The sequence below is a fragment of the Alosa pseudoharengus genome, unplaced genomic scaffold (genome assembly GCF_046254945.1).
Source record: "Alosa pseudoharengus isolate Yale_2024_CS ecotype anadromous, Long Island Sound unplaced genomic scaffold, YU_APseudo_1.1 YU_APseudo_1.1_scf_24, whole genome shotgun sequence".
Classification (NCBI taxonomy): domain Eukaryota; kingdom Metazoa; phylum Chordata; class Actinopteri; order Clupeiformes; family Clupeidae; genus Alosa; species Alosa pseudoharengus.
In genome coordinates, this window is record NW_027468689.1 from 21,606,691 (window position 1) to 21,678,779 (window position 72,089).

The window sequence follows — 72,089 nt, forward strand, 5'->3', positions numbered from 1 at the left end:
CTCGCCACTTAAAAACATGGTAACACAGATATCTTTCTTACTTCTAAATTGATAAGATTTAGAAAGACATTCGGAAACAGATATTTCCATGATTATACTAGCCTTCTATTTAAATGTTATGCCCAAGTCTGCGAGGGCGTCCACACATGGCTGACTGGGTGTGTGGCAGACACATAGTGCTAACATTTAAAGGTTCACTCAATTTTATGTACTAGGTTTGTTGTATGCTCCTGTATAGAGCAATAGACTCTGTAGGTTTTTTGTGTTTTCAAAGCACCTAGACTGTACAGATAACCTAAGGCAGACACATAGTGCTAACATTTAAATGATCACTCAATTTTATGTAGGTTTGTTGTATGCTCCTGTATAGAGCAATAGACTCTGTAGGTTTTTTGTGTTACATATATAAGATGATATAGCTCGACGTCTCTATGTTTCCGAGGCTATATATATATCATTTATGAGCGTTCTTCTTATGGGTATCAGCATTTCCATTAAAATGTCATCCTGTCCAGTTTATTTTAAAACATATGTTCATGATAAATTATCCTGCATGATTTATATTCTAGAAGCAATGATGAACTTATGAACAGAAAAGAAAGAACTTACCCTGAAAGAAGAATGATGCAGAATGCTCTTCTTACCCTTTCAGTTGCTCTCTTGTTTTTACAACAATGTTTCTGCAATGAATATATATGACAGGTGCTAAGGTGTGATTGTAGCTGATATGCTATAAACTTGTCAGCCTAGTGAGCGTAAAAAAGTGGAATTTATTCACACTGAATAAATCACTCAGATCAAGGACCCTTGTGTGGTGTGGGAACTGGAAAAAGCGATCTATTCCACCCAGGCAAGTTCTTTTAAACTCTGGCCCAGGTGTGGATTTTGGATATAGAAGTAGTGATAGGTTATACTCTGACAGGGAAGATTTGCATGCATCAATCATAATCCATCAATACTTAATTATGATTAGTCTGTCACGCCCCATTGTAGTGGAGGAGTGGCACACAGGGCCTGCATATACTCGTACCTGTACCTGTGTAATGTAATTTATTTATTCAGGGAAATTTGACTGAGCCCAGAGAGCTCTTTTACAGAAAAGCCCTGAATGACAAACAGTCCAAAGAAAACAGAGTACAAAATACAAAATTGAATCCAGGAAGAATACAATACAAATGTAAGAACAAATAGTATAGAAAAACAAACAAATAAATAAATAAAAACATAAAACAAATCAAAAATGAGTTTGTTTAAAACAGAAGCACTGTACTGTAGCCATATCATTAAGAAAACACTTAAAATTAATAGGCTTAGTTTCATATTAGTACACATATCTTTTTTTTCAAGGTTAAACTCTTGGCAACGACTGCAACAGTCTTCAAATCCATCGACATAAGCACCTGACAAATCAAAGTTATTTACACCACGTGCATTGCCCCACATTGTACAGGTGGATTTTCACGAGGGCAGAATTCAAAGGTCCTTGCTGACACTGACGTCAGTTAATTTAATACATGCCTGCACTAAATTTGTATTAGATTGAATCATCAGCCAACACTTTTCTTTGATGGTTATCGCTCAATTACAACAATATCATAAACTGTAAAGGGACCTCCACAGATGGTGACTATTTGCCAGATGAACACTGCACTTTGTACACTCCTGCAAAGCATTATTCTGTTACATCTCTCTTCAAGATTGTTAGAGGGCACACATTTTTAGTACAAATAACAAAACAATTTCGTCTACGCTTAGCCCATGTTCCCTATTAATGTCATAGTGAGAGCAGGCTAGCTAACAAGCCCTCTTCTTCACCAACATGATCTTGAAGATGATGCATAGGGAATAGGAGATAACTCCTCCACTCCCTCTAATTCTTGCCTTATTGCCTTCATATTCCTTTTTCTAAAAAAGTTTTTGTAACACTTTACTTGAAGGTACTGTATCTACATAAGACACTGTCATAGCCCTAACACTAACCCTAATCCTAACTTGTCATGACAAAAAACGAATGACACTTGACAGAAGCGAGTGACAGAAGCGTTATATCATAAACATTTATGACTTGTTTATAATGCTTATGATACGTTCATGACAGTGTCATGTCACTCTTATGTAGATAACTTCAAGTAAAGTGTAACCAAAGTTTCTTATATCCATAGCTAGCTACCAGCAGATGCCAACAATGGCAAGCCCTGAATCTGGTGCATGTTTTCACTCTCATTTTCTCTCTCCTGCTCAACTAAAATGTCCAAATATACACTTTTTCCTCAACAATATCATTATTTATCAATATAAGTATCCATATCAGTGTTGCTGTGATTTTTTATACATCCGGCTTTTTTAATACAACTGTCTAACATGTTTTGTCCTTATGCTATGCCATTTTTTCTATGTTGTTATCTGTTTAATAATTGATAACTATCTCTCTCTCTCTCTCTCTCTCTCTCTATATATATATATATATATATATATATATATATATATATACAGTGTTGGGCAAGTTACTTCAAAATTGTAATGTACTATGCATTACTTATTACTGTCATTTCAAAGTAATTTGTTACATTATAATATTACTGTCTCTGAATTGTAAGGCATTACACTACTATTGCATTACTTTTAAGTTACTTTCACCAAAATATCTAGAAATATGGATTTGCCATTCTAAATGCAGTTTATTATGCTCAATGCAGCTCATTGCTCTTCCAATGGAGGGAGATTTGGTATAGCATAATGACTGAGCTAGGCTTAAGGCTAACAACATACAGTAAGAATGCAATAGGCGCAGTGCTCATGATGCAAAACAAGGAACAATCATAGTCAGAATTTTGTTAAAAACCGACAAAAGGTCAAAGTCTGGTAAATTGTGATATAAATACTGTAACTTTAAGGCCTAGGCCTGCTCAATAGAGAGCCTAAATCAAAGTTTAATAAAGACATGTCAAGATGGTGGCCTACTGGCCATTTCGGTGCCCTAAGTGAGTGGCTTTGAGTGAGTGACATTTAAATGGTAACTCAAACACCTAAAGTAAAATAAAAGGCCTATTATACAGACCATTACTGTGTGTTTTTTTAACATTAATTTCTGAAGAAATGCTGTTTTCTTATAAATGGTGCACGGTCACTTTAAGAGCATTAATCTTTACGTTCTCATAATGCCCTTTTGCCAGCTCTTGTTTACAAGCCTTGTTTGTTGAGTTACATTGATAGCACAATATTAACAATAATATGCACAATGTTAAGTTGTTTTAAGCAGCCTTCATTGCTTTGGAAAGTATGCAATGACATGTTGCTTCACATTTCGTTTTGCAAATAAAAATGAATTATGAGCCTGGTATCCACCTAGCTATCTGAATGGATTTTTTGTCGACTTGGCATATCATGGGCTTCATGTAGCCTAAATGCTTGGGAAACGAATTATTGAAGACCCACCAATTCCATTCTACTAGTATTACGTGGTGGAGATTGAGAGAACCCAAAAAGTATTAAACTTCCATGTACCATGGTGTTAGTGCATTCTGACATTGTAAACGTTATTGATGAAGAGTGATATGCAGTTTGCAGTAAAGCTACTATTCATTGGTTACATTTGGGTGCCCCCTCTGTCCTTTGGTGCCCTATACGCAAAGTGCGTGATGCGCGTGGTGGGAGCGGTGGCACTGCCAGGCTACACAATCTTTTTCTGCATTTCTATCCCTTTATTCTCTTTAATTCAAGTTCACAGCTCAAAGCTGTCATGCACTAGAAGAACATAGTTTGTGTTTTATCAAGAATAAAAAAGATTAGCGTGGCACCACTTTAGATGTTTCATTAATTGACTTGTGCTATTTCGCAAGGCATAGTGAGATCTTTTGGTTTCGCACACAAAGTGCACTACCTATTATGTTCTTCATATCCTTGTCTCTGACAAGCTAAAAATAATAAGCATAGGCTTATGTCCATCCCGCAAATAGAGTCCGACTTTGAGTCTGCTGCATCTTCAACCAGTATCAGGAGATACGTTCTACTATTTTGCGCGGATCTTTTCTCGTCTGTTGTTCTCGCGGTGGTGTTTGCGAATATGTATCAAAACAAAACAAGCGCTTAATTTTGGGTTAAAATGCATTGTAACGCGCGTTACTGAAGTTTGTACCGAGTAAATATTACCCAATTTTTTTTTGTAATGCCTTACATTACCGCGTTACCGCAAACAGCAATACATTACAGTAATTACATTACTTTTGTAACGCATTACTCCCAACACTGTATATATATATATATATATATATATAATATCATTCAAATGTGTGATGATTGCATTAAGAGGCTGAGGTCTGTTATACTAGAGGCTAAAAGGTTTGAACTGAAAATGTGAAAGAAAGTGAAAGGAAAGTCTGATTTGAGTTTATTGCATGCCTATAAATCATTAGTTTATTACAGAAAGATAAAATGATCTTGATGCATTGAAACATCAAAGATAATATACTATCACGGTTTAGGTTCATGCATGAACAAGGATGGATATCACACGAACAAAATGTTTAGACTACAATGATTGTATAAACAAAGAATTTTGTTTAGTCTGAGAATAAAGCAACAATTAGTGAAAAATACATTTTAAAAACACATAAGCATATGTTACACTTATTGGCACCCCAACATATTTGAGTTAAGAAAATGCAAATGAAATGCGATCCCATTCATTTTAGGTTGGCCTAAGTCTTTAGGAACTTGCAGCAAAGAGTATAAAAGTAACTGGGCAGCCGTGGCCTACTGGTTAGCGCTTCGGACTTGTAACCGGAGGGTTGCCGGTTGGAACCCCGACTGGTAGGTAGGTTGAGCAAGGCACCTAACCCCCTCACTGTTCCGCGAGCGCCGCTGTTGTTGCAGGCAGCTCATTGTGCCAGGATTAGTGTGTGCTTAGACTTGCAGCATCAATGGTTTCCTGTTTCACTGGGGGTATAATAAATGAGGTGACACAGGGCCAAAATCCTTTAATCATCCATCACAATGAGAAAGATTCAAGAGCATTCCATTGCAATGAGTATAAAGTGTGTTGACTTGCAGAAGTCAGGGAATGGATAAAAAAAACCCTGCTTGACTTGAAATGAACATATTAACTGTTATGGCAATCATTAAAAAAACTATCATGAACCAAGAGGACACAATGTTATTTTGTCAGCAATCACAGTGAGGAGAATGATGAGAAAAGTGAGAGAAAAAAGACCACAGTTTCAGAATTACAAAGTTTGGTAGCATCTTGCGGTCACCATGTCTCCAAATCCACCATAAGAAGATGTCATCTCCATGCCAAAACAAACTGTTTGGAAGGTATGCCAGAAAAAAGCCTTTCCTAACTTTACATCACAAGTAAAAGCATTTACTGTAGTATGCCAGACGCCACTGGAACTTTAACTGGGACAGGTATGGAGTGTAATATGTGACAAAATGTTCAAACAATACTTTTCAAATTCAAACAAAAATCATGAATCAAAATATCGAATACAAAATTAAAACAAAAAAAATAAAGTCAAAGAAAAAAATAAAAACTCGCAAACAAATTATTTGTGTAGTTGCAAAATAACTGTTTGAATAACTTCTCTTTTGGTGACAACATTCGTTTGTTTGCTGGCTTTACAGTTGCGATTCTGTCTCTCGCGTTTGCGCTGCCTGTCTTTTCGTTTGCGATTCTGGCACAAAGTTCAAAGTTCACATGTGGGTTGGTTTCTCTGGGGTGCATTCCTATTGGCTGATGCGTTTTGACTGACAGCTGAACTACAACTTGCCTCGGATGATGACACAAACTGCTCAGGGGGTCGTTTCTAGAAAGCATCGTTTGCTAACTTGCGTCGCAACCTTGGTAGTACGCTCCATCGTTCTTGGATTTGGTGTTTCTAGAAAAGGTAGTTCGAACTCTCAATCGCAAACAAGGACGCAAAGTTTGGTCGTTTGAACTAGGCTACTGCCCCTAGGCAGTCGCACTTGTGTCGTTCCTTGGTAGTTCCTGTTGGTGTCTGGAGCGCCTAACCAAAAATCACAACCGCCTAACCAAAATTTGCGAAGTGGATGTTTATCTCGTGACTCAATGATTGATCTATCCTGTAGCTTAATTTTGATTAAGACACTGCTCCCCTACTTGGCTCATTCTTGCTATTTATGTTAATTAAAGTATTGCCTTGATTTTAGTATTATAATCCTCACAGTCCCTAACAACAGCAGTGTTAAATGGTGTAGTGGCTAAAGCAAATGACTTATTATCCCAACGTTGTAGGTTCGATTTTCTGATGTGAGATTTTCCTCTTGCTTCTCGCTACCTGCAGGTGAACTGGTGTGACACGTAGATTCAGTTGTTTTTGACTGATATATTGTACCTATGGTCTCTCGATGTAGAGTAATTATATACATAAATATGTATGGTCAAAACCTATTGTCTCGTATAGGCCTACTCTTATTCAGAGATGAAAAGAAGAGATAGGATGCGAACTCCGGCCGAGCGCGCAGTGCACCGACGCGCTGCCGTTAAGCCACGGGACAGTTAATAATCTATGGGATACCCAGACATTTGTCCAGGCTATATATTTTTTCCAACATAGATATTTAACACAAATAATAGGCTAGCACATATTGGTCGGCTTTAGTAAAATGTTTTCTATACTTGCAATTAATAGGTTTAGATTTTTGCAGATGATAATGACAATGCCAGCATTAATCACTCGGTTTAAATGAGAAAAATGTCAACATAGGCTGTGGCAGAGAATTTTCAAGGGGTGGGGTATTACACGTTGCCACTGTTTCCACCAATGATATCTATCGCTCAGGGGCGGAGCTAATGCTTCACTATAGGGGGTGCGACGATCTTTAGTGGGCCCCTATACAGTGTTTATTCCAACATCATGTTTTTATTTAGCCCAATTCATATTGTGCTTATTAGAGGCTGAGGCATTTTGTTTATGTCCTGATGACCTAGTCTACCGTTTAGTTTATGCATCGGTGCAGCTGTGCGTATTATCAGGCAACTCAATGAGAGAGAATTTCCCGTGTGTGTTCACACAAAGTTAGCCCACCATAACTTCCCAACTGCTTCACAACTGTGCAGTATCCCATTAACTGCTCGACAATAGGCAATTTACAATTTTCTTTAAAATGTGTAAACACGTTGTCAAAATCAACTTTAATGTTGTTTGAGCAGGAGAGGGAATAATAGCCTACGCACGCAGCAATTACAAAAGTTGTGGGCTAGGCTTCTTTTACTATGGTTGCCAGTTATCAACACACAATGTTAAGCTAATTCACTAACTCAATACTTCAAGGCTATAATGGATATAAAACGTTTTTTGGAAACAATGAAAGGGTGGAGGTAGCAAAGGATGGAGGCAGCAAAACTAGAGGAGTTATTTCAGATGAACAAGGTAGGCAAATGCTTTTCAAAACGTTACCATTATAATGTTTACTGATGTTAAAGCGCGAACGCTGTTTAAAGCCATACAAAACGGTAAACTAGAACAAAACTAAAGGTAACTTTACCCTTAGGGTCGTATAAAGTTGTCCAAATGAATAGGTCGTTATTAGGCGTTATTGTTGTATATTGCATTTTGTACTAGGCTACTTTTTAGGTGGCCAATGCATGAACGAAACCGGGAAAAGGACAAATATTAGCCTTTCAATGTTTTGTTGCGCGCGGAGTGGTAGATGCGCTGAACATTCATTCCTGCTGGCGCGCCTGATAGTGACTGCTGTTGTCGCGGCAAGCTTAGGCCTATGCTCCTGCCTCTAAATAGGCACAGTGTAGCCTAGACCTACACTGTAATAAATGCAGCCTGTAGCATAGGCTACTTCGGCAAACCCAGACCGGTTGTGGCATCAGTTTCGCTTTTAAAACGCAACAGTGTAGCGAGAGGGAGAGTGCGGGGTATTTAATTTGCAGCATGACAAACGAACTCCCATTGTGAGCGCACTACGGACCAGTGGCATCTTTAGTAGGCCTAACATTTTAGTAAAAATAAGCATCGGTAAATATAACAATTAATCAAGATAGATTTGGCCAAAAGTGGGCCCCCTTTGTGGTCGTGGGCCCGGAGCGACCGCCCCCCCTTCCCCCCCCCCCCCCCCCCCCCTCCCTCCGCTTATGCTATCGCTGCATCATCAACAACGTTGTTGGAACTACATTGTTCGAACGTCGGAGGTAGCGAATTGCGACACAGGTACGATGCTTTCTGGAAACAGGTGTAACAATGTCGTTGTTTGGTCGCAAGTTGCGTCGTACCATGGTGGTTGAGCAACTTCGTTGCTAACTTTTCTAGAAACGACCCCCTGGACTGGAGTGTCGACGGTGAAGTGAGCGGTAGCTTCTAGCATTCTCTGGTGGTGATAGCTTGAGGAACAAGACGAACTCAAAAAAGTGTAAGTATTGGCCGTATTTGTTGTCTAGACCTTTTGCTGATTTGTTGTGTTAATGGAAAAGCCAGACTCAGCTCTGCTAGTAGCTACGTAAATTTAGCTTTTAGTAGACCTCTCCAGAATATATCCCGCCTCCTAACTTCCGTATCCATCCAACTTCCGGGCATGAATTGTCTATGGGAAATAACATGGCGTTTTGAAAGATCGTACCTGTCAAACTCTGTAGGTGACAAAGTAGAAAAAGCTGCTGGGCAGATTGACCTACACACTTCTGCCACTGGATTTTTTGATTTTCGGTGCCGTTTAAGTAGTATAGTCTATAGTATACTACTTAAACGGCACCGACAATCAAAAAATCCAGTGGAAACTATATGGCAGAAGTGTGTAGGCTAATCTGCCCACCAGCTTTTTCAACTTCGCTACCTACAGATGTTTTACCGGTATGATATTTCGAAACGCCATGTTATTTCTCATAGACAATCCACGCCCGGAAGTTGGATGGATACGGAAGTTACGGAGGCGGGACTTATTCTGGAGAGGTCAATGCTAGAAGCTACCTGGGGTGCATTCCTATTGGCTGATGTGTTTTGACTGACAGCTGAACTACAACTTGCCTCGAGACTGCTCTCGTTTTGGCGGTTTTGATGTCGCATCAGTACAGTGCTGTGGTGGACTCGTGAAGTGAGCGGTAACTTAAGAACAACGAACTCAAAAAAGTGTAAGTATTGGCCGTATTTGTTGTCTAACGTTAGACCTTTTGCTGATTTGTTGTGTTAATGGAAAAGTAAGACTCAGCTCTGCTAGTAGCTACGTAAGTTTAGCTTTTACCTCATAAACAGACTGTAACGTTATAAAACGCTTACTAGTAGCTAACTTGTTAACGTTATCCATCTAGCACTTGCTAACAAACATATTTTCACATTATTTATATCTGCGTCACTCTATTAGCCTAACTTGCATGTACGACGGAGTATTAGGACCACACACGAAGGGTTTTTTTTTTTTTGCCATGATTAGAGATTAAACTCGACTGTAATCTCGACCGCTCCAAAGTTAGCACTAGCTGCCACCGAATCCGGACAGTCAGACTCTAAATTAACCTTTGGATGATGACTCAACAAAATGCCTTGTGTAGTAACATTAGGGTACTTGAGAATTGGGTTTAACAACAACTAGGTCAGTGCTATACTAACTAGTTTTGAATGTCAAGAATAACAAAGACAAAATGTTGAGATAAAATTTCGACTTCAAAGTGGACATGTAGGGTTTAATCTCGTCATGGCAAAAATATTTCTTTCATATTTGGCCCTAAAGTTAACGTCAATGACATGTACAGAGTATGCTACCCTAACGGTGGGTTTCCACACAGCGAAACAACTCGCGAATTTCGGCCAGCGAGATTTCGCCTCGGGGGCGTGGTCGCGAAAACGACATGCAAGACCGCAACAGAACACCAGCAGCTAGCAGAGAGGGTTGAAGCTAGGTAGCATAGGTAGCTAGTAACTAGTTTGCTAGCAAGCTATCGTTGCTATCGTAGTTTGTGAAATTATCCAACACTCATTTCATAGAGATGACTGTTGTGCAATATAGTCTGCCCTCATTATGTTCTGTTCATATTATATTAATATTATGTTCTGAGAATGTATGTTGCATTATGCACAAATGAAATGCCCTCCCGCTATTTTACAGTTCATGTTATGAATAAATTAATTAACTTAAGCCAATTATTTAATTGCCCGCACAAACTAAAAGAAAATTCACCAATGAGACTCCAATGAGACTCCTCCATTTTGCGTTCTTTTTTTGGAGGGGGAGGGGGGGGCACTTGCATATAAAAGATGGGTTTACAAATATCTTGCCATCATTATTGTCATGGATCAATATGAGGTGTGCAGGATTTTGGGTCTCAGTCTTCTTTATCACCGGAGAAGACAACGGCGGCGGCGGCAGCACTCGCATTGGGTTCTTCCAGTTTTCCAGGAACGTAGGAGCATTGGAGAGTACCATCGGCTGGTGCAGGAGTTGCGCCTGGAAGGTCATCTGTTCCGGGGTTATTTCAGGGTCACCAGGGAGCAGTTTGATGATCTCCTCTCCAGGATCGGTCCACGGATAGCCAAGCGAGACACTCAAATGCGCGCATCAATAGGGCCAGCTGAGCGTCTCGCTATTTGCCTTCGGTGAGTGGCCTTTACATTTTTCTGTTGACTGCAAGATATTTAATGGTGTAGGATGGTATGCAGATTTTTTTTTATTGCTGATTTATGATCATACAAATTGTTTAGGCTACCTGCTCTCACTGTTTATACCAAATTTCCCTCACGGGATCAAAAGAGTAGGCCTATATAATAATAATATATTTTTGAAGTTTTTAAAAATCTTGAAGCACCTATTTGGATTAAGTAGATTCTTACCTCTCAAAATAATACTGTGCCATCGCAGGCTATCTTATTTATTTATCAAATAATCAATGAAGGTATGTGTGTTACCAACAAATTAATATATTATAATATTATGAAATAATATGAGTGCTCTTGTAACTACTCATGAATATATAAATAATTATGTGTTACAATAAATTAATGATTATTAATTATTTGAGGGTTAAATAAAAATTATTTTATGTTAATCATGTTTGTTTGTTTTTTTGCAGATACCTTTCCACTGGTAACTCATTACAAGTAATTAGTTATGCTTACAGGGTGGGCCGCACCACTGTGGCCAACATTGTTGAAGAGGTTTGTCTGGCCATATGGGACTGCCTGGTGGATGAGTTCATGCCCATACCAACCAAGGAGGACTGGAGTGCCATCGCTGATGACTTCTTCCACAGGTGGAATTTCCCAAACTGCTTGGGTTCCATCGACGGGAAGCATGTCGTCATTCAGGCCCCCTACAACTCAGGTTCTCTGTTTTTCAACTACAAGCACACATTTTCCATCGTGTTGCTTGCTGTTGTGGATGCAGACTATTTGTTCCGGGTGGTGGATGTGGGTAGCTATGGCCGGAACAGCGACGGTGGGACCCTGAACAACTCCCCCTTTGGTGAAGCCCTGAAGGATGGCACCTTGGACCTGCCAGAGGACCGTGTTATCCCTGGAGCTGAACACCGTGGCCGCCTACCATATGTTTTTGTGGGTGATGAGGCCTTTCCCCTTCGAACAAACCTGCTGTGGCCCTTTCCCGGCTCAAAACTCACCATTGACAAGAGGGCATTCAACTATCGCCTCAGCCGTGCCAGGCTAACAGTGGAGTGCGCCTTTGGTATCCTCTCCAGCCAGTGGAGGATGTACAGGCAGGCCATTGCTGTCAACCCAGCAAAGGCAGAGGCATGTGTGAAGGCCACCTGTATCCTCCACAACTTCATCCGGCTGACACGATCAGGGAGGAGAAACAGAGGAAGGCCAGCCAGATCATCTGAGCAGGACGAAGGATCAGCAGCACCTCGAGTCGGCAGTAACAACGCCTGCAGAGCTGCCTTCCGAGTCAGGGACACCTACTCTGAATATTTCAATGCAGAGGGTTCTGTTTACTGGCAACCACAGCCATAGTGCATGAAAACAAACAAAAGGCTCTTTTAAGAGCCACCCATGTTGATCACAAAAAGCATTGTCCTTTAGGTTATATATATATATATTTTTTTTTTTTTTTTTTTTTTTTTTTTTAAATGATAAATGTAGCATTTATGGTTATGGTATTTAGCAGTACAAAGCAGTATAGCATTAAGTATTACAGGTAATGAGGAAAACGGTATTGTATTAAAATCATTGTTTAAATTTATTTCTTATTTATGTTGTGGACTGAACGAGACCCTCCCGCTCAGCCTCATATACCATTTGGTAGAACTTGAACTTGAGCTCTGACTGCTTAATCAGAGGCAAGCGTTTTAGGACCGGAAGCAGGCTTTTAAAAAAAAGGAGGAGCTGGTCTGGGTGGCAGGTTTTCCACCGCAGCCAGCATCCTCTCCTCAAAGGGCACCAAGCTGGCAGGGCGGTCTCTCCTTGCCCTCTTCCTTGGTGGACCAGAGGGGGTGTCCAGGGGACCGGAGACTGCAGTTGGGGGCCTCGGGGGGACCTGTGGGGTCAATTGGGAATTACCCTCCATCTCCTCGACTGCCTGGCTCTCCTGGGGCTCTTCAAGGACTTCTTGGGTAAGCCCTGCTACCTGGCTCTCCTGCTCTCCTGCTCTCCTGCTCACCTCGACGGAGCTGGCTGAAGTTCCCTGACGTCTCCCTGCTCTCAACGAAGGGTGCCAGGAAACCCATGATCATAAAATATTTCCATGGCCTACTGTCCCCAGACCCCCCTGCACCACTCCTACACCTGTCTTTCTCCTTGTTCTTCTCCCTCCTATAGGTGTCCCTAAGACCCTTCCATTTTTTTTTGCATAGCTCTTCTGTGAGTAAAACAAGTATGCACACAGGATATGCAATAAATATTAAGGTTATGGTTATGCTTTTGTCCTTTATATGTATTAAAGTTGTAGTGTAAAATAAGTTGTATCAAAGTTTGTCATGCCTGCACTGACATGCTGGCTGTCCTTGCAGGTCATACAGGTCAAACATCCCCCCTAGTACCCCGCTTTTCAAATGCACTTGTAACTCACTCACACACACACACACACACACACACACACACACACACACACACACAAACAAACTTTTCAAACTTTTTTATTTTTACATTTCAAGCACACGTTGGAAGGATACAACAGCTATCCCATTCATTCATTCAGATTAGCAAATTAGACGGCTACCATGTGACCTGTTAAACCAATTGCAACCTCACTGTTCAAAACGACAAACCGTAAAACGTAAACCCACCGGGAGCTCCAACAATTGCAGCGACCTTCTTCCATATGTCTGCCTTTTTTAAGATGTCCTTATAATCGGACAGTGATGCATCATATAAAATAGGAAAACCAGACACCGCAGCGATTATTTTCTCCTCCATTTTTAAATGTCCCGGGCTGTCAGAAGACGTCACGGGGCGGTAAAAATGCACTGCAGCATCGGCTCATAAATGCGCCGGTAGGTAACCTGGCTATGCTAACCTAGCTGCCTTGCTATGTTTACAATGAAATACTGTGTCCGAACATAGCTAGCTCAATAAATACGAGTATTTAAACAGTGGCCTATTTGGTGCTGTATCGGCCCTGTTTAAGTTTGTGTGACATATAAACAATAATCCGTGTTGATACAAGCGTCAATGTTCAAAATGTAACGTTAATCAAACAAATGCACAAGTACAAGTAGCCTAGCTGCGCTGGTAACCTGGCTATGTAGCCTAGCTATCTTGCTGTGCTTCAATGAAACCCAATGTCCTAACATGCTATCAGTTGGCTTGTTGGCTAGCTGAAAAGTTTGCGTGTTTAAACTAATATATACAGTGGTCTATGTAGTGGTGTATGTGCCTCGACTAAGTTCGTATGGCATATAAACCACAATTCGTATTAATACAAGTACCAATGTTCATGTAGAAACATTTTAATCGCATACAAATTCTCATGTTACAGCTTTCATAACCTCCGCCATCTTGGTCAGACTTTTTTGTAACTCCCGCCTCCAAACACAAACACGCGGACCTGATTGGTTCGCGAAAGGTCCTCATTTGAATAAAGTTAAACTTTCGCCAACTTTGTTTCGCCTGCCTCGGCGATTCGCTCTCATCTCGCCCAAGCAGGGCGAATTTCGTCTCCATTCAACCTCAATGAGAGCGACGCGAAATTTCGCCGTGTGGAAACACACCGTTACACACCGTTACACAAACACGCGGACCTGATTGGTTCGCGAAAGGTCCTCATTTGAATAAAGTTAAACTTTTGCCAACTTTGTTTCGCCTGCCTCGGCGATTCGCTCTCATCTCGCCCAAGCAGGGCGAATTTCGTCTCCATTCAACCTCAATGAGAGCGACGCGAAATTTCGCCGTGTGGAAACACACCGTAACGCCAAGGTAATGTGTGGAATACCATCTATGATTTATCCTTTTTTTGTCCATTCAAACATGTAGATTTTTATTCACATAATTACTAGGTTGTTGCCTTTTCTATCCAGTAGGTGGCAGTCCAGGATAAGAAATAGCAGTTCATGAAAATAAACAAAATAGTAGGAACAAAGAAATTAAAGCAGCATAGCCTACAAGTGCAAACGGAAATGTAATGTGTGAAGTCATTGGAATGGAAATAAATGTAACCACCTTCCACATACTTTTGAATACATTTGGTTTCAAGTGTGCAACAAATGTAGTCAGCATTATTATCATCAAGAGGTTTGATAACTCGTAGGCCTAACTCCGGATTGTTTTGCATTGAGGTGCTACTTCAAACTTGACGAACTCCTATGGTAGGCAAAGGAAATTCCTTACTGCAGAAATAGTAGATTGATGCTACTGTCAACAGGTCTGGGCGTTCTTTTTAAAACGTAGGCCTAGGCTAAACGTTTCATTCAAAGCAGTGCTTTCTCGTCTGCCTCCTTCAGTCACTGTAGCCAGACTACACTGGGGTAAACGTCACTATGAAATGTGATTAATTAGTGTTAAATTTAACGAGTTATTATTTTGACAGCCCTAATTTTTACATTATTTATTCAGTGAAATAATGCATTTCCTTGTATCCTGACCAATTGTTACTAACTAGCCTCTCTGACACCATACTCGTATACAAAAGGGATAATGTAAAGAAAGTCTGAGATTTACTGTGAACACTTCAAAATGGGGAAAAAAAGGTGTTAGACCTTTTTGGTCATACTGCTCAGGATGGTTTATCTGTTGCTATTTCTCTGTATAGATTTGTTGTGGGACTTCAGCAGGATCCAATGCTCCAATGCAGTCCCAGGTAAGCTAGTGCATAGTCTATTTAATTACAAGCAGTTCATGGCCCATCTGTGTTTTATGCATCTCAATGTCACTATACTTTGGAAGTGTCCAACTGGGCTCATCTTGTCAGTACTGCAATTCTACATGCACTGGTGTTATGATGTGATGACATGAGTTCAGTTGTATATGCAAAAAGGTCATTTTGACTGATGTTGGATGTTGTCTGTGTGTGCAGGAGCAAGTACGTGATGAAATCTTACAGAGAATTCATGCAAGATTCAGCTTAATTCTTAGAAATGAAACGTTAGATCTAGATTACCTTTTGGATGTGGCTCAGCAGGAGCTCTCCTTGGCAACAATGGCATTACGCCAATTAAATATTCCACTAGAACTCATCAACAGCCTACAGCAGCTGATTGACATCCTTAGCTTGCCAGCTAGATCTGCTCAACAAGCATCAGTTAATGTATCAGATGTTGTAACTTTGACTGTGGGAGATCTGGGACGGCCTCGCTTAAGCATAGCTGCAGATGCTATTGAAGGCCCTGTAAAGAATATGATAATTAGCATAAGTAATGTTAGTCAGTTTATCAAAAATGTTCTGGCATGCCAGTGAGCCTCCCGATTCCAAATGACAAATGTCCATGGTTCTTGAAAAAAAAACTGATATGGATAACGTAAAAATACCTAGTACGCGTTTATACAGTCTGTTTATGGGGTAAAAGCTAAACTTATGTATCTACTAGCATAGCGGAATCTTACTTTACCATTATTATTTTATAAGTTCGTCTTGTTCTTCAAGCTAACAAGTTCCTGCTAGAGAAAGTCTGTCTCTCCCGCTATCTCACGTAGGCGCGTGCACGCACACACTTAAGTTCTCTGCCCCAAGCTGGCAGTGAGTGTCCATCAAGAATCTTTGGTGTCCATGGTTCTCAAACGCGCACGCACACACACACACACCCATAGCTACGACGGAGTATTAACCAAAGATTCTAAAGCGGAGCGTAGCGCTCTAGAATCTTTGGTATTAACGTTAACTTTAGGGCCACATATGAAAGAAATATTTTTGCCATGTCCACTTTGAAGTCGAAATTTAATCTCGACATTTTGTCTGTCTTATTCTTGACATTCAAAACTAGTTAGTATAGCACTAACCTAGTTGTTGTTAAACCCAATTCTCAGGTAACAATTTCACCCGGCTAATGTTACTAATACACAAGGAATTTTGTTGATTCGTCATCTAACGGTTAGCAGCTTCTAATTTAACGTTAGCATCTAGAGTCTGACTGTCCGGATTCGGTGGCAGCTAACTTTGGAGATTACAGTCGAGTTTAATCTCTAATCATGGCAAAAAAAAAAATAGCCCCTTCGTGTGTGGTCCTAATACTCCGTCGTACATGCAAGTTAGGCTAATAGAGTGACGCAGATATAAATAATGTGAAAATATGTTTGTTAGCAAGTGCTAGATGGATAACGTTAACAAGTTAGCTACTAGTAAGCGTTTTATAACGTTACAGTCTGTTTATGAGGTAAAAGCTAAACTTACGTAGCTACTAGCAGAGCTGAGTCTTACTTTTCCATTAACACAACAAATCAGCAAAAGGTCTAACGTTAGACAACAAATACGGCCAATACTTACACTTTTTTGAGTTTGTTGTTCTTAAGTTACCGCTCACTTCACGAGTCCACCACAGCACTGTACTGATGCGACATCAAAACCGCCAAAACGAGAGCAGTCTCGAGGCAAGTTGTAGTTCAGCTGTCAGTCAAAACACATCAGCCAATAGGAATGCACCCCAGAGAAACCAACCCACATGTGAACTTTAAACTTTGTGCCAGAATCGCAAACGAAAAGACAGGCAGCGCAAACACGAGAGACAGAATCGCAACTGTAAAGCCAGCAAACAAACGAATGTTGTCACCAAAAGAGAAGTTATTCAAACAGTTAAAGACAAATTTATTTTGCAACTACAGAAATAATTTGTTTGCGGGTTTTTATTTTTTTCTTTGACTTTATTTTTTTTGTTTTAATTTTGTATTCGATATTTTGATTCATTGATTTTTGTTTGAATTGGAAAAGTATTGTTTGAACATTTTGTCACATATTACACTCCATAGACAGGGTGCTGTGGTCAAACAAAACAAAAATTGAGCTCTTTGACTCCAAACTGGATTTGGCATAGAATAGAATTAAAGATGGCTTCGGCGAAAAGCACCTAATACCTGTTTAGAGACGATATTCAGCAGCTCCAGCTTCCGTGAACCAGGTTAGACTTTACTGAAGTTGCATTAATCAAGCACAAACAATACGCATTAACTGCTCCTTATTTGAACTCTGCTTCTCCCGCCTGAGCCTGGCATTCATTCTACTCTCTGCTGTTAGAGTGCCACCTATTGGCAATACTACATTGTAACAATAGCAACTGTAAATATGGTGGAGGATCTGTGATGCTGTGGCGCTGTTCCTCCTTCAGAGGCCCTGACGGTATTGTTCTCATAAGTACATTATTGATTACACAATGTACCAGGAGATTTTTAAATAAAAATCTGGCTAAAACTTGGTCTCTGAGCAGGACATAGATCTTTCAGCAACTCAAAAATGGTTAAATGAACACAAAATCAAGTTTTTGCCATGACCATCTCAGTCCCCACCTAAATCCAATTGTAACCTGTGGAGTGAGCTCAAGAAGAGAATGCACATGAGAAGACCCAGGACTGCCAGATCTGGAGCTATTCTGCATTGAGGAACGGTCAAAAATCCCTTTTTCTGCGCTCTCAAAGAACAGGTCTTTTAAGAACAGGAGAAGATTGATTGATTGATTGATTAATTGATTGAATGATTGACAGTGTTGGGAGTAATGCGTTACAAAAGTAATGTAATTACTGTAATGTATTGCTGTTTGCGGTAACGCGGTAATGTAAGGCATTACAAAAAAAAATTGGGTAATATTTACTCGGTACAAACTTCAGTAACGCGCGTTACAATGCATTTTAACCCAAAATTAAGCGCTTGTTTTGTTTTGATACATATTCGCAAACACCACCGCGAGAACAACAGACGAGAAAAGATCCGCGCAAAATAGTAGAACGTATCTCCTGATACTGGTTGAAGATGACTGTGGCTGCAGCAGACTCAAAGTCGGACTCTATTTGCGGGATGGACATAAGCCTATGCTTATTATTTTTAGCTTGTCAGAGACAAGGATATGAAGAACATAATAGGTAGTGCACTTTGTGTGCGAAACCAAAAGATCTCACTATGCCTCGCGAAATAGCACAAGTCAATTAATGAAACATCTAAAGTGGTGCCACGCTAATCTTTTTTATTCTTGATAAAACACAAACTATGTTCTTCTAGTGCATGACAGCTTTGAGCTGTGAACTTGAATTAAAGAGAATAAAGGGATAGAAATGCAGAAAAAGATTGTGTAGCCTGGCAGTGCCACCGCTCCCACCACGCGCATCACGCACTTTGCGTATAGGGCACCAAAGGACAGAGGGGGCACCCAAATGTAACCAATGAATAGTAGCTTTACTGCAAACTGCATATCACTCTTCATCAATAACGTTTACAATGTCAGAATGCACTAACACCATGGTACATGGAAGTTTGATACTTTTTGGGTTCTCTCAATCTCCACCACGTAATACTAGTAGAATGGAATTGGTGGGTCTTCAATAATTCGTTTCCCAAGCATTTAGGCTACATGAAGCACATGATATGCCAAGTCGACAAAAAATCCATTCAGATAGCTAGGTGGATACCAGGCTCATAATTCACTTTTATTTGCTAAACGAAATGTGAAGCAACATGTCATTGCATACTTTCCAAAGCAATGAAGGCTGCTTAAAACAACTTAACATTGTACATATTATTGTTAATATTGTGCTATCAATGTAACTCAACAAACAAGGCTTGTAAACAAGAGCTGGCAAAAGGGCATTATGAGAACGTAAAGATTAATGCTCTTAAAGTGACCTGCACCATTTATAAGAAAACAGCATTTCTTCAGAAATTAATGTTAAAAAAACACACAGTAATGGTCTGTATAATAGGCCTTTTATTTTACTTTAGGTGTTTGAGTTACCATTTAAATGTCACTCACTCAAAGCCACTCACTTAGGGCACCAAAATGGCCAGTAGGCCACCATCTTGACATGTCTTTATTAAACTTTGATTTAGGCTCTCTATTGAGCAGGCCTAGGCCTTAAAGTTACAGTATTTATATCACAATTTACCAGACTTTGACCTTTTGTCGGTTTTTAACAAAATTCTGACTATGATTGTTCCTTGTTTTGCATCATGAGCACTGCGCCTATTGCATTCTTACTGTATGTTGTTAGCCTTAAGCCTAGCTCAGTCATTATGCTATACCAAATCTCCCTCCATTGGAAGAGCAATGAGCTGCATTGAGCATAATAAACTGCATTTAGAATGGCAAATCCATATTTCTAGATATTTTGGTGAAAGTAACTTAAAAGTAATGCAATAGTAGTGTAATGCCTTACAATTCAGAGACAGTAATATTATAATGTAACAAATTACTTTGAAATGACAGTAATAAGTAATGCATAGTACATTACAATTTTGAAGTAACTTGCCCAACACTGATGATTGATAGATGGCTTGATCATAACGACCTTTGCAACTGGACAGGCATCAACTTGCAGTAGTCTCAAGTAGATACCACAGATCAGAGTTTCCGCTAGAAAAAAATGGTGCCGGTCAAAGTGACCGGCAGAGGTTTCGTTTTCAAGACATTTTTATGATATGCCGGTCAAATATATTATCGCTTCTTAATTAGTCAAATTGAGGAAAACTGGAGGCTACTTAAAGAATGACATAATCAAGCTAGAATGCAACATGTTCATTAGCCTAACTTAAACATGCCTAACAAGATCTAGCCAGTATCTTTTCATGGACAGCAAGAGTCCGCTTCGTTCGTTGTTTTAAAAAGGCTACGTTGTTTGTTGCTGCTACCCACGTTCTCCACATCTCCAGTGGTGACTGTTTAACTTACACAGATGCGCAAATACAAGAATGAGCGCTCACACCACTACCCCCTAATACTATGCCTCTTTATTTGATAACAATAAATTAAGAAATGTTTCCTATTCTGGGAAATGTTTAGTTTATTTTTCTTTCGGCCGCGGTTCAATGATATCGTTTAATTGTGCCAGAAATTATCTGCGGACCAGTAGCCTAATCTCCTCGTTGAGGAGGCCCTAACCCTGCAGATCATAGACAGAGAACGCATAGGCCTACTGTATGCTTTGGGTAAAGAACACTTTGCATGTCCAGTCTAGGCTACACGGAGAATGACAGTGTCTTGGAGTGGCCGCATCCCCCACTTCCAATCACTGATTCCGACAGATACGCCCGACACTTCTGCTTTTTATCTGGTGGTGGTGGAGTTGACCGGACACCTGAGGCTCCAGACGTTACCAATTTATCATCATCCATCGCGTCTGGTCTCTGAAAAAACTTTTAAGGCTAGTCTGCCTGGGCCTGGCCATGTTTGAACCCCCTCACTCATTTGTTCGTTGTTTAACATGGACGATTTAAGCGTGCGCTTCCTATTTGAAATGCAGCATTTAGCGATGCGTGTTGTTTAATAGCTTACTTTTCAAACGGTAGAGCCTGTTCATTTAAAAACATAGAGGACGTATAATATAGGCTTACGTATTAAGGCTTATTCTCAAATTTAGATTGCGTTAGGGGACGGGATTATTAGCCAATTTCAATCGGACAATTTGACCAGAGAGATTTAATTTTGTCGGACATTTCATTTTTTTTCCGGCCAATGTCCGATAATTACCGGACAACGGAAACCCTGCCACAGATATATGTTATCCCTTCAGAGTCTGATCAAAGACAAACACATCACCGTGAGCACAGCCATACTGGAAGGCCAGTTAATAGGCTGCGATTTCTATAAAGCATTGTACATAGTATACCAGCCTCTTGTACAGCAGATCTGTAGTCTTGGTTACAAATATATTGTGCTCACATTTGGGCCATGTACAAGTTTATATTGTGCTCACAAGTTTGGGCCATGTACATACATGTACAAAGCAAAACAACTGCTAAATACTGTTTAATTTCATCCTGTATTGGAGAAGGAGGTGATGTGTGTGTGTGTGTGTGGGGGGGGGGGGGGGGGCAAATTTGCATCTGTCAAATGTGTGTTCTTATGTTATGTAATTTATTCCGAAATGTGGATACAAATAAAGAAATAAAGTGTGTATGTGTGTGTGGTGTGGTGTGTGTGTGTGTGAATGAGTATGCGTGTGCATTTGTGAATTATTAACCTGGTTTGTTATTGTATCAAGTCTATAAACATCATCCAAAATGAAGAGAGAAAATGTTATAACTAATGTTAATTCCAAGGTAGTTAAATACCAACCACTCCTAAACACCATCTCAGAGCTAGGCTATAGATGCAGACTACTCATATTCATATTTGGTAGCCTAGGACACGTACACAGGTTGGTAGTAAGAGGGCTGCAACTACTTGGGATGGCCAAAGGGAGGGCTAAACAGCTTGCAAAGTACTGTGCCATCTCTGCTATTATTGGCAGCGGCCACATATGGCGGAGATGTTGCTACTTATACCCTTAAGAACTGAGTATTGTGCTTGTTAAGTTATATATCACTTAAGTTAAGTGATATTGTGAAGACCTGGTGCATGCAACTGGTCCATAGGTTTGCATATGTATTGTACTGCATTCTTAATATTTGTGTCCCTGTACCATTTTCTTCATGTGGACATAAATAAATGGGTAAGTGTCGGTGTGTGTGTGTGTGTGTGTGTGTGAGGGTGTGTGAATGAGTATGCATTTGTGAATTATTAACCTGGTTTGTTATTGTATCAAGTCCTGGATTTCCTGTGAAGAATCAACATCATACTTTATTTTTTATTCCATTTAGCCAATGAAAAAGGAAGGGGGCATCATCTTTTGTTTTTTCTTTATCTATGGCAAGCTGTGTAGTAAATATACAGAGATCAGCCTATGTCTTACAGGAATCATTTCATATAACCTGATATCATGTTCTAAACTACTGTTATTGAGTTCTAAACAGTATGGGTGCCAGTTTAACTGTATTTTGCTGACAATGTATGCACACTGTGGCCAGAGCGAGTCAGACGCAAAGTGGCCGTAGTCAGGCTGAAGTTAATTAATAAAAGATAGATAGATAAATCAGAATTAGATAAATCTGGTTGCATGTGATTGCTTTATTCAATTTCACTTCACCGGATAGGTCTCGCCCATTACAGAGTTCACGCCTTGACGTAGTTTACCACTTACCTGTTTAGTTCTATGTAACCATTACAACTATTTTCCTGTAGATGGCACTGTCAACTCAAAATCAACATACTGAATTGAACCAGGGAAAATAAAATGTTCAGAGGTATGGCTGGCATAATTTTTAACTCAAAAGGCTTGGTCTGCTGTTTTAAATTAGATTGACAACATCCCTCCTCTCTCCTGATAGACAGGAGGTAATTCACCCAGAAACACATGCAGCATTGTTGAAACACATTCTTAGCATAGTAGCAGGCCTCTGCAAGAACGTACCTGGTAATAATCTGGAATGACACAGTTAATATCAGCCCCAGTATTGACAAAGAGCACCCCACAATACTGATCACACTCAGTGACTCAGCATATTATTTATTGAGGGGTTAGGTGCCTTGCTCAAGGGCGCTTCAGCCGTTCCTACTGGTCGGGGTTCGAACCGGCAACCCTCCGGTTACAAGTACGAAGCGCTAACCAGTAAGCCACGGCTGCCCACCCCAAAAAAAAAAAAAAAAACCTGCATTGCAACCTGGGCCACGGTGATCGTTGCTTGTGTATATGCCAACATACCCATGTCAATATTCTACCAATGATTAGTATAATTTCCAACCATGCTCTTGGTTTCAACTAATAATCCTACACATTATGTCCGATTAAGACATTACAATATGCTGTAATGCTGTTCTAGTAATTTAGTGAACAATTATCGTGTAGAGGTAACACTTCATTGTATATGTATTGGTGTTCAATTATCAGTACACATTTATTAGGTCTTTATTCAACGATTTCTTATTTTCATTGAATAGCAGGTCATTTATTCATGATAATTCCTAAATAAGCCACTAGTTGGTCTTAATCTAAGGTGATAAAAAATGATCTTTAAATGTATACTGTCTTAATGCAACACCATAGAATAATTGATATCTATGCCCCTTGGCTTCAATATTTAATGCTGATTAGCACTAAGACGGTACCCAATTTGTCGAAAACTGACTAAAAGTGTCCCGATCAACAACATTTCCTTATTGTAAGTCTTTGAAACACCAAAATGAGTTTGAAAGATCTGCATTCTGTTGCTTTAATATAACTTGGTGGAATAGTTGTAGAATAAGTAATCCTAACAACAAACTTTACTTAACAGCCAGCTAACTTTACCAACATGTCAATCCTATAGTGTCACAAGGCATTTACAGCTCATGCACAATATTTCTCTTCTGTATCCCTACAACCAGTCATGATGATGGCAATGGAAACAAAAAATACAAACTTCAAGAGCATTTACCATGCCTTCTTAAAGGTGTCCGATGCAGTTGTTACTGTTGTAAATACCCCTTATACCCTTCACCTTGGAACATGTGAATTTATTTACAAACTGGCAAAGATAATCTGTGAAGCGTCATGGTAATATTACAAGATGTCATACAAACAAATAGTACTGCAAAATTGCCGTAAAGCCATTTGTGATTCTCCAGGTCGGGGGAGAGAGAAGTTGCCAGGCTGGCTAGGCGTGCCATTCTCCCTATTACAAGTTAGTTTGCCATCAAAATGACAAAGCTGTTAAGGCAAAAAAAACAAGCATAGGATGCCTTTAAACTCTTAAAATCACTATCTGTCATCAGACTGAGTCTTATTTTCTTAAAGGAGAATTCCGGTGTGATTTTGACCTAAAGTGTTTTGAAACATGATACCGAGTGTGAACGTATGTCTCATAGCCCATCTCGGCTTGTCCCCTGCACTCCGAAATCTGGCGCTAGTTAGCCGATGCTACCAACAAGGCGGTCAATGGTTGTGCCTCGGCATCGGCATAGCCATGCAAATAAATCACTGTTTTACACCATTTACGAGGCTCAATGTATCTCCACACTTCATTGGCAGACTTCCAAGGGCCCTGACATTTAAAACGAGACATTGAGAACTTTGAAAAAGCACTGGTAGTTTACTTACAAGACGATATATACAGACAGTATCTTCTCGAAGTTTAGCGTTTGCAGCCATCTTGAATTTAGTCACGATAAGTCGAGCAACGAGTAAGAATGAACAGGTATGATAAGGGATCAGATTCCAAAAATAATTCCGTGGAAATGCATGGATTCCAGTTGCTGCTACTGGAAGAAACTGTAATCCATGCATTTCCACAGAATTATTTTTGGAATCTAATCCCTTATCATACCTGTTCATTCTTACTCGTCGCTCGACTTATCGTGACTAAATTCAAGATGGCTGCAAACGCTAAACTTCGAGAAGATACTGTCTGTATAAATCGTCTTGTAAGTAAACTACCAGTGCTTTTTCAAAGTTCTCAATGTCTCGTTTTAAATCTCAGGGCCCTTGGAAGTCTACCAATGAAGTGTGGAGATACATTGAGCCTCGTAAATGGTGTAAAACAGTGATTTATTTGCATGGCTATGCCGATGCCGAGGCACAACCATTGACCGCCTTGTTGGTAGCATCGGCTAACTAGCGCCAGATTTCGGAGTGCAGGGGACAAGCCGAGATGGGCTATGAGACATACGTTCACACTCGGTATCATGTTTCAAAACACTTTAGGTCAAAATCACACCGGAATTCTCCTTTAAGGTGGTGTCCAAATCTTCCACTCTCTTCATAGATGCAGATAGAAGGATTAGACGCATGTATCGCCCTGTAAGAAAGTCCCAACAGACTGGTCTGCATCTGTACTCCTTGACAACTCCTGTGAACCACTCTTTTTCCACAGAGTGTACTTCTCTCTGTGAAGTGCCATCTCAGGAAGAGACATGGAGCTTGTGACAGAGCGGAATGTTTTCCTGAAGGAGGGTGTCCTCACCGTGAATAAAATGAATATCTGTAATCCCTGCATAGGCACAGTGTATAAAACAGAATACAAACAATATCATATATACAGTATATATATACAGTAATAAGCATATAACATATTGAGGGACGAGAACAACATATAAACATAACAAAACAAACACTGATGTATAGAGATACACATAGACAGAGAGCAGAGGACAGTTGATTACAATAACTCAGATGTTTGAAAAACATTATTATAGTCTGAAAACGTTTTCAAATGTAAATGTCACTTTGTGTTATGAGGAAATTGGTCATAAGTTAATTTGCGTAAACATCTTGCTTTACTGACCTGGGTGGTATTGCACACACAGAATAAGATGCTGAAGACGTAGCTTGTGTTGCCCTCTGTAGAGAGAACCAGGTAGCCCAGAACCCAAGTAAGGCCCAGTAGAACCCCCAGAGAGAAGCTGCTCAGGAACCTCTTCCTCATTGAAGTGTTTGCAGTGCTGTAAGGAACACACATAGGAGAACATAAAGATAACTTGAAAAATTTAGTTACTGTTCCATAAACACACCTTCTTTGTCATAACATACTGTATAAATTGACCAGATTTATGAAACAAAATCCGGGGACATTTTCAGTTCAGAAGCGTAAATACCTCCAAAACATGTAATGTTTTAATCTTTGTAAATTTAAATTTACATTCATGAAGCAGTTTATCTTGCCCTAGTTCTCCTAAATTGCAAGGGAAGTGATTGAATGTGGTTGAATCAGTTCTCCCATAATGGTACTGGCCCAAATGTATTAGCTATACACCCGATTTACGTATCTACAACATTTTGTGTAGGGTAATCATTATGGAAGTATGGAAGAGGATGGAACATGCCACAGTTCATGTTTCATGACAACTTGAGGGTATATGTTTTCAGAAAATATAGGGTTTTGGTGGTTGAATCAGCTTTCCCTTAATGAAGAAGGCTCAAATGTATTAAAGCAATACACACATTATTACAAATTGTAGATCATACATACACATATAGGCAGGGTGTGATTTGTGTAAAAACCAGAGGGGGGGGGGGGGGGGGGGGATGATTTTGAATAAGTTTGTAAACCCCCCGCCACCCCAAAAAAAAAAAAAAAAAAAAAAAAAATGAACGAACGATTCATAGCCTAGTAATGTCATGGCTAATAATACCCTATATTATTTTTGCCACCTTTGTAACATTTTAGTTTTAGTTTACCGTGGTGTATGACTTTAAACAGAGTGTGCTTGGTATGATGATCAGCTCCTCTAATGCAGGGTAGGACTACGTTTTGACAAGCACAAATTCACCTTGTTCTTGCCCCATCTGAAATGACTTCTCTACTTTTGCTGCCTCCATACTTTCTGTATTTGTTGTGTAAAAAAACGTTGTATATGATTTACGGAGGTTATAGTTTGACGATGTCGTACTCCCGTGCGGGCTGGATCCTATATACCACGGACATGTTGTGGGGGGCCACCTAAAATGAGGTGGCGGGCCGTAGTTTAGGGACCACTGGATTACACACTCGACATTCTGAAATGTCCTGCACGATCAAGGCCAAATTAAGTTATCATGCAGCCACTGTGTCAGCAGCATCAGTGCTGATGGTGACGGTGCGTTTCTGATGTCAGATTATTATGTAGGCTAGCCTACTAGACTGTTCTCACGTTGCAGCGCTTTACTTACCGGTATATGAAGTAGCATTAATCAATATGAGGGGCAGAGGGGGATAAATGTTGTCCCCCCCCCGACGATAAAAATAATTTAGCAGAGGTAGGGATAGGAAAACCAGAGGGGGGGAAATCCTCACCATCCCCCCCTACAAATCGCACCCTGCATATAGGTTAAATAATATATAACACAGCTGATAAACAATAACACTGACAAGAACACCTTTGGTTCACCTATCCAATGATATATATCTCATACTTGTCAGAGCTAGTTGGCTGTAGGGTGGCAACTATACTTTTGGTTTCTTTCTTTCTTTTTTTTTATTCCAATCTCGGGTCTGTCAGTCACAATGAAAACCGAGGACATTTGTGAGGACAGCTCCTAGTATGGGGAATCGTGTCATTTTAGGAACGGTTCATATAGATTTTTGCAACTGGTGATTTTTTACTTGCTAGGACCCCATTGAATACAAAACAACCTGTTTCCAATTTTTTTCTTCATTTTCAGTGCCAAAATTCAAGATGGCGGACAATATATGCAGAAAAATAATATAAAGGCTTAAAGTGGTCAATTGTTTTGATAAATATAGACATAATAAGGTAGACAAGTGAGATACAGACTATTTACAAAAGATGTATTGCATCATTTGCCAAGAAATTTGGAGAAAAAATGGAAAAAATAGAATTTTCTTTAAAAATCTGCATCTTGTTCCATTATTGAAGAGTTCAACAAAACATTGTCATTGTCACTCAAGTATTTATCCTCACCACTGTCACTGTCTTTTTAATATTGGTGCACATCTCAGAGCCTTCACACCTGCAAAGTTGTGTGAATGGTCAGTTGTTACTCTTGCAAGAACACCTTCTACTGCATTGGCTGGCAAGACAACAGCACTTCACAAGCTCCACAACAGCCTCTGGTGCTGGTGGAAGTTTTGACAAAACAGGAGCCCATTGCCCATCAACAACTTGCCTCCATCCCAGTGATAGTGAGTCAAGAATCTTTGGAGCAGGCACTGTATCTTGTGCCCAAACATTTGCTTGCCTGTGTGCTCTCAGAATTTCAATTTCAACTTAATTTCACTTATAGAGCGTCAAAACATTACCCATGTCTCATGGCACTTTACAGAGGGTTAAACATTCAGACAGAGCCCATGAGTAACAGGGGCGAGGAAAAACTCCCATGAATTGGAGAAACATATAGGATGAAACCTCAAGCAGATCCACGACTCAAGGGCCTGACCCATCTGCCTATGGTCAGTTACAGGACAGTAAGGTCTATATACAGAGAATAACATGTTATATGGAGCCACCTGAGGTATATGTTACAAAGTGGTTAGATGGTTACATAACCAGTATGATAATGCATGAATCCTATTTAGTGTTAAGTTCAAATAGTCCAGTGTAGGGGATGAATTGTCAATAGGGATTAGGTGTTCTCATCGGACAAGTAATGGGTCTCTAGGCTGTGCGGGCAGGAAACCGAGCATGGGGACAGCAATAGGCGATGGTAGGGCAATCATAGGAATGGGATTTCCCTAGTTCCCGAGTTCCACCGAAGGGCTTTAGCTGTTTGAAAACCATGTTTTGAGGAGCTGACACACAAATTTCTCACATCCAGCTAACACGTCTGGAGATGGATGAGGACCTACTACAAGCCTACAAGTGTGTTAATGACATCATCATGACTTGATTGACTTGAAACAGAAACCTTTCCTTTCCCACGGGATAAACTGTAAATGGCGGGACAAACGGTTGTCTATCAATTTCCTGATGGGATAGGATACAATAGGACAGTGTTTTTCAACCACTGTGCCGGGGCACACTAGTGTGCCATGAGAGATCATCAGGTGTGCCGCAGAAAATTACCCAAATGTCACTCACTGGTCCAGAAAAGCAACTGTTGCATCAAAGAATTTATAACCACATGCTCTAATTGATTGTATGATTGCACTATTTGTGGTATGCAGTAGGGGTGTAACGGTACACAGAAGTCACGGTTCGGTTCATACCTCGGTTCGGACATCACGGTTCGGTACGAGTTCGGTACAATGGAGGGAAAAGCAAAACAAAAATGCAGAAAGCATTTTTTTTGTACATGTCTCAGGCTGTACCACCTAGTGTCTTACAGTCTCTTCCCTGAGCTATTTGCAACAGCCTGAAGTGTGTAAGATGTAGGCTAAACAGTACAATAAGTACCCAGACTTCATCTGTAACTTGTAAACAAAATAAGACAATCAGCTATAAAACTGAAAATAGGCCTACAGCATCTCTTATTTCTGAAAGTGCAAATTACATAGAAAAATGATTTTTAAAAATCTACTTAAGCAAGACCTTCAACATCTGTGTTTAGTTGTATATGGAAGGGTCTACAATTTGCCTCAATATTTTTTTTATTGTGTGTAAAGTAATAATCTAGCCTACTAACTGTGAAAATATCACACTATTTTGCCTTTTTTTAAAAAACGAAATTGGTCCTTTCATTTCATAAACAGACTACAACTAGAAGTCACGTGACTTTGCCCTTTGACGTTAACTCACCGTAGCATGGTTTGTTTATTAGCCTGGTTAGCGTTGTCACTTTATTTGACTGTCTATGCACTTAACACTACCAGCTCCTCATGTGAGAAGTTACAAGTTACCCCAACATAAAGGTAATTACCACGCGATTTACATAGCTTTCTGTCATTACGAAATCATTTAATTTAAGCCATAGGTTTTGGTCCTATTTGTATGTGTATCCAAAGGCTGCTGAAGCGCAGGGGAAGTTTTTTCCCCTCGTTTCAGTGATTGGTAGCCTACATCATCTGGGTGATGGCTTCGAATATGTGTAGCATTTTTTCCACTCACATACCCAACAACTGCTGAACAACGCCGACACACAGTTTCATCTTATCCACCACTCTTTCGCCTGTACTAACGTTACTGTAACTAAGTTCTCAAACTTGCGATATTAAAGACACCAGCGGATCCTCTAACTCTTGTGGGTCTAACCTTAGTGCTGAATGACGGACTCGACCGACGACCTGACAAAAAAAACATAGGCGCCAATCAGAGCTTCAGAGCTAAGGTGAGGCTACAGATTAGCGTTAGGTGTCGCTAAAGAACTCCCTAACTCTCGCTACTTAACAGTAATTGCGCATGACATTAATTAATGCGCACACGAGTTTTATGTATTTTTATACCGTGTATTCTCCGTGTAAATTCATGCACCGAACCGTGACGCCCGTACCGTTTCGGTTCAATACGAATACATGAACCGTTACACCCCTAGTATGCAGGCGTTGTACAACGGGGCCCCCATATCCAGTATTCACAGAATCATCACATATCCAGTTCATAACAACAATTAAAATAGATATAGTCACCTACAAATGAAACAGAGGGCGCTTGTTTTATTGAGCAGGTCTTGCATAGAAGCCATAATAAGGCCATATCGTGTATTTTTTGAAATTTTAGGCTATGGTATGTTTATTTTTTCTTCACACAGGATGTTAGTGTGCCGTGGGACATTATAAGTGTCAAAAGTGTGCCGTGGCACAAAAAAGGTTGAAAAACACTGCAATAGGATACCCGATAGGTCCACCGACTCTATGCACGATGTGATTGGCCGGACCAAAGTTTGTTTTTTCCACCTCACAAGCCAACGGAGAGTTGCTAGACTACCCTGGCTGGAAATTACATTTGCTGCCGCTAGGGTACGTCAAGATTTCTAGGCTGAGATGAATCTTTTGTTGACGTTCTCCAGTGCCCATGATAATGAGACTGTCTTTGTTGATGTCACATCTGTGTGACATGTGTAGATATGTGGGGTTTTGCCAAAATTACTTACTGCTACTGCCACCTTTGTTTGTGTGAACTGTGACTGGCAGTTTACATAGTTCAACAGCTTTATGAGCAAGGTAGAGGACGAGGTTGGCTTTGGTTTCCTTCGATCCCAGGAAAGCTTTAAAGTCTTTGATTGGTGTAGTCTTGTATTTTGTATCATGTGCTTTTCCCATTATATGGACCTGTCTCGTCCTGTCTTTCATGCAGTTTGTGATGGTATAGTTGTTAAATGATAAGTAGCCTATACGCCATTGTTGCCTCGTGCCTTACTTTCAACATTTTCAAAGAAGCATTCTGCCAGATCTTAGCAACAGTTTATGTCACTTTTCCTGACAACCATCTCCTGCACAACAGCCATGCCATCTATTAAGATGCCATCCAATGTGTGTGTTAATTGCACTGAGCTACTCTCTGTAGATTGTTCAGATGATGCTGTTTCTGAAACCAGTCACAATTCATGGATGAAGGCAGACTTAGCTGTAGTGGGCAGCATTAGGCTTGCATATAATCAACAAATTAATATGTTCCCACAATTTCCTGCAAGTCCTGTTAACAGAATTATTGAAGACAAAAGAGCTCATTGTGGACTTCAGGAAGTCTAAAGCTAGCACACACCCCCATTCTCATCAATGGGACTGAAATGGAGTGTATCACCAGCTTCAGATTTCTGAGTGTCCACATCTCTTGGACCCTCAACACCTCTACCCTGATCAAGAAGGCTTACCAGCGTCTCTTCTATCTGAGGAGGCTAAAGAAGGTCCACCGCCTCCTCAGATACTGGTGGATTTCTACCCCTGCACCATCAAGCGTATCCTTACCAACTGTGTCACAGTTTGGTATGGCAACTGCTCTGCCCACGACCGAAAAGCATTGCAAAGGGTGGTGAAAACTGCCCAACGCATCACCAGTTCCTCACTCCCCTCCATTGAGGCTATCCAGGGCAAGGGATGCTTGCATAAGGCGCACAGCAGGTTCAGAGGAAGCTTTCCTGCTGAACTCTAGCTCTGCATCCCGGTGACAACCAAGCTACAAAGCCCCCCCACCCCCGCCCAATGCCTCCTTGCCTGTGCCTGTTGAGGTGTCCACGACCACAGCAACCTTGACAGGGACAACAAGGAGGCAGACACCCCCCCCCACCCCCCAATGTATGTAAATACATTGTTCACATTACATAGCCATATTTATTCTGCTCTTATAAGGTAACTGCTAATATACACTGCACATGTTTATATTACTCTAAACCTCTCTACCTTATATAAATCAACTGTATACTACTGTATACACTGCACTAAATTTCTTGATCTGTCTATGCACCACCTGTTTATACTTTCTATATCACATTGCACTTTTCTCCTTTTTTGCACTTCTGGTTAGACGCAAACCACATTACATTGTCTTCATACTTGTACTCTGCAATGACAATGAAGTTGAATCTAATCTAATCTAATGTAATCTAATGTGGTGAGTGCAGAACATTACTTTAATTCAAATGATTATTAGGTTATGTGAAGGAAACTTTTAATCAGTCAATGTGTTTTTCCGGGTATGCCAATAAATAGCATAATGGTGGTTACACCCATCACTGGTTGATAATCATGACATCTCATGCCACCCATGGTCATATGTATTACCTAAGCCATTCAATTTTATTAGAAAATGTATGTATATAATGATAATACCTCACATATATCCATTTAAAATGTTTAAAAAGGCGATTATTTGCAATTTTTGGTGATATATCCGCCATCTTGGATTTTGGACCTGTGCAGTCCGGGAAAAAATTGGAAACAGGTAGTTTTGCAAACTATAGGGTCTGAAGAACTGAAAAATCATAATTTGCAAAAATCTATATGAAATGTTCTAAACACCTTTTTTTGCTACATATGGCCCTGCACTATCCAGCTGAGGACAGGTCACCGAAACCAAGAACTCTGGTCTGTTCACCACGGAAACCGGGGACGTCTGGTCACCCTAACACTGTATCATTGCACTACCACATTGATCACATTGATAGCTCTGTTTCTGTCTTTCTGGTGTTACCTGTTTAACAGGGGATCCTTCTTGCATGTTGCAAATCCGAAGTATATCAGCACTGCTGTATTCAAAAGTAGCATTACAGCTACTGGAAGCAAAAAGCCCCAAAACATTGGCTTTCCAAAGTCAAACTTCTCATCTTGATTCAGAGCCTCAAGCCAACAGCTGAAACATTAATACAAATCTGTATGTTACATTTATTTAGCTTCAATTATATAGCTTTAAATGATTGCCCTAAATGTAAAACAATTACTTTGATGATTTGATTATGGTACTTTTGTTGTTTTTTGTTTAATAAGCGCACAGTGAGTACTCTTGCATTATAGATGCTGTACTGTAGCACAGTAGTACCGTACATGAGCTCTGACAATGTAGCCTACTATACCCACTACCTAGAGCAGGACAGGACATTTGTTCTCTGAACATGGGCCTGTACTGCTCCTCTCACAAAGAACAATCATGACAGCTCTAGCTGTTACTCACAACTCTTCCCGTCTATAGCCCAAAGGATTATCCACCCTGTAGGCCACTCCCAATGAGATTGCAACCACAACAGCAGGAAGTCCTAGGAAAGAGGGAAGACGATGACACCTGTGCTGTTTTATCTTATATTACATGAACACGATGACACGAGAATACTGGGAAACTCGTAGGACCAGCAAGTAAGGAGTTACTTAATGCATGTACACACTCTCTCTCTCTCTCTCTCTCTCTCTCTCACAAAACATAAATCTTGTGCTGTTACTTACCCCATCCTGTTACTAAGGAAACCAGGAGGACTCTGCTTGGTGGGCCTGAGAGGGTTTTTCTGATGAGAATGAATATGTGCACTGCGTAGAGGGTGTTCCAGGTGAATGTGGCCAACAGGAAGTACTGCATCAGGGCTGTGAGGGCAGTGCAGGGCCCTCTGTCAGGATCCTGATGGAGGTCAGAGGGCGGGATGACGTTTTTCTCTGACACACTGGAGTCCCTCTTCAAGCTGCTGTTGGGGTTCTCAATTCCAAACAGGAAGAGGAAGTAGAACATGGTCATGCACACACAGATGTTAACCAGGAGGATTGTGGGAGCGCTCTTCCTGGACTTCCTGTGAAGAACCAACATCTTAATTTATTTACAGATTATCAAATCAAGTCATATAACATAATATCATGTTCGAAACTGTTAAATAGATATATGGTCTTTTTGGCCCCCACCGCCAACTTCAAGGCAGCGCTGCCTGGAAGGCGTTAGGGTTAGGCAAGGGTTAGGTTAAGGCAAGGCAGCGCTGCCTTGAAGATGGTGGCTGTGCTGCCCTGAAGTTGACGGTGAGGACCAAAAAGACCATCAAGCAGTTCTGAACACTGAATGAGTTTATTTCTGTGTAACCATTACTACAACTATTTTCCAGTAGATGGCTCTGCCTTCTCAAAAGCAACTTACTGAATTGAACTAGAGGATATAAAATTAAGAGGTGTGGCTGGCCACATTTTAAAATGAACTCAAAAGGCTTGGTGTAAAGTTTTAAGTTTAAGGAAGTATGTCTGCTGATAGACAGGAGGTAATTCACTCAGAAACACAATGCAATATTGTTGAAACACAATTCTTAGTATAGTAGCAGGCCTCTGTAAGTACCTACCTGGTAATAATCTGGAATATCACAGTTAATATCAGCCCCAGTATTGACAAAGAGCACCCCACCATACTGATCACACTCAGTGTCTCAGCATATTTATGGTCCTCCCTAAAAGACTGAAGAAATGCAGTTGCCTTGTGAGCAACTCAAAAGAACACACAAACAAACAAATCTTTATTTGAACTTATGTTATGTGTAAATCATTTCTAATCTTTTAGTTGAAATATACAAAACACAATAAGCATGGAAACTAAATGCACACGTCCTGCAACTACATTAGCCTACTTGAAATAAGTTACTCCTCTAGTAAGTATTCACATGAAATAAAACAATAAAACATTGAGACCATTCAACAAGGCACACTGGGTAATAACAAATTCAACACATGAACTTCTTGCTATGAACTCGTCTCTAGGCTTCCTCAGTCATTGTAAAGCTGCCGAAGCTGAACAATATCCAAAACTCAATTTTTCAGACGAGCGTCAATTTGGGAGCTTGCTACACTCCTTCCTTCTCAAATGACTTGAAAAGGCCATTTGCACAATTTCACAAATAATCACAGGGACCGAAAAATACCTAACATGCCAACTTTTTCCGGGTTTATCATTTTAACTTTTCCCCGCTGTCTTGCCGTTTTAATATTTTCCCGTAGAATATCCCATATACTGGAATAGCCTACTCTCATAACATTAGTCCTGCATTCTGGCCTGTCTCTGTGTTGTCCTGTTGTTACCCCTTGCCCTTCCAGTGAAACAGATGTATTCAAATCATCGTTTTGCTTGCTTGAATGCGAACTCAGAGTGATGTTAACCTAGGCCTATTTAAGTTAACAACGTGGTTGTCGTGAGAGCACGATTCATTGGCGCTTGCAGTGTTCGGCCGTAGGCTATGTCTACGTGCGCACCTGCCAGGCTACTCAGCTACGAGTAGACAAAGAATTCCATGTAGACCATAAACTGGCTATTTATATGACCAATGTATTTGTTCAACTTTATGAAGCAGAATTACGCATTGCTACTTGGAACGTAACACATTTTTGTTGGCAGGAGAGAGAATGACAGCGATTAACAAATTGCACTTGTTGCTGGTTACCAATAGGGCCTAGCCTACTATATATATTTTTTGCAAACAACAAAAACAGAAAGGATGGAGACAGCAAAGCTAGAGATGGGCAGGAACAAGGTCAATTGAAATGCTTGTCAAAACGTTATAGGAGCTGGATGTGTGGATGAATGAAGCACAAGTATGCTTTATGTTAAGCATGCACACTGTTTCAAGTTAGGCTACACGGTAAACTACAAGTAAACCAAAGTTAAATTTAGCTTTTTTAGGGCTGGATAAAGTTGACCAAATGGATATAGGCTGTTAGGCGTGAATAAAGTAGGCTACTTTGTTGCTCCAACCCTTCCAACGTTAATGGGGACGAATGTTGACATTTTCCGTATTTTGCGTGAGAAACCCGGGAAATCTCCCTTATTTTCATTGTTCAATACAGAGCTATGGAACGAAAGAGAACGTTATATGGCGACAGAAATCAACAATCAAACAAGCAAAAGATGGATGACCCCCCCCCCCCCCCTCCTAGAAAAAAAAAAGTTAGTTGACCCTCCCCTCAACAAAGAATAAAGACATGACCCTCCCCTATTTTCCTCCGGTGGCCCCGTTTATAAATAACGAACAGTCCCTTACTAATTTTTTTGCTGATTTTACTAAATCGTGCCCACGTTTTACTAAATAGTGCGCTCATTTTACTAAATTATGTTCTAAATGTAGTCAATTGTGTGCACAATTTAGTAAATTGTGCAAACGTTTTACTTAACAGTATGCTCATGTTACTAAAATTTGGTCTCATTTCAATTGTTGTAAATTGAGCACACAATTTAGTAAAATGTGTGCACAATTTGCTAAATTTAGAGCACAATTTAGTATACTATTTAGTAAAACGTGCACACAATTTACTAAAATGAGCACACATATACATTGTAAACACACCACTGTTCTATACAGGACACAAAGAAGTTACTTTTTTTTATCTTTGACACAGGTTTTGACTGAAGTAAATGATCCAAAAGAATTGAGGAGAAAGACCAACCATCAGAACAGCAAAGTTAGTGGTGTGGTTACAGGTACACTGGAGAGAGCCCGTCGAGAGGTTGGCTTTGGAGCATCCTACAGTGCTCCAGTCATTTAGGCTGTAGTCCCAGAACACACAGGCAAAGTCATGCAGGAATTTATTGGACACATTCTGTGGTAAACAAAACTAACTTAATCAACAAACAAACAGAAATGTAAACACTCATACAGACAAGCAATTTATTCATAGAATAACCACAACAATTTGGTTTATAAAAGACAGGTATTTGATTTATTTAACTTGTTTAAGTTTTGAGGGATGGTTGTGTATAATTCTGTAGGATTTAAGTTTATTTTCTTTATGGCACTCCACTGATTTTTAATATGGTGTATCATAGTGGTCAAGGAGTAAGGCTAGCATGCAGTAGCCAGAAAAGTAGTAGGTTTGATTTCTAGCTGCCACCGTTGTGCCCTTGAGCAAGACACTTTACCCTGAGTTGCTCTGGGCAGACTGGCCCTTGTAATAATTGACATATGTAAGACACTTTGGATAAAACCATCAAATATGGTGCCATATGAGGAATAAAGTGGTATTACAAGAGACAGCCTTCTAGGTAATGTTCCAATGTTTTAAGTATGATACTTACATTTATTCATTTAGCAGACACTGTTTAACCAAAGTGACTTACTTATGTCAATTACATAACAAGGGCCATTCATTGGCATAGTGTACAGGCTAAATGTTTGGATTTGTAATACTTTAAAAGTGAAAGTGATTGATAATGACTGACTGACTCTATTATTGTGTTACATGCTCCAAATGTAAAGCAATTTGAGCTGCATTCTGTGTATGAAAGGTGTTATACAAATAAAGCTTATTAATTTAATTTGCCTACTCTTGGCTTCATCCTTCTTTATGGAGAAAACAGAAAGAAGTAGCATTTCCCTACCATGGGTAGGAACCGCAAGGTCACATGTTCGGCTTTGACATCTCCTAGAGTTCCAGAGATCACCAACCTTCTGGAGTTAAGTGAAGGCTGAAAGGCTCTTGACCTGAAGAGGAGGTCATTCTCATAGAGCACAAAACCAACGTTGATGTTTGAATTCTTATGTAACTGACCTGGCAAAGACAATGGCAAAGGGAGAGAGATCTCTTTATATAAAAAAAGGCAAAGCTTTGGCAACACAAAAGCCATTCTGTCATGCCAATATATGAATTTGAATTGCAGCACAGACAACACTGACCAGATAATGTAAAGATTGTCAACATGAAAACCATGAGTACAGACCTGGAAGTCTGATGAAAATCTGGACATCAGAGGGAATTTCAGTATCTGACATTTCTGACATGTTGGTCTTGAGTTGTATTCTGTTAGTTGTGAAGTTATTTGATGTGCCTATTGTTTAAAAAAAGGTTTCATATCATTAAGGGAATAGGTCACACTATTTTTGGGATAAGTTCATGACAGTTCCCAAAGCTAAACTAACCATTAAACATACACATGGAATTTTGTTTTAGAATTTACAATTTACATGCATTAACAATATCAGCTGAACAAATATATTAGTAATGCTATGGAGTTACATTGATTAAGTAAATTAAAACTCATATAAGTGTGAAGTAAAGTAAACTTGCATACATAAAGGCAAAACATGTATCATTATTGTTTATGCATATGGCCAGTGCAATCTGATAAATGAGAGACCTGACCAGGGTTGTAAATACAGTATATTGTTATTATTACTAGTATGCATAATGTAAGCTTTTTCAACTTTATTAAAATAAATAATAATAATAATAATAATAATAATAATAATAATAATAATAATAAACATTGTACTATTGTAATGTTCATATTATGTAAGTTGCTTTGGACAAAAGCATATGCAAAATATTATAGCCATAACCATAACACTCACCAGAGATCATGATAAATTAGAGATCTGACTGGCTTGTATAATAGATACAGTACCACTCACCTGAGAGTGCACTGAACTGAATGCCTGTTGTCTGGGCACTTTGCACCCGAGTAGTCTGAACTACTAGTCTGGGCTGAACCACCAATGAGAAATTATTATTTGGATTTGCTGAAAATTTTTCCAGGTTTTGTGTTAGCCTGGGGAAGTTTAAAGTTTAAACACACACACACACACAGAGAGAGAAAGAGAGAGAGAGAGAGAGAGAGAGAGACAAATACAATTTAACACATGATTTTCACCATATCAATTTTCAATACATCCAACACTCTGTGAACAAATGGATAAATAAAACTTATGTTACATTACCTGTAATATTAATTTGATCTTGTACAGACACATACACACAGGTGTAGCCTACTTAAGGTCTTTTAAGGATTTAAGGATTTTTAATTTATGCATTTGATTACCGTTGCTGATCATCTGTAAAACCTGACGGTTTTAGCATATTAGAAATATGTTCAGCAGTATCTTACCTTACAGTGGCATTGCTTTGTTTAGGAAATTTTTTAGGATCAGCAGTTAGTAACTGACTAATTGTTGTCACAGCAGCCACAGCTGTCCCCTGTACAGACATGCAGAGATGTAAAGCACATTTTCCGTTAGGATTCTGCCATTGTGCTCACATTGAAACGTGCTTTGAATAGAAACACTCTTTGATAGACTTCTGCAACTGAACTCCTGAGAAAAAACTAATGTCAGAAGTTGTCAAGGCATGCTCTAGCAGTTTTGCTGATGTAACAAGGTGATTTCACTTGGTTGCCGAAGTAATTAGGTGATGTCACGTGAGTGTTAATGGCCAATCTCATAGCACGCTACACTTTAAATGCGTCCTGCACTTTCTTTGTGATCTTGATCGCTTCCCTGCCTTTTGTCTTGTTCCCTGTACCCCCATCTACCTTCGGCCATGCCTTCCTGCTCCCCTGGTTCTCTTGCGAGTCCCTGGGTGTTTGTTTTTACTGCCTTGGGCACTAGTTCTATCGTGTGGCGAGTTGACTTAACAGAGTAGCCAATATCCATACCGAACACCGTGGAGTGCCTGGGTGTGACTGTCACTGCTGTTTTGCCTCTAGTTTAATTTGATTAACATCTTTTGATTTGTTTGTGTCCTGTTGTCAAGTGTGTGTTTGTGGCTTATCGTGGGTCTCTGTCTCACTCCCTTTCGTCTGTGCTGCTGGGATTGTAGGCCTGGGAGGGGGCGTGTCTGTGACGCGGTGGGTGAGCCTTTGAGGATACTTACAACCGGACCCGCGTCACACAGAGCAGGTTGTTTGTGCCATGCCCCTTTTGAGGGGAAAACATTCCCTCAGAACAAGCCAAAGTGAACCGGTAGACATGCCGAAAAGTTGCAGGTGGGTTAGGCTACAGCTTTGCTGGCAAATAAATATTAGCCTAGTTATTAAATATTTATGAAATTGTAATATCGTTCGTTAGTCTTCAAAAGACAAACCACTAACGTTACACCAAAAATGAATCAGACCAAAGAAAACAGAAATCTAGGCTAACACTTAACGGCTATGACAGAAATTATCATATCTCGGAATTATCTAACTAACATACTTTACATCTGAGCCTGTGAGTCAACTACACTACATTAAAATTCAAATATGAAGGCAAAAATACAGGAAAACAATTTAGTTACTTACCTGGAGACTCGATGAGATAGGCTACGAGTAAATGTCCGGGTATGACTGAGTGGGGTTGTAGCACGTTTGTCACGAGTCAAGTTCCCGGATGTGCCGGTCTAACGTATAGTTGTGCGTGCTTATTTTCCTTTTCTATTTCTTGTGCTGTAGTCCAGTGGACAGAAAGGTGAACCCGGAAATGTTGAGTACACCAAAGTTTTATGATAGAAATATATAGTATGGGTTCCCAGCATGCAGAAACTGCCGGATGCTAATTTGCATATGTTGGGCAATTTGTGTAGTTGAGCTAATTAGCATAAATTAGCATAATCACCTATATTGATCATATTATAAGAGCTGCTTGGCCAAAATGGACCATGTTTTTAGGGGTTACTGGAGATGCTGAGTCCATATCGGACATTTTCAAGATTCAAAATCACCATTTAAACTTGGTTTGGTCAAGTTTTTACTCTCATTAAGCTGATTTTGCTGAGTTTTTGGGGGCGATTTAGACGGATTTTTGGAGGATAAAAATTTTCAGTGTTTAGGAATAATTTGGATCCTCAAGTTATTTCTGAATTCCACAATCATTTTGGAAATAGCTATTCACTGGCCCTCTGCTGTGACTCACAATTGAGTAACAAAGGGAAGAACTAGCCTCTACTACTCCTCTCTGTCCTCATCCGTTGTCCTGTCGCCATCTTCTCCAGACTCTTCATCCATGTCCTTCTGCTGTTTTTGCTGTGTAAATATTTTGCCACATGTAACATCACTGCCTTTGCAGAAACAATAATTAGTACAGGCTAGGCCTGCAGCTGCACAGCTGCACTTTCCAGATACATGTATACACAGTTTTAACCCAGCTTTGTCGTTAAAGCTGATAACATCTAACAAATCAGGAGGAGCAACAGGACTTGAATCGAGGGTGGGCAAGTTCCTCTCCCTTCTTCATACCTGTCTTCTAACTCCCTCCAAACGTGGTGATATCCACAGCCGGTGGATCAGGACGTCTGCTGCTTTCCAAAGCAGCACCTGTAGATGGGCACGTTTTCCATGGAGGAGCAAGTTCCGTTCTGTAGGAGACAGTGTCGGTCAGGGGGCCCTGAAGCCCAAGCCTTTGCATGAAATCATTGCCTCAATATCAACACATCAGGATGTAGGCTATGAATCTGATTGAATTTAGTACTGGCCATCCCCAAAATGCACCAGAATACAGGAAATCACATCAAACAAATTAAAACATTTCTGAGGAAGGACCCCCAAACCCCCCTTCCACATATGCGACAATTAATGGGGGGCCCTTAATACATCTGGGCCCAGGGGCCCGAAAGTTCATAATCCGTCCATTCTCACCGCTAGGTGGAGGCCCAAGCAAAAGGAGAGCCCTTGTAAGGGGTACTAAAAAGCTTACAGAGGCTTTCAGTAGAAGCCGCGGGAGGAGACCAGCCGTCGCCTGGGCCTGGCTACGGGAGGAGTGCTTGCCTGAAGAGGGTCTCGATGCAGTGGCCACTGCGGAGAAGGACTTCACGTAACCAGGAGAACGGCCTGAGGAAGCGGCCTTGGAAGATTAGGTGGTGACGCCGGCCTGGGTGCTGACTTCACCGTGAGAAGACCTGGAGCCCCTGCCCCCGCCGGGCAGCTTTAGGCTGGAGTTGGCGGTGGCCCTGGCTGCGGAGCAGAGCAGAGGTGTGAGCGGCAAGGAGGTGGTGCCTTGAGGACGGACGGTTGGTGGAGCCTGTTCGAGTCGGCCTGTTCGCCGGTGCTCTTTAGAAAAATAAGGGGGAAAAACAGTTTGTTGTGTGAAATCCGATGGCACGAGCCAGAGAGAAGGTCTAGGCCTTGGCGCGATCATGGCGGTGCGGAGCGGCGGAGGACAGCTCTGCGACAAGGCAGCAGAGGAAGGACGCCAACGTCGGTAGCTGTAGCCTGATTGCGCAGCGTGGTCAGGCTGCAATGGAACTGACTGGCGAGACGACAGAGTGGAGCATCGGAGGTGCAGTGCCAGTTACGGTGCTCAGCGCCGGGGAGTCTGTGGCAGTGGAGGCTAGGCCCCGCCAGGTGTTGGAGGAACGTTGCGGTGGTGCACACTGCGAAAGTGCGACCTGAGGGCGTTCTCTGAAGGGAGCTGGGGACGAGAGGCGACAGAACAGGTGACTGCTAGCACGCCCCGCATTGGGCCGCTGGTGGTTGTGGTTCCCCAGGGTGAGTAGGGCTCTTGCGGTGTGTGCACCCCACCTGCTGTGTGGCAGTGCCAGAGACTAATTGCTCGACTGAATGTGGGAACGCCCGCGCCGAGGATGGCAATGGCTTGTTGGGGGAGCTGTGCAACGCCATCGCGCTGGACTGTGCTTGAGATTCCCATGATGTTTCGCGCTGGGGATTCTGGGAGTACTGAGTGATCATCTTTATACCAATGTTTCCCAAAAGGCTTGTCCCAAGGAGAACAGTATTACCTTAAATACACATGAGGAAACTGAACAGTCCAATCAGTAGACTAGGATAAGCTAGCCAACTATGCTACTTTGTTTACAATATTTCCAGGCTTCAACCAGACAGCTGAATGTGGTAGAGTTGTAATAGAAATAGTAGGCCTAAGCTATAGGCTAATCTGCATAAAGTGTGCTGTCATAAATATCAGACATTCAGTATTCTCTCTTTTTATATCAGGATATAAAATAATACAGATATATTACATTGCAATCCTGTTCTAAGGTAGGCTATTGAAATGTCTAGCCCCCCCCCCCCTCCAAAAAAAGAAAAATCGAGGTTCGTATGAAACCGTGGGTCAAAAATCGTGATACGAATCGAATCGTTAGGTTGGTGTATCGTTACAGCCCTACTGTATATCGCTACAGCCCTATCCTCCAAAAATCTGTCTAAATTGTACCAAAAAACTCAGCAAAATCAGCTTAATGAGAGTAAAATGTGACCAAAACAAGTTTAAATAGTGATTTTGAATCTTGAAAATGTCAGATATGGACTCAGTATCTCCAGTAACCCCTAAAAACATACTAACATTGTCCATTTTGGCCAAGCAGCTCTTATAATATGATCAATATAGGCTATTATGCTAATTTATGCTAATTAGCTCGATTACACAAATTGCCCAACATATGCAAATTAGCATCCGGCAGTTTCTGCATGCTGGGAACCCATACTATATATTTCCATCATAAAACTTTGGTGTACTCAACATTTCCGGGCCCACAATGGGGCTCTATGGGCTGTCCACCGGACTAGGGCAACTGGTATAGCTAGCTTAATAGGGGTACATTTTACAGACTGAAATCAGTAGAGCAACTCATTTGTGGACTCAACGCTGTATGGTGGGGTTAGTCAGCGGGGGGTACCCCCTTCACGCGTTAGTGTGTTAATTCTAATTGCACCTGAAACACATATAGCACCTAGTTTGCAGTGTCAGATTTGCTGTGAGAGCACCGGGTGATAACTGCATTTTTGGGAGCCCATAAGGTGAGTATACCCCTCCCATCAGCGTCGTCATCCACATTAACATTGTTTAAGACCTCCCATCAATAAATATGTATTGTTGCTTGTACCATCTGTTGTAGAAAATAAATTATATATTTTATGAACTGTAGTATCTTAAAGGGACACCAGGCAACGTTTTCGTGTTAATTACTCATCTTCGTAAGTCGGTATATGGTTAAATGGGAGAATGAAGACTCTCTCGCCCGCCCCTACTGCCTGTAGGAAGAATATCCCGCTTGCAAGTTCAGTGTATCGTACCCGCCGACCGAAGCAGGATCAGTTTACATCCTGCATCCACAGCACAGAGGCAGGCTAACGAAACACTAGCGATTGTTGCAAACATCGTATAATGGCAGAGCCGGCGAAGAAGCAGCGAAAACCCTTGACAGAAGATGCAAAGAAAATGAAAAGAGCTTCAGACCGAGCGAGAGGGAATTTCGTAGAGAAAAAGCATCAGGCTTGCCTGGTGCAGAGTCCTGCACGGGTCCATTTTTTTAGACCCGCCCCCGCCCGCACCCGAGAAGTTCAGCACCAGATCCGACCCGTCACCTGTGGTGATATTAAAATTAAATCCGCACCCACCCGGACCCGTTAATATTTTGCCCGACCCAAGCTAAAATCATTCAAATTAATGTGCTTTATTTTTTCTCTTGCACACGTAAAGGGCGACCTTTTTTTACATTTTAAGTCAGAGATAAACCTTACAACAACGAAACATAGCCCAAACCTTGCTGCATCAGAACATTATTTCTACATAAAATGGACCTGTTAATGAAACAAAGAGAACGAGAAAAAAACAACCTGAGCCTGCCACTAGCCAACTTTACCTTGACTTCATCCATTGTAGCCTACTCTCTTGCGCTCCAACTACGAGACGGTTATAGCCTATTGTTTAATGTTTTCACACATAGATGCATCAAACAAATAATTCAAAAGTCGCAGTACTGATGTGATGGGTCAAGTGTCGTATCGTTGACTAAAACACATGCAATGTGGTAATGGTAATTTAGATATACAAATATTTCACATATTTTTCAATGATAAAGGTTTAGTCAGATTTTTTTTTTTTTCTTTTTCGCATGTCCAAATTTCCGTCAAGGATTCCCGGGACACTGAAAGACCGGGGTAGACAAAACTTGGTGGGCATGTAACCCCATATGGATAGCATGGAACCATCATTTTTCATTTTGATCTGTAGCCCCCCCCCCCGCTGGACTGCACCCCCCGAAAGGAGGGTAGGGAAGACACAGTTTTCTGTGAATATCTCGAGAACCGTAAGGTTTAGGAGGACCATTTTTTTTTGTATGTTGATTTCAAGGCGCCATGTCAACCCATTCCATAACCACTCATTTCATGTATAGCGCCACCTAGTTAAACACAAAAAAGTAAAAATGAGGTGTTGTAATCGCAGGTATCTGTGACCTAACATAGTCAAAACTGCACGAAATTGGAAGTGTAGGATCATTATGACACCCTCTGAATGCACGCCAAGTTTCGTAGAAATTCAGTTCATGGGGGGCCACACAATAAATTAATTTATGTTACTATACACCAACTGGCCTGTAGGTGGCCGGAGACAGTTTTCTGTGAATATCTCGAGAACTGTAGGGCCTAGGAGGTCCACCTTTTTTAAGTATGTTGGTCTTAAGGGGGCATGTCAACCCATCCCATTACCACTTATTTCATGTATAGCGCCACCTAGTTAAAAATTAAAAAGCAAAAAATTAGGTGTTTTCATCACAATATCTCTGGCTGACATGGTCAAAACTGCACGAAATTGAAAGTGTAGGATCATTATGGCACCCTCCGAATGCATGCCAAGTTTTGTGAACTTTCATTCATGGGGGGCCTTACAATAAAATAATTTATGTGTACATTTAGTGACCGTACACCAACAAGGATTCCCAGGACACTGAAAGACCGGGGTACACAAAACTTGTTGGGCATGTAACCCCACATGGATAGCATGGAACCATCGTTTTTTGTTTTGATCTGTAGCCCCCCCCCGCTGTACTGGACCCCCCAAAAGGAGGGTAGGGCAGACACAGTTTTCTGTGAATATCTTGAGAACCGTAGGGCCTAGGATGACCAATTTTTTCCGTATGTTTGACTCTAGGGGTCATGTTAACAAATTCCATGTACACACATGTGCATAAACAGATACACACGCACACACATACATTCACAGTAATCATACGTATGACACATACTCACACAGTAGACATATGTACGCATGCATGCACATGCACAAACACACATACGCAGGCAAACACACAAGCACGCACACACACACACACCTAAACATAAACATGTACACGCACACATGCACACAATTCAAGAATTTCTCAGAATTATGAACAGGCAAGATAGGGGTGGGGTTGTATAAAATCAATTTTACATGTGAAATCTATGAACTAATCATGTTTTGGTACTTGTTGTCTAGCAGATACCAGTGAGAATTGAGTGTGGATAATGCAATTTAGTGAGACAGTTAGAATCATATAGGCCTTTCAGCGTGATTTATTTTTGTGGAAAAAATGTGCTGGACTGGGCGGCGGTCATATTTTGTACCGCTCTGCGGTACATCTAGTTTCTATACTGTTTTGGTTCTCATCTATCCGCCTGCAAGGAGTTCTTTTCCCGCCCGCATACCCGCCTGTACATTTTAGGGACGTCATAATTTACCCGTTTTAGCAACTTTTCTGCGGGTACCCATCGGGGACCCGCGGATACCCAACCCATTGCAGGACTCTGGCCTGGTGTCCCTTTAATGGTTGCTTGCTTTTCAGCTTCAGTCCTCAAATTTAAATAAAATATATTTATTTAAATTGCAGACCACGTCTCTGTCTTATCTGTAAAAACTGGAGTACCTGTTATTTAGTGTGACTGGGTATAAAATCTGATTTGGGGCATTGTGCTCCGACATGTCACACTGACATTTCAGTATACCATGAGATTGCAAGCTACTGTGTAGAGCACCATTCTGTGCAAGTGTATACAAAGATGATGCAGTGTAAAAGATGTTCAAGGAACATGCCAACTTTTTGGGAAATTAGCTTCGCACCGGAGTATAAGTCGCACCAGTCAAAAAATGTTTCATGAAGAGGAAAAAAACATGATACTGTTAGCTTAGCATAATTCACTGGAAGTGGGCTACACCAGTTAGCCTATAGCCCACTGAATCCTCCTATTTAACTCTGGGGTAATTAAAAAATAAGCCAAAAGTCTGAAAAAGTCAAAAACATGGATACATGACCATACAGACCACCCTGTTGCATGAAGCAGGCCTACCTCTGTTATGTTGACACTGTCGGACAGGATGGTGTTTACAATTTGTGCTGCAGACGTAATGTTTGAGGCCGTCAGCCGTTCTGGCCTGGAAGTCAGGATCTGTGTACTGCTTGCTAGCTTTTCTGTTTCCACTGCATCCAAAGAACCAGTCACCTGGGGAAATGAAATGTAACAACACAGATTTGGAGGAATACATGAAAATAAAATTGCCTTCTCAAAGCCACTACCATTTTCTCAGCTACTTACATTGACTTGGATATTTTCAAGGGTTATTTGGCATTCAATTTTCTGAATGCGGTCAAATGCTGGCAGTCCACCCTTGTCCGAGCATCTAGTTAAAGCTATGGAAATACCAGCTATATGGGGGGATCAATGTGTTGATAATTACCCATTGGCACAAGTTATGCAAGAAGTTAACAATGAAGAGGTCAAGCAGTCTTATACCATTGGTTGTATTTGATGGACACGTCTCTGAGGAGTAGGCAGGCCAACCAATTACAGTTTGTTGGAACTCAAAGCCTTCCAAAATAGTCTTATTACAGAAGTTTGCTAAAATAAGGAAAAAAATTGAAATATAGGTTAGCAATATAACAATAATCTGCACATGCTGAAAGTCAAATTGTATACAATGACAGCTGGAAATGAACATACTGATAACAGCCACAAAACACAACTTAACATAACTGTACATCCATAATCAGTAAGGTGACAAAATCCAGGGGCATTTTCAGTTCAGAAGCATAAATACCTCCCAAACATGAAATGTTTTTATCTTTGTAAACTTAAAATGGGGACTGCCCTTACCATTCATAAGATTTTCACAAGATTTGTGGACGATTTTTAAAAGACTGTAGTCTTTTGAGTAAAGCTTGAGTGGGGGGCATTAGTTAAAAGACTACAGTCTTTCAAGAATATTTCCCATATCTTGTCAAAAGTTCTCAGAAAATGTATGGTTTGGAGGGTTGAATCAGCTGTGGCTGACAGACAGATAGCTGCTGCTTTAACACGCACATTATTGCAAATTGAAGCGGATGAGGCTCTTAGAGACTGCTTCGAGTGCACTGACTGGAGTGTGTTACAGAATGGAGAGGACTTAGAGGAGGTCACACATTGCACAACTGACTACCTGAACTTCTGTATGGACATTGTTGTTCCCACCAGAACTGTACGCTGCTTTCCTAACAACAAGCCTTGGATAACCAGCAATGTCAAGACCCTTCTTAATAGGAAAAAGATGGCGTTCAGAGAGGGGGACATGGCAGAGCTGAGGCGCGTGCAAGGGGAACTATAAGTCAAGCTGAAAGAGGCTAAGGAGGACTACAGAAGGAAGGTGGAACAGAAGTTGCAGGAAAAAAACATGAAGGAGGCATGGGATGGCATGAAGGCTATCACTGGCCTGAAGAGGAGCAGCAGCTCTGTGGAGGGGGACCTGGACAGGGCGAACCAGCTGAACCACTTCTACAACAGGTTTGACTGCCCAGCTCCAATGGCAGTGGTCTGTCCACCACTTCCGGCTGACTCAGACATTGCTCTTGTTTGCGTGCCTGCCCTACCCCCATCTCCCAGCCTCCCAGTCTCTCCAGCTCTGCATCCCGGTGACACCAAACGATCTAAGCCACCATCACCTCACGCCCTGCCCCCGCCTGACGCCTCCTTGCCTGTGCCTGTTGAGGTGTTCACGAACCTGGCAGCCTTGAAAGGGACATCAAGGAGGTGGTCAGCCCCCACCACCACACCCCCTCAATACCAGTGCAACACTCACCTCCACAGGCTATCGTACCCCCACCATCACTGGATATTGCACCCCTCCCCCACATGGCGATCACGAACAATGAGGTGACAACGACTTCAGTCAACAGCCATCAGACACACAGATCCCAGATGCACCCCTCCCCCTCCCCCCCATCATCACAGCAGATCAAGTAAGAGTTCAACTAAAAAAACTTCGCCCAAAGAAGGCAGCGGGGCCTGACAGACTGTGTCCAAGGCTACTCAAGGCCTGTGCTGCTGAACTGGGGGAGCCAGATCTTTAACTTGAGTCTACGCCTCGTACAAGTTCCAACACTGTGGAAGACATCATGTCTCACCCCCGTCCCTAAGAAGCCACACCCTTGTGAGCTTAATGACTACAGACCTGTCGCTTTAACATCACATGTGATAAAGTCAATGGAGCGACTGGTTTTAGGTATGCTCAGACCCCAGGTACGCCATGCACTAGACCCGTTACAGTTTGCATACCAGGAGAAAGTGGGCGTGGACGATGCCATCACTTATCTTCTACACAGGACACATTCTCACCTAGACAAGGGGAAAAGTGCTGTGAGAATCATGTTCTTTGATTTCTGAAGTGCTTTTAACACCATCCAACCCCTCAGACTGGGAGACAAGCTCATGCAGATGGGTGTGGATGCTCACCTGGTAACCTGGATTACAGATTACCTGACCGAGCGACCACAGTTCGTCAGACTGAAGAACTGTCTCTCTGTATCAGCATCACCGGAGCGCCACAGGGAACTGTGCCCTCTCCAGTCCTGTTCACCCTGTACACATCTGACTTCTGCTACAACACGAGTCATGCCACATGCAGAAGTTTTCTGACGATACTGCAATTGTGGGGTGTGTCAGGAACGAGCAGGAGGAGGAGTACAGGAGCCTGGTGGAGGACTTTGTGCTATGGTGCAAACTCAATCACCTTCAACTCAACACTTCAAAGACCAAGGAGATGGTGGTGGATTTCCGCAGGTCTAAGCCAACTCTGCTACCAGTCTCCATTGATGGGGTCAATGTGGAGGTGGTAAGCACCTACAAGTATCTGGGTCTCCACCTGGACAATAAACTGGACTGGTCAGCTAACACTGATGCGCTCTACAAGAAAGGGCAGAGCAGGCTGTACTTCCTGAGGTTCTTCAATGTGTGCAGCAAGCTCCTCAAGATTTTCTACCAGTCTGTTGTTGCCAGCATCCTCTTCTATGCAGTGGTATGCTGGGGAGGAAGCACAAAGAAGAAGGATGCGGAGTGCATCACTTTAATATCTGACAAAAGGACCTTGAACAAACTGATCAACATCTTGCAATGAGTGTCATCCACTCCACAGCACTATTGTAAAGCAGAAGAGCCTGATCAGCTGGAGACTTCGCTCATTGCCTTGCACAACAGACAGACTGAGGAAGTCATTTGTCCCCAAGGCTATTGAACTGTTCAATGCTTCACTTAAGGGAAGAGGAGAGGTGGACTTCTCCGCATAGTCTGTCTGCCTCTTCACCCCCTCCATGTTTGGATACTGTCTGTCCACTAGCCACTTTTTACCACTGTCTTACTGCCTCGCTGTTTGCGTGCTATATTAGCACATATGCATAACCCCTCCCTCCATGCCACAGCCGAATTGTGGCCACACTTATACCTAGATATATATAGATATTGTTTTTTCTATATTTTTTTTATATTACCTTGCCTGATATCGCTGATATGTCCATATTTATTTTATGCTGGTCTCTAGACTTTTATTTTTGCACTGTTGCACTGTTGGACTTACTCATTTGCACCATCACCATGACACTCACTCACACAGAGCACCTTACCTTACCTTATTATGCACAGAGAATCACAGGCACAGTCCCTGCCTCAGTCAGTGCAAGCGCCTCTTGATTAATCACCCACTATGTGGATACTGTTTTTAGAATTGATTTAGATTAAGTGTTATTTAGTATAATTTGTATTTTAGTATATTTAGTATTCTTTATCTTCTACTGTCCTTATTTCTTAGTTGTGTTTTTTATGTAATATACTTTTAATTACTTTTTTCTGCTTTAAGTGAATGTGTGTGATGTCTGTATGCTACTGAGACCTCAAATTTCCCCTGGGGATCAATAAAGTATCTATCTATCTATCTATCTATCTAAATTGTAGATCATATATACACATATACTGTAGGTTAAACGTTAAATAATATATAACACAGATGATAAACTTACAAGAACACCTTTGGTTCACTTATCCAATATTATAATATATATCTTGTACTACTCGTAATCGTCAGAGCTAGTTGGCTGAATGAATGCTGAATGAATGAATGCTGAATAAATGAATGCAGGTCTGTCCCTCAACAACTTATCAACTTCAGCCTGGAAGTCAGAACATCAGAAATCTGGTAGCCAGATACTTTGAGGATCTCCAACTTTGCTGCACCTACCAGGACTTCACAACAGGCTGGCATCAGCTGGAAATAGTGATTGCCATGGGGTGCTCTATCTCCCCCATCATGATTGTGGCAGCATTTGAGATTAGGGTTACCACACGTTCTGGGCCCAGTTCCCCGAAAGCATCTTAAGCCTAAGAGCGTCGTAAAGTCCCTCTTACAAACGTCTTAAGATTTGCCGACTGTTTCCCGAAACCATCGTAGCTTAAGAGCGTTGTGAAAACACTCGTAGATCTACGAGTTCTCCAGAGTACTCGTTACCGGCTAAGAGCGTCTTAACAGTACTTCTCACTGAGGTCACCAACAGGACATACAGAGTAATTACAACTTAGAACCAATTTACGTTTCCATTCTTTATTGTGTTAAGCCTACCTGTGATGAATCAGATTTTAGCATGCAAAATAGCCTACATTTAATGGTCATAATAATGTGATGAAAAGAGGACAAAATGCAATCAAGTTATGAAACGAGACGTTACCAGAATAGTTTGACATTATCTTTGCTAAGTGAAGGCTATATTTTATTAGGCCTATGAGGTAAAAAGCAGAGAACGCAACATGTGGTTTAGTCTGTAGCCTACTGCATAAAAATCTAAGCCTACACATTTCCTCTCTTTCTTACTCGACTTCTTTCTTATCTTCAAACGTGTTCTTAAGTGACACCGCGAAAAATGATTGCATGGTGCAACAATCTAATCTTAAAATAATTACAATTATTTATGTCTCTGTGTGGTATATAACTATACTTGGGATGCTTACATGCAGATGTCAAAGTGTTTCTATTTTCGTATTGATGTGAATTAATGTGTAGATCCGAAGTTTAAATGGTAGGCCTATAGCTGTGACGTGCAGTCACCTGACATCACCGTCAAATCAGAGGATATTTTTAGAACTATTAACGTGAACAGCTCCCCTTAAAAGCATCTTAAGAGCAGTGCACGCGCGTTCACGCTCAGGCATGTTCGGGAAACAGTCGGAAAAACCAAACAAACGATCGTAAGATGAATCGTAGAAAACCCTCGTAAGACCGTGTCTCCGTAGTTATCGGGAAACTGGGCCCAGGTTTTCCCGGGATTGTTCTCTTTTTTTAATGTCTGTCCCGGGAAATTGATCATCTTTCCCGGGACACCAAATGTCCCGTTTTTTTGGTGCAAAGGCACTTCTATTTTTTTTTTTAAGTATTCCCTAGTTTCACTTTCAATAAAACCTACGTTCCGCTCCTGCAATCCTACTATTTTTCTTAAGTTATCTTGATTGTATCCTGCTGTCAGAGGCAGGCATGCGCTTATTTGATTGGTTGTAATGCAGACCTGTGAAACGAAAGTTTACCTTAACCATCAGCACCACCTAACAACTACCGGCCGCGCGCAGCAAGCATGTCCAAGAGAGTGAGTGCCTGCGGGTAGGCAACAGATTGGAGAGGGTAGCCTTGTAAAAAATAAATTTCGGTTCGATTTGGTTTGATAAAATGGGGCGCGAGCGGCGAAGAAAAAGAGATACACAGTAGGCCTACACAACGCCGACAGGGTGAAAATGGGTAACTTTTCGGAGTGGGCAGGCTAACAACTTAATATTATGCATAGTATTGTAACGATTTGATAGCGAACCACACAGTTGTCCAATCAAAAGGTTTATTCAATGGGAACGCGAGCCGAGACACAGATAGACCAAGACACAGAACACAATGCAAACAGGGCAGGTCAAGCACGCACACACACTACACATACAGGGGAGGACGCAGCCTCCCACACAAAAAGGATCACACACGAGGGAGAACTAAAAGGGAAACATGTCACAATAAAGACGCTAACATTACACTTATAACTTAGGAGAATAACGACATAAACCCCCCAAATGTTCACCCTCGTGTCCCAGCATGCCTTTCGCTGGAGAACGCTAACACAGTCTTTATGCGCCGACGTTACACAGCTCCCCCAACAAGCCATTGCCGTCCTCGGCAATGCCCACGAGGTAGCCACATGCTAACGTCGGCGCGCGTCGCCCGCCACTCAGTTCAGTGCAACAGTTCCGCCAACTCACGTGGGGTGCACGCGCCGCAGGAGCTCACTCAACGGGGCGCCACGCTGCTAGCAATCCAGTTCGGGCGTGCTAGCAGCCACGTGGCCGACCCGCTCGTCACCAGCTCCCTCTCAGCAGCCGCCCTCAGGCTGCACTTTCCGCGGCGTGTCACCACGGCACTCCTCCTCTCCAGACGGGGCCCTAGGTGGCCTTACAACCGTCGACACTGTACCAAGCACCGGGGTTCGAGGGGGGCCAGATGAAGCTGCACCAACGCCACTCCGCTCCGTCGAGTCGCCGACCGGGACAGACAGGCACCGACTCCACAGCAACCGGACCGCGCTGAGCTCTCCCGCTGCAGCTACCGTCTTCGGCGTCCCTCCTCGTGTTGCCATCTCGCAGAGCCGTACTGCTCTGTTCCCGGCCCGTTCCACTCCTTCGCGGCCTCGGCGAAGGCACGACCCCCGAGATGGTCGTGCTATCGAACTCCACACAACGAACTTTTTTTCTTTTTTAAAAGGCGCCAGCCAACAGGCCAACTAGAACTAGCGCCTAGCACTGCACGGTGCCCCTCACACGCACCCAAAAGTTAAAGCACACACCAAAACAGTCACACACTAGAGGGCCCTTCCGTCGAAGCTGCCCCACCGTCGTGAGTTCGCTGCCCTCAGCGGCTCCGCCAACCGTCCATCGTCTAGGAACCTCTTCCTCGCCGCACTCCCTCTCTGCTCACGCGTCGCGGCTCGCCGTGGAGTCAGCGCCCAGGCCATCGCCGTCCTCTCCGCGAACGCTTCTTCAGGCTCCCCTTCCGGCAAGAACTTCTCCCATGGCCGCAGGCAGCTCCAACCGAAAGCTCCTCTCCTCCGTCGGCAGTAGCGATAGAAGGCCCCGAGCTTTTTAGTAGCCCTTACAAGGGCTCTCTGCATCCTCTTGCGTGGGCCTCCACCCAGTGATGAGGTCTCCCGCTCCCAGCTGCTCCCGCTGAGTGGAGGCCATGTTCGAAAGTCGCTTCTGACACCAATGTAACGATTTGATAGCGAACCACACAGTTGTCCAATCAAAAGGTTTATTCAATGGGAACGCGAGCCGAGACACAGATAGACCAAGACACAGAACACAATGCAAACAGGGCAGGTCAAGCACGCACACACACTACACATACAGGGGAGGACGCAGCCTCCCACACAAAAAGGATCACACACGAGGGAGAACTAAAAGGGAAACATGTCACAATAAAGACGCTAACATTACACTTATAACTTAGGAGAATAACGACATAAACCCCCCAAATGTTCACCCTCGTGTCCCAGCATGCCTTTCGCTGGAGAACGCTAACACAGTCTTTATGCGCCGACGTTACAGTATTGTTAATGTTTTATGGATTAGCCTTATATCTTAAAGGAATTATCCGGAGTAAAATGCACTTTAGATCGATTTCCGGATGATTGGGGGTTAGCAGTGTTGGGGAGTAACGGAATACATGTACCGGCGTTACGTATTCAGAATACAAATTATGAGTAACTGTATTCCGTTATAGTTACAATTTAAATAGTTGGTATTTAGAATACAGTTACATTGTTGAAATCAATGGATTACATGATGATACTTATCTGTTTCATAAGTTTATTCACTCTCTAAATAAATTAAGGCAACTCAATTTCCCAGAAGCCCCTGAAAGCAATCTATGATGAAATTGTTTCCATGTTTAAATCCAAGCCCCGCCGTCTTGCACTAGCCTCACATTGCACCCATCAAAACGCAGCCAGCGCGCATTATGGACGCGTCATCGGAGACCCTGAAATGACTGTTTGCACAGCAAATAAGTGGAGGTAACTCCTGTCCCTGACCATGTTTCTTAAGTCTGTTCAAAGGATATTTTCCCAAGTATTAATAGCTCAGGCTACTTCGGCCAATCGGTTACACAGTTTGCTAATTAATAAACAAAGCCTATAGTTCACGTGTTGATTAAGACCTACAATAAAACCCATAGGCACTGCATTCTAAGTTTTTTTTTATTCTAACTTAAAATAGCTTTATGGCTTATTTTTTTTTCTAATTAGATCTACATTTACGTTTTAAAATGAATTATGCAGCCTCTGAAAAATTATTCTTGCGAGTAGCCTAGCATATTTTAACATGCGGTTTTTGATTGTCATTACATGATCACGTTCATTTTGAGAGCACTGATATTCAGTAGCCTATAGTGTTTACATTTGCAGGTCATTTGCGTTCCACCTGTCATATGCGCCCCTCACTTGTAGTGGGTTGATGCCATAGACAGTGATGCCACCTAAAATCTCACAGGCACACCTTAATTATAATTTCTGGCTACACCCTTAAAGTAGCCTTTTTTTTGTTTGTTTGTTTTAATTAGCCTAGTCGCCTGCTGTAGCCTAGTTTTAGTGGTCACCTTGTTATTTTATAGTTGTATCAGGTAGCTTAGTTGACTTTACATTCTCCTATTTGGACCTAACACTTCAGCAATTTGGAACAGAAGAACACACCGGAATAGGCCTGTTTAGTAAGCAGGATTTGATGGCCGCATTCCTACACTTATAAAATGCAATTCAATGCGGAAGTAATCCAAGTATTCAGAATACGTTACTCAGATTGAGTAACGTAACGAAATACGTTACAAATTAAATTTTTGGGCATGTATTCTGTATTCTGTAACGGAATACGTTTCGAAAGTAACCCTCCCAACACTGGGGGTTAGGGTGCATCAAATTTGAATGGGAAAATTTAATTTCAAAATATCAATTTGGCTGGCATTGCATTTTGTTCCAATTAACATAAAAATGACTTTTGCACAGTTTTGAGTAATTCCATTGAGATTTAGGGGTGCCACCTAACACATGAACTTTGGCGAAATTTCGAAAAATGTGCAATTTTTACTCTAATTGCCAAAATTTGACCTGGAAATGTTGAGTACAGTGAACTTTTATACAGTAACATGTTCTATAGGGTTATCAAAGTAAAAGTTGTTTGTTTGCCCTTTGGGTAACTTAGGCATTTCTCAGAATTCAACTTTCAAGATTCTCCATTCACTGTCCTATAGACAAAATGAATGGAGGTCAATGGGACATGTTCACGTGGCCTTACCCTAAATTCTGTGCAGCAGTGATGGATGTCGGACACACATATAACATTTAATTGACTTTATTGTTAAACACAAAGGGCGATACTGACAAACTTAAAAGAACAAACTCTCTCTAGTGGCTAACTCACTGACTAACAGGGCCTAATGGTAAGAGCTGACATGAACTAAACTCCGAATTTAACTGCTCAGTCTGTGCCAGAGTCTCTGCTCCACTGAGCAACATCACCATGGAGAAAGAGAGAGGGAATGGAACCTGAACTCTGAACCTAGCCAGTGTGTCTCCCCCCAGATATGTCTCCCTCACCCGCCACCCAAGAGTAACCGTCCTATTCAGGGATTAGCTTGGGTTTGCAGCGGCAAAGGTTTGGCTGTTGGTTGCGGTCATGTTCAACTCACACACAGACACATACACACACACACACACACACACACACACACACACACACACACAAAGACACAGACACACACACACACACACACACACACACACACATACAGACACAGACACAGACAGACACACACACAGAGAGAGACATACACACAAAGACACAGACACACACACACAGACACACAAAGACACAGACACACAAACACACACATACAGACACAGACAGACACACACAGAGAGAGAGACATACAGTACACACAAAGACACAGACACACACACACACACAAACACACACACACACAAACACACACACACACACACACACACACACAAAGACACAGACACACACACTAGGCCTGTCACGATAACAAATTTTACTGGACGATAAATTGTCTCAGAAATTATTGCGATAAGCGATAATATTGTCGTTCTGAGAATTTTCCTCGGGAAGAGGAAGACGGCCCACTTGTTGTGTTTTTTTTTCCCCAACTGGGAAAACTGCAGCGGATGATTGTGTTTTAGATGCATATGCATGTTTGTTGTGTTGCCGCTTTTAATTGCGACTGTTTTCCAACAAATGCGACACACCGACTCGCACACGTTCAGTGGTTCACCACGGGCATTCGGTTTAAATCCGAAATGCTCCCACACTGCAGCTGTCGCGTTAGGCTTAGAAACCAATTCCATCTTTTTTGTCTTTATTAGGCGTAGCCTACTCGAACTCGCAACTAGCTTTCTCTCTGCCTAGTGCCTACCGGCTCTTTAGCTGCACTCTGTGGTAGGCTACGCCAGTAGTCCCGCCTCCCCACACACCATGCGACTGATAAGTGACTGACATGAGGGTTCACTCATCGTTACTCTAAGGACCCGAGAGAGAGAGAGGGAGAGGGAGAGACGAGGAAAACAAACAAGCATGCAAATGGCATTTATCGCGGCCAGAAAAATTATCGAGCTAATTTTAATTATCATGCGATTAATTGATTTATTGAATATCGCGACAGGCCTAACACACACACACACACACATACAGACACAGACAGACACACACAGAGAGAGACATACACACAAAGACACAGACACACACACACACACACACACACACAGACACACACACACAAAGACACACACACACACACACATACACAAAGACACACACACACAGACACACACACACACACACACACACACACACACACAGAGAGACACACACACACACAGAAACACACACACACACACAGACACACACACACAAACACACACACACAGACATACACACACACACATGTTCTCCACAGCCAAAGAGATAAATAGAGAGAGAGAGAGAATAAGGGATACAAAGGAGAGAAGAAAGACACCCAGAGAAAGCGGATGAAAAAAGGAGAGACATGGCCAGATGTATGTTTTTGTGCCCACGTCAGGCATATTTCATTCGCAAAGTGCACATAAAACCATGGCGAGGTATGTTCAAACAGGCCGCACTGAGTAAAAAGCGTAGACTGCCTGTCGTGGGAGCTGCAAATGGCTATTTGCGCTTTTCCGTGTCATGCATATGCATTCATAGGAGGGTCAGGGGTAAGTGGGAGTATCGCGCAAACACAGGAGAAGACAAGTGCTAATAGCATTGATTAGGTATTCCGCCATATGTATGAAAACAGCTCATGTCTGTTTTGCGGTGAAAAACTTGCCTGTTAAAAGCAGGTGTAATCAAAATCTCGGTTGAATGCGTCAATTAGAGAAACTTTTAGAGACAGCTGAATAAGTATTCAGAGCATCAGTTTTTCATTGTGCAATAAATAGTTCAAGTATTTTTAAGTAGATTAGTAGAACTACTAGGCCTACTCTGTATGTCGCTGGTTAACTACAATTGGTTAACTATTCAACTGCGCTTGTGGTTCAGCTGTGGGCACGCAATTAGCTTTGCAGAGGTGGCGGGGAAACAACTACAGATATGATAGTAATATGTAATAACACATCCAACACAGATCAAGATCACCTCAAACAGAAAGATCACCTCAGTTTTCTTGAGCTGTAGTATTGTTTACCTCAGATCTCCATAGCGACCATTGAGCACTGTTAACCACTTTATCCAACAAAAACAGATGTGCGGTGGCACCCCTAAATCATAATGTACTGGAAAAATATTTTGCATGTGTTGTTTCTACATATATTGGAACACTTTTAGCACCCAGCCATATCAAAATTCAAGAATTGTGTTTTTTGATGCACCCTATTGGGGGTACATACGTTGAGTTGACATCAAAATTATGTCATTCGGATGTGTTTTGAGAAAGTTCGATTGTACCGTTTTCAGTCACAACTCGTAGCCTGGAAGTGAGCGGGGCATTTCAATTGCGCCGCTACAAAAACGCTATTTTTGTACCTCTTCTACAGTTCCAAACAACATAACACTTACGTGGTAGTGAGTAGAGGGTCCCTAAAGCCAAACTGAAGTATCCCGAGGTCTTTATGTGGTCGAATAGAGAGTCCAGAATGAATTTCATCAAGCCAGTACCTTTACAGAAATGTTGCCGTCTTTGCCGCCACTTTGAGGGGAAAGTCCGTAGGAGTCTTATTGCTGAGTGTGTTGTAAACACGCTCTGGAAATTCACAATTTCGTCGCCGTTTTAAAAAAAAAAAAAAAACATAGTCCAGTATTTCTTTCGAAATTGAAATGAAGTTGTATGGACTGGACTATGTTTTTTTTTTTTTAAACGGCGACGAAATTGTGAATTTCCAGAGCGTGTTACACAGCAATAAGACTCCTACGGACTTTCCCCTCAAGGTGGCGGCAAAGATGGCAACATTCCCGGAAAGGTACTGGCTTGATGAAATTCATTCTGGACTCTCTATTCGACCACATAAAGACCTCGGGATACTTCGGTTTGGCTTTAGGGACCCTCTACTCACTACCACGTAAGTGTTATGTTGTTTGGAACTGTAGAAGAGGTATAGAAATAGCGTTTGGCGCAATTGAATGCCCCGCTCACTTCCAGGCTACGAGTTGTGACTGAAAACGGTACAATAAAACTTTCTCAAAACACATCCGAATGACATAATTTTGATGTCAACTCAACGTATGTACCCCCAATCATCCGGAAATCGATCTAAAGTGCATTTTACTCCGGATAATTCCTTTAAAAGAGCTGGTGAAAGGGCATTATAAGAACCGTTTAGACTCAGCAACCTTAGTGACAATAAATAGTGACAATGAATGCACCATAAACAGTATGACATTTGCCGCATTTGTTAATAAATTATTATTTAAAACCAGGGCCCAGTTTCCCGATAACGACGGAGACACGCTCTTAAGAGGGTTTTCTACGATTCATCTTACGATCGTTTGTTTGTTTTTTCCGACTGTTTCCCGAACATGCTCGTAGCATGAACGCGCGTGCACTTCTCTCTCAAGATGCTCTTAAGGGGAGCTGTCCACGTTAATAGTTCTGAAATATCCTCTAATTTGACGGTGATGTCAGGTGACTGCACGTCACAGCTAGGTTTAGCATTTAAACTTCGGATCTACACATTAATTCACATCAATACGAAAATAGAAACACTTTGACATCTGCATGTAAGCATCCCAAGTATAGGTTATATACCACACAAACATAAATAATTGTAATTATTTTAAGATTAGATTGTTGCACCAATAATTTTCCGCGGTGTCACTTAAGAACACGTTTGAAGATAAGAAAGAAGTCGAGAAAGTGAGGAAATGTGTAGGCTTAGATTTTGATGCAGTACAGACTAAACCACATGTTGCCTTCTCTGTTTTTTACCTCATAGGCCTAATAAAATATAGCCTTCACTTAGCAAAGACAATGTAAAACTATTCTGGCAACGTCTCGTTTCATAACTTGATTGCATTTTTGTCCGCTTTTCATCACATTATTATGACCATTAAATGTAGGCTATGCTATTTTGCGCGCTAAAATCTGATTCATCACAGGTAAACACAATAAGGAATGGGAACGTAAATTGGATTATGTATTCTAAGTTGTAATTCCTCTGTATGTCCTGTTGGTGACCTCAGTGAGAAGTACTGTTAAGACGCTCTTAGCCGGTAACGATAACTCTGGAGCACTCGTAGATCTACGAGTGTTTTCACAACGCTCTTAAGCTACGATGGTTTGGGGAAACAGTCGGCAAATCTTAAGACGTTCGTAAGAGGGACTTTACGACGCTCTTAGGCTTAAGATGCTTTCGGGGAACTGGGCCCAGTAATAGGCCTAGTATAATTAAAGGCGTTTAACATTAATCAAAATCATAACTTTTTTTTTTTTTGGGGGGGGGGATTGTCCCGGATTTTCCCAAATTAAATGTGGCAACCCTATTTGAGATCATTCTCATTGGGGCAAGACAGATGGTTGGAGGAGTTAAACTTCCATTTAGAACAAAGGCTGCCACCACTAAGGAGCTTTATGGTTGACATCACTGTCTTACTCCAGACAGCAGCATGTACAGCAAGACTGCTAAGGAGGATTGACGAATTAGTGGTGTGGGCAAGGATGAAGATCAAGCCTTTCAAGTCGCGAAGCCTGTCCTTTCAGAAAGGGCTCAGACCACATCACCTTTGTTGCAGGTGGCGAGGAGATTACGTTGCTGTTAAGGCAGCTGGTCAGAAGTCTTGGGCGTACATATACAGCGAACCTCTCAGACAAGCAACAGCAGAAGGCAGTCAGGAGGCAGCTTGCCAGCTCCCCGGTAAGTATGGTGCTACCAGTTTACACTGTACCGAAGAGTGATGTGGCCTCTGAAGCAGTCAGAAATTCCTGCTTCAGCAGTGAGCAAGATGGATGAACTCATACATTAGGAAGTGGCTGGGGCTGCCAAGATGTCTGGCTGACACAGGCCTTTTTGGGAGGAACATGCTGCAGCTACCACTGAGATCCATCAGCTTGCGTTATAAGCAGGAGAAAGTGCAGCTCGTCTTGGAAATGCAGGAGTCCGCTGACCACCTGGTGAGAGCGGCAGACACGCAAGGCCACAGCGGTGGCTGAAGTCACAAGGGCCAAGCTGGATCTCGGCAGGCAGCTGCAGTTCCCAAAGGAAATCGCAATGACATCTATCCGTCTCAACATTGTTTTGTGGTCGGGAGTTAGCAAGACTGTTCTCTTAGTGGAGCTCACCATCCCATGGGAAGTATGCTGATCTGGCTGCTGAATGTAGAGAGGTGCGGCAAACAGCAATGCCCTGCAGGTTGAACACCAACCTGTATTCTACAATAGAAGTGATTCATACCAATAGAGCAGGCGACACCAGTCCACTCATCTGGGCAGATGCAGACTCCATCCTGCAGCAGACCATCATTGAGGCACACCAATGGGGGTTGGATTGTCGGCGTGGTGGTGGGAGGAGTTGTAGAGGTGGAGAGGGTGGAGTTTCTAGTAGGTGTGTGAGTAACAGCTGTGCTAGAAACAGGGGTACTTGATGGAGGTATTGGCTCAAGAGTGGAGATGGTGGTGGGAAGAGTTGCAGAGGTGGTAAAGTCTATAGCAGGAGTGTGTGTAATAGATGTGGTTTCTAATGGAGAGGATGTGCCAAGAGTGGAGTTGGTGGTTAGATGAGTTGCAGAGGTGGTTAAATCTGTAGTAGAAGTGTGTGTAACAGATGTGGTTTCTAATGGAGATGTGACAATAGTGGAGTTGGTGGTGGAAGGAGTTGTAGAAGCGGAGGAGTTTGTAGTAGGATTGTGTGTAATAGATGTAGTTTCTAATGGAGGAGATGTGAAAAGGCTGGAGTTAGTGGTGGGAGGATTTGTAGAGGTGGAGGTGGTGGAGTTTGTAGTAGGATTGTGTGTAATAGATGTGGTTTCTAAAGTAGGGGATGTACCAAGAGTGGAGTTGGTGGTTAGATGAGTTGTGGAGGTGATGGAATCTGTAGTAGGAGTGTGTGTAACAGATGTGGTTTCTAATGGAGATGTAAGAATAGTGGAGTTGGTGGTCAGAGTGTGTGTTATTGCTGTGGTTACTAATGGAGGGGATGTGCCAAGAGTGGAGGTGGTGGTGGGAGGAGGTGTATAGGTGGAGTTTGAAGTAGGAGTGTGTGTAATAGATGTGGTTTCTAATGGAGATGTGACAATAGTAGAGTTGGTGGTGGAAGGTGTTGTAGAAGTTGTGGACTTTGTAGTAGGATTGTGTGTAATAGATGTGGTTTCTAATGGAGGGGATGTGCCAAGAGTGGAGTTGGTGGTGGGATGAGGTGTATAGGTGGAGTTTGTAGTAGGAGTGTGTGTAATAGATGTGGTCTCTAAAGGTGGGGATGTGCCAAGAGTGAAGTTGGTGGTGGAAGGAGTTGTAGATAGGGAAGTGGTGGAGTTCGTACTAGGATTGTGTGTAATAGATGTGGTTTCTAAAGGAGGGGATGTGCCAAGAGTGGAGTTGGTGGTGGGAGAAGTTGTAGATGTGGAGGTGGTGGAGTTTGTAGTAGGAGTGTGTGTAATAGATGTGGTTTCTAATGGAGGGGATGTGCCAAGAGTGGAATTGGTGGAGGGAGGAGTTGTAGAAGTGGTGGAGTTTGTAGTAGGATTGTGTGTAATAGATGTGGTTTCTAATGGAGGGGATGTGTCAAGAGTGGAGTTGGTGGTGGGAGGAGGTGTATAGGTGGAGTTTGTAATAGGAGTGTGTGTAACAGATGTGGTTTCTAACGAAGATGTAAAAATAGTGGAGTTGGTGGAGGGAAGAGTTGTAGATGTGGAGGTGGAGGTGGTGGAGTTTGTAGTAGGATTGTATCTAATAGATGTGGTATCTAAAGGAGGGGATGTGCCAAGAGTGGAGTTGGTGGAGGGAGGAGTTGTAGATGTGGAAGTGGTGGAGTTTGTAGTAGGATTGTGTGTAATAGATGTGGTTTCTAATGGAGGGGATGTGCCAAGAGTGGAGTTAGTGGTGGGAGGTGTATAGGTGGAGTTTGTAGTAGGAGTGTGTGTAATAGATGTGGTCTCTAAAGGAGGGGATGTGCCAAGAGTGAAGTTGGTGGTGGAAGGAGTTGTAGATGGGGAAGTGGTGGAGTTTGTAGTAGGAGTATGTGTAATAGATGTGGTTTCTAATGGAGGGGATGTGCCAAGAGTGGAGTTTTTGGTTAGATGAGTTGTAGAGGTGGTGGAATCTGTAGTAGGAGTGTGTGTAACAGATGTGGTTTCTAATGAAGATGTGACAATAGTGGAGTTGGTGGAGGGAGGAGTTGTAGATGTGGAGGTGGTGGAGTTTGTAGTAGGATTGTGTGTAATAGATGTGGTTTCTAATGGAGGGGATGTGCCAAGAGTGGAGTTAGTGGTGGGAGGTGTATAGGTGGTTTTTGTAGTAGGAGTGTGTGTAATAGATGTGGTCTCTAAAGGAGGGGATGTGCCAAGAGTGGAGTTGGTGGAGGGAGGAGTTGTAGATGTGGAGGTGGTGGAGTTTGTAGTAGGATTGTGTGTAATAGATGTGGTTTCTAATGGAGGGGATGTGCCAAGAGTGGAGTTGGTGGTGGGAGGAGGTATATAGGTGGAGTTTGTAGTAGGAGTGTGTGTAATAGATGTGGTTTCTAATGGAGGGGATGTGCCAAAAGTAGAGTTTGTGGTAGGAAGAGGCGTATAGGTGGAGTTTGTAGTAGGAGTGTGTGTAATAGATGTGGTTTCTAATGGAGGGGGTGTGCCAAGAGTGGAGTTGGTGGTGGGAGGAGTTGTAGAGGTGGAGGTGGTGGAATCTGTAGTAGGAGTGTGTGTAACAGATGTGGTTTCTAATGAAGATGTGACAATAGTGGAGTTGGTGGAGGTAGGAGATGTAGATGTGGAGGTGGTGGAGTTTGTAGTAGGATTGTGTGTAATAGATGTGGTTTCTAAAGGAGGGGATGTGCCAAGAGTGGAGTTGGTTGTTAGATGAGTTGTGGAGGCGGTGGGATCTGTAGTAGTAATAGATGTGACTTCTAATGGAGGGGATGTGCCAAGAATGGGGTTGGTGGTGGGAGGGGTTAAGATATCAGAGGAAGGAGCAGAAAAACTCGATTGAGACATAAAACGTAAAGTTGCATGAGTCACAAGAGAACTTTGTGTTATGGCAGTAAGGAGAGCTGTAGTGGCATGGTTGCTGGTTGCTGTTACAACACTAAAGACTGCTAAAGCTGTACTTGATGTTGTGGTAGTGAGAGCTTCTGCAGTGGCTTCTGAAGGGGTTGGTAAAAAATCGATAAAAGTAACAGGTGGAGTTCTGGGTGTGGTAGTTGCAGTTACAGCACTAAAGACAGCTGCACTTGATGTTGTGGCAGGAATAAAGGGAGCTGGGAAGGGAGTGTAAGCTGTATGAATATTCAATGGAGGTGGATTGGTGTTTTCGGCTGTAGTGAATAATGCTAGAAAAGAGATACAGACACACAAGCAGGCAGTTAAATAAGAAAGCTCCTGTTAGAGGATTAAAAGGATTTTAAGCTGATTCATGTTTTGGTAATAATAAAACTGTCAATTGAGCAATGTAAATGACAGTTGTAACATTCAATCTGAATACTCTTTGCATTGCATTCAAATAAGGTGGCTTATACTGTGGCCAAAATGGGTTGCCTGTGCGGCCTCAAAACTAAGGGAAAAACAGGCTGAAAAGCAACAGCTATATTATTTCATTCAATATAATGGCCAGATTAAATGATACATGAGGGTAAATAATTTTAAATTAAGAATTGAATATAATCCCGTAATGTCTGTATGTCATCATGTATAATATGTATAAAAGATAAATACAGATATTTTTTATTTATTTTAGTACAAGGTAAACTACATTTTCAGAAAGACCACTTATGTTAGTTAATTTAGATATTATTTGCAATAATAATCCTTCTGGAACATGCTTATGATAAGAGGGGTGCAGCAGATTTGACTACAGACAAATGAAACACGTCAGACCATCAGCAGCATGAAACCAAAATGTAACCAACAAAAGCAAACAAAATATGCAAAAATACAGGTACATTGCACCAATGCATAACATGAGGCAATGTGTGCTATCATAGTTTTTTACAACTGTTTTTTACACATTTTCAAAATTCTGTGTCTATTTTTAAGAAACTCTACACTCAAAACCCACAATTGCTCACACAAAATGCAAATCTCCAGCAAAATGATATTCAAAATGTCATAAACACATCTCTAAAGCAAACATTCGCCTCACATCAATTTCAATAAGCAAGTCAGTAGTGTGGTTAAGGGAAGCTTTTTCCAACTAAGACAAATAGCTAAATTAAAGCCCTGGCTCTCATATACTGACTTAGAAACTCTAATCCATGCTTTTGTTACATCTAGGCTGGACTATTGTAACTATCTGCATTTAGGTCTGAACCAATCTACCCTTGCTAGACTTCAATTAGTCCAAAATGCAGCAGCTAGGCTTCTTACTGGAACAAAGAAACATATGCACATAAGTCCTGTGCTGGCCCAACTCCTGTCAAATACAGAATTCATTTTAAAGTTTTACTTTTTGTTTTCAAAGCCCTAAATGGAATGGCACCACAGTATATCTGTGACCTTTTAAGTCCCTACTGTCCTTCTAGGCCACTGAGGTCTTCCTCACAACATCTTCTCTCAGTCCCAAATGCAACCCTAAAAACTAAAGGTGATAGGGTTTTTTTCTGTTGCTGCCCCTAGACTCTCTGGAAAAATCTCCCTTTAGAAATTAAGTCCTGTCCCACCATCAGTAGTTTTAAATAAAATTTAAAGACCCATCTATTTTATTTGGCCTGTAATGTCCATTAATGTCTCCCCTTGTTTGTTTATTTATCTTATTTCTATTTCATTTCAGCATTATATTAACTGGCATTACTGTATCTTTCGCTAGGACTAGTAGTAGTAGTTTCAGTAACCATATGTTCTTTTATCTACAGCCATAATCTGTTTTTATTATTATTATTATTATTATTATTATTATTATTTTGTATTTTCATTTACTTATTTTTGTCATTTATATTTTTGTTTTTATTACTGTATTTATTTTATTTCTGTGAGCACCTTGGGTCAATTACAGTACATTGCGTTTAAGTGTGCTCTAAAAATAAATGTGACTTGACTTGACATTATAAACACTTTTGTCATAATATGACATTTTGGATACATCATGTACACACTGTTGCTCAAAACCTAAAGTTCTTCTGTCTTGCATGGGCGTCTATGCATTTCAATACAAAAGTGAACGTCATATACAATGAGAAGTTGAAATACTCCGTAAACTTGTAAGCAATATTAAAATGTGTTTCCCCCCAAATGATTTGCTGTTGTGAATACAGTATTTTACAGCCAACAAGAAAAAAGGAAGCAAAATACAATGACCACCAGATGTACATGCAGTTTTGAAAAAGCTGATTTTGCCAAAGACAGAAATTACTGTATTTCCAAAGAAAGAAATTACTGTCTACTATCAAATTACTTTTTTTCCCAAAGAAACTGCATAAACAAACATGTGCGTTCCTGGGGCATTTCCGGAGGCAAAGAAAAAAAAACAAGGTAACTTGGGGACAAAAGTTAAGTTTTCCTTAAAGTTGACTCTTTGTAGAAGATTACTCTAAAGTCCAACTAATTTCTGTGTCTGTATTGGTTCTGAACATTTCAACCGTAAATTCTCTAGGAGCAGATTGAAAGGTTCTGTGTACCTATATGTAGAATATGTCTATGCATCAACATGCTAAAGCCAATGATTGGATGGTGTTCAGTAAAGTAATGAGTATTTGTACATTGAAGACTGAGTGTGAAGTGTGGCATTTTGATAGGTTGTGTTTGAAAAACGAAAATCAAGTGACTTCCTGTTAGATTTGTGTGTAGAAAATTGTGTGTGGTGTTTTGCAAAATGTGTTTTAGGAAATTGAAAACAGAGTCAAACATTGAGAATTAGTGTATGGTTTTGCAGATTTGCTGTGGGGTATGGTGTTTGAAAGACATTTTTAGAAAATTGTGTGAAAAGCTTTAGTGTGTAAGCAGTTGGGGAAAAAAACTGTACGTCTTGTATGTGAGGCTCTGTACACACTGACAAAGAATGTCCTGCTTAAGGACAAGAAAATAATGTATCTATCAGTGAATAACACTGAACAGAAGATGCCATGTGGAATTCAGTTGAGATAAGATTCAAATCAGTTGCACCGAAGCACACATGCTTCTATTTCTGCTAGATATGCAGTATATTTACATTACTATAACCAAAATATTTACAAAGTATTGTGGTACTGTTTTCTAAATGAGTATAAGGTATGATGTGACAGCGTATGATGTCTTACCTGACAATAGCACGGGTATGAAGGGGAAACTCTGCATTTTCACAGGTGCCTTTACAGCTAGACCATCACTACTTTTTCATAGAAGAATGTCCTGCTATACTCATAACAACACTGACCTCCAGTTAATGATTAATGAAAACAGTATAAGGAAATTCTGCTCTACCTATCACTCACTTCAGCTTGGTCAGAGTTGTAATACCAGGCCAAAAAGACTCAACTCTACCCTTGTGACTTCTTGAAAGGAAAGTTCCTTTTTTTAGTATAAGCCAAAAGGATGGCATTAAATAAAATATGGATGTCAATGACACAGTAGTTCAGGTTCTCTCTGCCATAACTGAAACAGAAGACTTCAGATAAGAGCTGCAATAAACGAATGCAAGTTAACAAACTAAGTTAATATTTAACAGCTAACACATTTCACATTAAGTTTCATACCAGGGCAATTATATTTTATCTAGGCAAGGTTGATTTGTTTTCTTGAATGTCATAAAGATCTCAGCCAGAATCTCAGGCTCACTACCAGTGACTGTATATGCTGCAGTTGAGTTGATTCAGCTTTGCTCCCTGACTGCTTGGCAATTAGTCATCAGCCATTCGCAATACGGAAGGGGGCGTTTTATGGAAGTCATAGTAAAATTTGCAATTGATGCCTGAGCGCCAGTCTTTCTACCTGGCTTACTGTGGGCCTGCTCCCCCCTCGAAATATGCCAGCTCCGTTTGCATGTCCACCATTCCCCACAATATAGTTATCATAGTTACAGTGGAGGAAATAGTTATTTGATCTCTCACTGATTTGGTTGGTAAGTTTGCCCACTGACAAAGAAATTAACGGTCTATCATTTTAATGGTAGGTTTATTTTAAGAGTGAGAGAGAATATCAAAAAGAAAATCCAGAAAATCACAATAAAAAAATGTAAATCATTTTGCATTTCATTGAGTGAAATAAGTATTTGAAACCCTTACTGGCAAGTACAGAGGTCAGACGTTTCTTCTAGTTGATTACCAGGATTGCGCACATCTCAGGACCAATTTTGGACCACTCCTCTTTGCAGATCCTCTCCAAATCTTTAAGGTTTCAAGTCTGTCACTGGCAACTCGAAGCTTCAGCTCCCTCCACAGATTTTCTATAGGATTAAGGTCTGGAGGCCAGCTAGGCAACTCAATGACCTTAATGTGCTTCTTCTTGAGCCACTCCTTTGTTGCCTTGGCTGTATGCTTTGGGTCACTGTTGTACTAGATGACACATCCACAATCCATTTAGAGTCCTGGCTGAACAAAGGAGGTTGTCACCAAGGATTTCATAGTACATGGCCCCATACATCTTTCCCTCGATGTGGTGAAGTCGACCTGTCCCCTTAGCATAATGCTTCCACCTCCATGCTTTACGGTGGGGATGGTATTCTTGGGGTATAGTCAGAGTTCCTCTTCCTCCAGATGGGCCTGTACATGTGCCTTCTTGAGCAGGGGGACCTTACGGGCGCTGCATGATTTTGATACTTTACGGCGTAGTTTGTTACCAATGGTTTTCTTGGTGACTGTGGTCCCAGCTGCCTTGAGATCATTAACAAGCTCCTCCCGTTGTAGTTCTGGGCTGATCCCTCACCTTTCTCATGATCATTGCTACCCCACGAGGTGAGATCTTGCCTGGAGCCCCAGATAAAGGGAGATTGACGGTAATTTTGTGTTTCTTCCATTTTTGAATAATCACACCAACAGATGTCTCCTCACCCAGCTTCTTGCCAATGGTCTTGTAGCCCATTCTGGCCTTGTGCAGGTCTACAATCTTGTCCCTGATGTCCTTAGACAGCTCTTTGGTCTTGCCCATGATGGAAAGGTTGGAGTGATTGATTTATTCTGTGAACAGATGTCTTTTATACAGGTAACAAGTTGAGATTAGGAGTAACACTTTCTTAAAGCGTGAGCACTATGGGAGCCAGAACTCTTTATGGTTGCTACAGTAGGGGATGAAATACTTATTTCACTTAATAAAATGCAAAACAATTTATATATATTTTTAATGTGATTTTCTGGATTTTCTTTTTGATATTCTGTCTCTCACTGTTAAAATAAACCTACCATTAAAATTATATATCATCAGTGGGCAAACTTACAAAATCAGTGAGGGATCAAATAATTATTTCCTCCACTGTACGCAGTATATAATGTTCAACATTATTTAGCGAAGACCCCAGAATTTACTGTATGTGGACAGCTCTGTCTCTGTATTACCTTTCCTGAAGATTTCTCTTCTGTATCCTTATATCCTACCCCAACCAAGTCATTATGATGTCTTCTGTATCCTTATATCCTACCCCAACCAAGTCATTATAATGTCTTCTGTATCCTTATATCCTACCCCAACCAAGTCATGATGATGTCTTCTGTATCCTAACAACCTACCCCAACCAAGTCATGATGATGTGTTCTGTATCCTTATATCCTACCCCAACCAAGTCATGATGATGTGTTCTGTATCCTTATATCCTACCCCAACCAAGTCATGATGTTTCTGTATCCTTATATCCTACCCCAACCAAGTCATGAGGATGTTTCTGTATCCTTATATCCTACCCCAACCAAGTCATGATGATGGCAATGGAAACAAACATACAAACTTCAAGAGCATTTACCATGCTGTCTTAAAGGTGTAGGATGCAGTTTATTATTGTCTTCCCCTCTACCCCTAATAGTTGCAGAGTATTTTACACAACTATCGTAAATACCACTATCCTTCCCCCTGAACAATGCATGTAGATTTATTTGCAAACTAAACCAGCAAAGATAATCTCCGAAGTGCCGTGTCGACTGACAATGTTAATATTACAAGATTTCATACAAATAGTATTGCACAATTGCCCTAAAGCAAATCCCCCTGATCATTTAACATAAAACTTTTTAAACTACATTACATGGACTTTACATTACATACTGCACTTACACACACTGGATTCCTTCTCTCTCAATCTATTTATTAAATTCTTCTTCTTTATCCTTATAAATAGACACCTATGCACATGAAAGTTGAGCTGCTAAATGCCATTTCACCACGTTTTACAGTATATCTATGTATGTGACATATAAATCTGTCATTAGACTGACTCGTATTTTCTTAAGGTGGTGTCCACATCTTTCACTCTCTTCATAGATGCACAAGGATTAGATTAGATTTGTATTGCTCTGTGGGAAAGTTCCTGCAGACTGGTTTGCATCTGCACTACTTGAGGACTCCTGTGAACTAGTCTTGGGTTTTCTGGATCTCCACAGAATGTATTTCCGTCTGTGGAGTGCGTCTCAGGAGGAGACACAGAGGTTGCGGCAGAGAAGAATGTTTTCCTGAAGTAAGCCGTCCTCACCGTGAATAAAATGAAGATCTGTAATCCCTGCATAGGTACAGTGTATAAAACATCATATAAACATACTGTAGAACAAACTGATTCATACTTCTGGCAAATATTGATTTAATGTTGATTTCCTCTTGACCAGTGAAAATGACACTGCCAAATGCCAAAAGGTTGTAAGACAATGTGGTAGAAACATGAAATCAAAAAATAAGTGTTTTTATCTTTTTTAAACATTTTTATGAAAAATGGCATGTCCAAAATTATCCCTTTTTAAATAAGCAATGGAAACATCTTTATTTGCCATCACAGCTCTCAAAGTAGTTCTTATAATACCTACCAAGCCTCTCCATCCTCTAGACCGCAACTTTTTAGCAGCAATCCGGGTTTTGAGGCAGGAACAATTATTTGCCATCACTCTGGCCTTGTGCTCACTTTTCTATTGATTGAGGTTTGAACTCTGGCTGGGCCACTCTAAAATCTTGATGCTGTTCTCTGTTAACCATTTCTTGCATTGTTTGAATAATTTTGGACACATAATTTTTCATAAAAATAAAAAAAAAAGATGAAAATGTACAGTGTAATTTTCAGTCAGAACAAACGTTGATGAAGAGAAAATCAACATTGAATCAATATTTGCCAGGTATGCATATATATATACAACGTATATATATATATATATATATATATATATATATATATATATATATATATATATATATATATATATATATATATATATATATATAGATAAGCATATACTATATACAACGTATAAAGAGAACAAAACAATAAACAGATCTATAATATAAACATAACAAAACAAAGACCAATGTATAGAGATAGACATATACAAAGAGCAGAGAACCTATTTACAATTACTTCGATGTTACCTCTGAAAATAGTTGGACAAAATTTCCACCAACTGTAAAT

At 41.3% G+C, this 72,089-nt stretch overlaps 2 protein-coding genes across 2 annotated transcripts in view; both read right to left on the reverse strand.

Annotated features, from left to right (window-relative positions):
* Positions 1–25,113: 25,113 nt before the first annotated feature.
* On the reverse strand, positions 25,114–39,509 carry LOC143141810 (adhesion G-protein coupled receptor G7-like). Its single transcript, XM_076302516.1, has 8 exons — positions 39,389–39,509; positions 37,463–37,632; positions 36,532–36,684; positions 34,443–34,555; positions 33,577–33,911; positions 33,311–33,392; positions 25,618–25,774; positions 25,114–25,323 (listed from the first exon to the last, which is right to left on the reverse strand). The coding sequence occupies exons 1-8, from the start codon at positions 39,507–39,509 to the stop codon at positions 25,114–25,116; spliced, it is 1,341 nt and encodes a 446-aa protein (XP_076158631.1).
* A 31,470-nt stretch (positions 39,510–70,979) lies between these two features.
* LOC143141811 (adhesion G-protein coupled receptor G7-like) overlaps positions 70,980–72,089 on the reverse strand; it is a 60,264-nt gene continuing 59,154 nt past the window's right edge. Inside the window, exon 16 of the mRNA XM_076302517.1 lies at positions 70,980–71,198. Coding sequence (XP_076158632.1) covers positions 70,980–71,198 — 219 coding nt within the window. The remainder of the gene's footprint in view (positions 71,199–72,089) is intronic.

What these genes read in the sequence shown, in the direction of transcription:
- LOC143141810 (XM_076302516.1), bottom strand. Translation starts at nt 39,509, where the DNA reads ATGGATATTGGCTACTCTGTTAAGTCAACTCGCCACACGATAGAACTA. An exon ending in GCAGGAAGGCATGGCCGAAG is followed by an intron (nt 37,633 to 39,388) that starts GTAGATGGGGGT and finishes TGTCTTTGCCAG; the next exon opens with GTCAGTTACATAAGAATTCA. An exon ending in TTCCTTAGTAACAGGATGGG is followed by an intron (nt 33,393 to 33,576) that starts GTAAGTAACAGC and finishes CCTCTTTCCTAG; the next exon opens with GACTTCCTGCTGTTGTGGTT.